This window comes from Rhinopithecus roxellana, chromosome 10 (assembly GCF_007565055.1).
Source record: "Rhinopithecus roxellana isolate Shanxi Qingling chromosome 10, ASM756505v1, whole genome shotgun sequence".
Lineage (NCBI taxonomy): Eukaryota > Metazoa > Chordata > Mammalia > Primates > Cercopithecidae > Rhinopithecus > Rhinopithecus roxellana.
The window spans coordinates 43,229,488-43,301,576 of NC_044558.1; the positions used below are offsets into that span (position 1 = coordinate 43,229,488).

Consider the following 72,089-nt stretch of genomic DNA (forward strand, 5'->3'; position numbering starts at 1 on the left):
CTCTTATTGCCCAGGCTGGAGTGCAATGGTGTGATCCCAGCTCACTGTAATTTCTGCCTCCCGGGTTCAAGCAATTCTCCTGCCTCAGTCTCCTAAGTAGCTGGGATTAGAGTCATGCGCCACCATGTCTGGCTAATTTTTGTATTATTAGTAGAGACAGGGTTTCAGCATGTTAGCCAGGCTGATCTCGAACTTCTGACCTCAGGTGATCCACCTGCCTCAGCTTCCCAAAGTGCTGGGATTACAGACATGAGCCACCGCACTTGGCCACTTTAGCAAGTTTTGATGCAACTATGTTTGTATATGCCACTTACAAACAAGGTTCCTGGTACCCCTAATCTGTTCTAGTCTCAATTTACTACTGAAGTTCATTACATCATGCTAATTATTAACATATTTATTTTGTTTTTCAACACATCTGAAGTTGGAGAAACTGTTGTCAAAAGAATCTTCGCAGATCTATCAGAACAACTGCCTGCCAATTCAGAATAAAGGTAGTTACTGAATGGATTCTGTCTAAGATTTTCATGACCAAAGTCTTAATTATTTCAAACTAAGCTTCAATGAGCAAAATGTTTAGTTTTAGAGATGTACTTTCTTCAGGCAAAGCACTGGACTCCAACCATATTAGTCAGATTGGGCTTCCAGAACAAAATTCCATAGACTGAGTGGCTTAAACAACAGAAGTTTACGTTTTCATGGTTCTGGAGACTGGAAGTCCAATTCTGGCAAGGGTTCTCTCTTAGGCTTGCAATAAGCTGCCTTCATACTGTGTCTTCACATGGCAGAAAGAGAGAGAGCAAGCAGGCATTCTGGTGTGTTTTCTTATAAGAGCACTAATCCCATCATAAGGGCCCCATCCTCATGACCTCATCTAACCTTAATTATCTCCCAAAGGTCCCATCTCCAAATATCATCACATTGGAACTTAGAGCTTCAACAGATAAATTTTGGGAGCACACAAGTCAGTGCTTAGCACCATCTAAAGAGCAGGTTGGGCAAATTCCCAAAATTACAACAGAGATTCCTACAGGCTTTCCATACCAAGCCAAAAACAGTATATGGCACATAATAGTTGTTCAATAAATACTTGTTGAGTGAGTTGAAAAAAATGAACAAATGTCTATAACTAGACCTGTTTGTCCAGCCCTATGGTGCCACATATTAAAGATTCAGTAGGCATTTATTAAACAAATGAATCATTATTGAACTGATACCCACAAACTCTGTCATTAGAGATCAACCCCTGAACTTCGTTTTATTAGCTGGATGGATGATCTCACTACTGGATGCCAAGCTTCCTTGTTGATCCTGCTCTGCCTGTCACAGATATTGATTTCCACTGTAGAGCCTTTGATAGTTACCTTTCCTGCAAGAAAAGACTGAGGGAAAGGGAAATTTGAATGAGGCAGGCCTGGGATCTAATCCCAAAGTGGACATCTCATATTTGGGTGAAACAGCAAATCTCCTTGATAATATTAATGTCCCTGGCAATTCAAATATCTTCAAAGGGAAATGATGTGGAACAAAATTAAATGATTTTAAACAAAATTGTATTTTACCAAATTATAGTTGCACCTCAGTAAATGACCATTCTTTTCTAATAGTGGGCTATTTCCATTTTCTAGAAATCCTGTCTCTTCTGTGGGAATTATCTCTAAAACTGTGCTCAGTTTGGATGCCGTGGGTAGTCCAGGTCCTCTGGCTTCTTGATGAGATCCCTGAGGTTTGTTTTGCCAGATCCTTCTTCTCATGGCCTCAGTACATGCAGGGAGCAGGCATGTGTCCCAAGATCAGCCATTAGGCATCCACTTAGGACTCTGTCTGCTCAAAACAGTGCTGGGAAGATAGAAGAAACTGCTGAAGTTCATTTTTTTCCAGCAGTAATACCTTTACAAACAGGTAATTTTTGTCCTGGTTTCTGTCTTATTTCCCAGTCTGATTCTCTGGTTTTTCATTCAACTATGTGAAATCCACAATACCCTTCTGATACATTCCCTTTCTGATTCAGTTAGCCAGAGTTAGATTCTCAGGCATACAACTGCAAAACACTAATGAAACATGTTCTTCATCCTGTTTCTTCAGGCGACGCCACCTACAATCAGAGTCCTATCCTCCTTGCTACTGACTGCTAATATGCATAGTTCAGCACCAGGAGAGTCATTTGCCTTTTCTAGTCATTTGGATTGGTATATTCCATTATAGTCACAACATCTTAAAATATATTTACCAATTATCTAGATATTTAGATGTTTACCAATATCTAATATCTGGATATTTACCAATATAGCAATTAGCAATTGTGAAATCATATCACATGAGGGGGATTGAAGGAGGTAGGAACCACTGGCCCAGGGGAGAGAAAACTGAAAATATAGATGTGTAAACTCTTTAATTATTCAATTGACTCTGTATAACTCCACATGACAGACTTAGGTGCAATACATAGAAGATAAAATAAGGCAGTATTCAGGTAAAATTCTAGAGAAACAAAATATTACTAATTAGAAATACTTCCCTTTCCCCAGCAAAATGGTCTGACTGTAACTGAAATTATAAATGATCATAATAGAGAATATTCAAGCAGAAATTGGATGTCTACCTTACAGATATATGAAGTGGAAAACTGGGCACCATGGTTATTTAAAACTTACCTTCTCAAGATAGCTTCTATCATTACTCTTTGCCTCTCTCAAATAAGACAAAAAGCATGGCATTTAGCAAAAACAAACAAACAAAAAATACCGCCAGAAATAATCAAAGAAAGAAGGGAGGCAATATTTTAGGAAACAGCAAAGGTCCTAAACTTCGCTTCCTACCCCTGCCACTAATTTGAAGAAAACTAAACAGAAGGCCTAGTATAATTATCCTGACGGAAACGACGTGGAAGTAGTAGCACACCTCGGAGCAGGAAAACTTCCAGGAGCTTAACACTGCAAATTTTTTTTTTTTTTTGGCAAGAAAGAAACTCAAAAGCAAAGTAGGAACATGGTAAGTGCATGTAGTTATAAACAGAAGAATAGAATAGAAGCAGAATAGAAGACCACAGGTAAGTAAGGGGAAACTTCTAAGGAATAAGAGACCCAGGAGAAAGAGTTTCACTTACCAACTGACAGTCATCCTGTCTGAAGCCACTTAACTTGAAAATATGTGTGTTTGCCAAACTCATGGTTCCGCATTTCTTTTTTTCTCTACTTGCTGAGATAAGTATGGCAATGGCAGCTGGAGGGAGGACAGCGATGCCAGATAATGAACACCTAAGACAGATCATTTCTGTTAGAAGTAGAGCTTCCAAGGCCCCATCTTGAATTGGGGAAATGATCTGAAGTCTAAAGACAGTACCCACTAACATAGGATAAAGCCCCACAGTGGTAGAAAGGGCCCTAGCAGGTGAATCTAAACAAAATTACTGCTGAATTATCCATTCTCTGGGCCATAGGATACAGAAAACAAAATGTACTCTACCAGCAAGCTAAACTTATGAGACAGAAACACAAGGTCTTAATGAAGCTGACTGCAAGAAAAATGGAAAGGAGGAAGGGAAAGCATGTTAACTGTGCAAAAGATGTTATCATTTTTAAAAAAGGCAAAAAAAAAGGATATATATGGTAGATAAACCATTCGTTCTGGGAGAAAACATAACTGAACAGATCAGAAGAAAATTTCCCATTATGGAAGATGGCCGAATAGGAACAGCTCCAGTCTCCAACTCCCAGCGCGAGCAACACAGAAGACGGGTGATTTCTGCATTTTCAACTGAGGTACTGGGGTCATCTCACTAGGGAGTGCCGGACAATCGGTGCTGGTCAGCTGCTGCAGCCTGACCAGCGAGAGCTGAAGCAGGGCGAGGCATTGCCTCACCTGGAAGCGCAAGGGGGAAGGGGATCCGTTTTCCTAGCCAGGGGAACTGAGACACACAACACCTGGAAAATCGGGTAACTCCCACCCCAATACTGCGCTGTAAGCATACAGGCACACCAGGAGAATATATCCCACACCTGGCCGGGAGGGTCCCACGCCCACGAAGCCTCCCTCACTGCTAACACAGCAGTCTGCGGCGATCTATCCGCAAGGTAGCAGCGAGGCTGGGGGAGGGGCGCCCGCCATTGCTGAGGCTTAAGTAGGTAAACAAAGCCGCTGGGAAGCTCGAACTGGGTGGAGCTCATAGCAGCTCAAGGAAGCCTGCCTGTCTCTGTAGTCTCCACCTCTGGGGACAGCGCACAGCTGAAGACCAACAGGGGAAGTAGCGGGAGCCGGTGCAGACGCGAACGACTCTGTCTGACAGCTTTGGGGAGAGCCGTGGATCTCCCAACGCGGAGGTTGAGATCTGAGAACGGACAGACTGCCTGCTCAGGTGTGTCCCTGACCCCTGAGTAGCCTAGCTGGGAGAAATCCCCTACTAGGGGCAGTCTGACACCCCACACCTCACAGGGTGGAGTACACCCCTGAGAGGAAACTTCCAAAGGAAGAATCAGACAGGTACACTCGCTGTTCAGCAATATTCTATCTTCGGCAACCTCTGCTGCTGATACCCAGGCAAACAGGGTCTGGAGTGGACCTCAAGCAATCTCCAACAGACCAACAGACAGTCCTTCTGACTGTCAGAAGGAAAACTATCAAACAGGAAGGACACCTATACCAAAACCCCATCAGTATGTCACCACCATCAAAGACCAGAGACAGATAAAACCACAAAGATGGGGAAGAAGCAGGGCAGAAAAGCTGGAAATTCAAAAAACAAGAGCACATCTCCCCCTGCAAAGGAGCGCAGCCCATCGCCAGCAACGGATCAAAGCTGGTCAGAGAATGACTTGGACGAGAGGAGAGAAGAAGGCTTCAGTCCATCAAACTTCTCAGAGCTAAAGGAGGAATTACGTACCCAGCGCAAAGAAACTAAAAATCTTGAAAAAAGAGTGGAAGAATTGACAGCTAGACTAATTAATGCAGAGAAGATCATAAACGAAATGACAGAGATGAAAACCATGACACGAGAAATACGTGACAAATGCACAAGCTTCAGTAACCGACTCGATCAACTGGAAGAAAGAGTATCAGCGATTGAAGATCAAATGAATGAAATGAAGCGAGAAGAGAAACCAAAAGAAAAAAGAAGAAAAAGAAATGAGCAAAGCCTGCAAGAAGTATGGGATTACGTAAAAAGACCAAATCTACGTCTGATTGGGGTGCCTGAAAGTGAGGGGGAAATGGAACCAAGTTGGAAAACACTCTTCAGGATATCATCCAGGAGAACTTCCCCAACCTAGTAGGGCAGGCCAACATTCAAATTCAGGAAATACAGAGAACGCCACAAAGATACTCCTCCAGAAGAGCAACTCCAAGACACATAATTGCCAGATTCACCAAAGTTGAAATGAAGGAAAAAATCTTAAGGGCAGCCAGAGAGAAAGGTCGGGTTACCCACAAAGGGAAGCCCATCAGACTAACAGCAGATCTCTCGGCAGAAACTCTCCAAGCCAGAAGAGAGTGGGGGCCAATATTCAACGTTCTTAAAGAAAAGAATTTTCAACCCAGAATTTCATATCCAGCCAAACTAAGTTTCATAAGTGAAGGAGAAATAAAATCCTTTACAGATAAGCAAATGCTTAGAGATTTTGTCACCACCAGGCCTGCCTTACAAGAGACCCTGAAGGAAGCCCTAAACATGGAAAGGAACAACCGGTACCAGCCATCGCAAAAACATGCCAAAATGTAAAGACCATCGAGGCTAGGAAGAAACTGCATCAACTAACGAGCAAAATAACCAGTTAATATCATAATGGCAGGATCAAGTTCACACATAACAATATTAACCTTAAATGTTAATGGACTAAATGCTCCAATTAAAAGACACAGACTGGCAAACTGGATAAAGAGTCAAGACCCATCAGTCTGCTGTATTCAGGAGACCCATCTCACATGCAGAGACATACATAGGCTCAAAATAAAGGGATGGAGGAAGATCTACCAAGCAAATGGAGAACAAAAAAAAGCAGGGGTTGCAATCCTTGTCTCTGATAAAACAGACTTTAAACCATCAAAGATCAAAAGAGACAAAGAAGGCCATTACATAATGGTAAAGGGATCAATTCAACAGGAAGAGCTAACTCTCCTAAATATATATGCACCCAATACAGGAGCACCCAGATTCATAAAGCAAGTCCTTAGAGACTTACAAAGAGACTTAGACTCCCATACAATAATAATGGGAGACTTCAACACTCCGCTGTCAACATTAGACAGATCAACGAGACAGAAAGTTAACAAGGATATCCAGGAATTGAACTCATCTCTGCACCAAGCAGACCTAATAGACATCTATAGAACTCTCCACCCCAAATCAACAGAATATACATTCTTCTCAGCACCACATCGCACTTATTCCAAAATTGACCACATAATTGGAAGTAAAGCACTCCTCAGCAAATGTAAAAGAACAGAAATTATAACAAACTGTCTCTCAGACCACAGTGCAATCAAACTAGAACTCAGGACTAAGAAACTCAATCAAAACCGCTCAACTACATGGAAACTGAACAACCTGCTCCTGAATGACTACTGGGTACATAACGAAATGAAAGCGGAAATAAAGATGTTCTTTGAAACCAATGAGAACAAAGATACAACATACCAGAATCTCTGGGACACATTTAAAGCAGTGTGTAGAGGGAAATTTATAGCACTAAATGCCCACAAGAGAAAGCAGGAAAGATCTAAAATTGACACTCTAACATCACAATTAAAAGAACTAGAGAGGCAAGAGCAAACACATTCAAAAGCTAGCAGAAGGCAAGAAATAACTAAGATCAGAGCAGAACTGAAGGAGATAGAGACACAAAAAACCCTCCAAAAAAATCAATGAATCCAGGAGTTGGTTTTTTGAAAAGATCAACAAAATTGACAGACCGCTAGCAAGGCTAATAAAGAAGAAAAGAGAGAGGAATCAAATAGATGCAATAAAAAATGATAAAGGGGATATCACCACCGACCCCACAGAAATACAAACTACCATCAGAGAATACTATAAACGTCTCTACGCAAATCAACTAGAAAATCTAGAAGAAATGGATAATTTCCTGGACACTTACACTCTCCCAAGGCTAAACCAGGAAGAAGTTGAATCCCTGAATAGACCAATAGCAGGCTCTGAAATTGAGGCAACAATTAATAGCCTACCCACCAAAAAAAGTCCAGGACCAGATGGATTCACAGCTGAATTCTACCAGAGGTACAAGGAGGAGCTGGTACCATTCCTTCGGAAACTATTCCAATCAATAGAAAAAGAGGGAATCCTCCCTAACTCATTTTATGAGGCCAACATCATCCTGATACCAAAGCCTGGCAGAGACACAACAAAAAAAGAGAATTTTAGACCAATATCCCTGATGAACATTGATGCAAAAATTCTCAGTAAAATACTGGCAAACCGGATTCAGCAGCACATCAAAAAGCTTATCCACCATGATCAAGTGGGCTTCATCCCTGGGATGCAAGTCTGGTTCAACATTCGCAAATCAATAAACGTAATCCAGCATATAAACAGAACCAAAGACAAGAACCACATGATTGTCTCAATAGATGCAGAAAAGGCTTTTGACAAAATTCAACAGCCCTTCATGCTAAAAACGCTCAATAAATTCGGTATTGATGGAACGTACCTCAAAATAATAAGAGCTATTTATGACAAACCCACAGCTAATATCATACTGAATGGGCAAAAACTGGAAAAATTCCCTTTGAAAACTGGCACAAGACAGGGATGCCCTCTCTCACCACTCCTATTCAACATAGTGTTGGAAGTTCTGGCTAGGGCAATCAGGCAAGAGAAAGAAATCAAGGGTATCCAGTTAGGAAAAGAAGAAGTCAAATTGTCCCTGTTTGCAGATGACATGATTGTATATTTAGAAAACCCCATCGTCTCAGCCCAAAATCTCCTTAAGCTGATAAGCAACTTCAGCAAAGTCTCAGGATACAAAATTAATGTGCAAAAATCACAAGCATTCTTATACACCAGTAACAGACAAGCAGAGAGCCAAATCAGGAATGAACTTCCATTCACAATTGCTTCAAAGAGAATAAAATACCTAGGAATCCAGCTTACAAGGGATGTAAAGGACCTCTTCAAGGAGAACTACAAACCACTGCTCAGTGAAATAAAAGAGGACACAAACAAATGGAAGAACATACCATGCTCATGGATAGGAAGAATCAATATCGTGAAAATGGCCATACTCCCCAAGGTTATTTATAGATTCAATGCCATCCCCATCAAGCTACCAATGAGTTTCTTCACAGAATTGGAAAAAACTGCTTTAAAGTTCATATGGAACCAAAAAAGAGCCCGCATTGCCAAGACAATCCTAAGTCAAAAGGACAAAGCTGGAGGCGTCACGCTACCTGACTTCAAACTATACTATAAGGCTACAGTAACCAAAACAGCATGGTACTGGTACCAAAACATAGATATAGACCAATGGAACAGAACAGAGTCCTCAGAAATAATACCGCACATCTACAGCCATCTGATCTTTGACAAACCTGAGAGAAACAAGAAATGGGGAAAGGATTCCGTATTTAATAAATGGTGCTGGGAAAATTGGCTAGCCATAAGTAGAAAGCTGAAACTGGATCCTTTCCTTACCCCTTATACGAAGATTAATTCAAGATGGATTAGAGACTTAAATGTTAGACCTAATACCATAAAAACCCTAGAAGAAAATCTAGGTAGTACCATTCAGGACATAGGCATGGGCAAGGACTTCATGTCTAAAACACCAAAAGCAACGGCAGCAAAAGCCAAAATTGACAAATGGGATCTAATTAAACTAAAGAGCTTTTGCACAGCAAAAGAAACTACCATCAGAGTGAACAGGCAACCTACAGAATGGGAGAAAATTTTTGCAACCTACTCGTCTGACAAAGGGCTAATATCCAGAATCTACAAAGAACTGAAACAAATATACGAGAAAAAAACAAACAACCCCATCAAAAAGTGGGGAAAGGATATGAACAGACATTTCTCAAAAGAAGATATTCATACAGCCAACAGACACATGAAAAAATGCTCATCATCACTCGCCATCAGAGAAATGCAAATCAAAACCACAATGAGATACCATCTCACACCAGTTAGAATGGCAATCATTAAGAAGTCAGGAAACAACAGGTGTTGGAGAGGATGTGGAGAAATAGGAACACTTTTACACTGTTGGTGGGATTGTAAACTAGTTCAACCATTATGGAAAACAGTATGGCAATTCCTCAAGGATCTAGAACTAGATGTACCATATGACCCAGGCATCCCACTACTGGGTATATACCCAAAGGATTATAAATTATTCTACTACAAAGACACATGTACACGTATGTTTATTGCGGCACTATTCACAATAGCAAAGACTTGGAATCAACCCAAATGTCCATCAGTGACAGACTGGATTAAGAAAATGTGGCACATATACACCATGGAATACTATGCAGCCATAAAAAAGGATGAGTTTGCGTCCTTTGTAGGGACATGGATGCAGCTGGAAACCATCATTCTTAGCAAACTATCACAAGAACAGAAAACCAAACACCGCATGTTCTCACTCATAGGTGGGAACTGAACAATGAGATCACTTGGACTCGGGAAGGGGAACATCACGCACTGGGGCCTATCATGGGGAGGGCGGAGGGGGGAGGAGGGAGGGATTGCATTGGGGAGTTATACATGATATAAATGATGAATTGATGGGTGCTGACGAGTTGATGGGTGCAGCACACCAACATGGCATAAGTATACATATGTAACAAACCTGCACGTTATGCACATGTACCCTAGAACTTAAAGTATAATAAAAAAAAAAATGAATTATGTATTCACCAAAAAAACTATCCTTCAAAAATAAAGGAGAAAACCACAAAAAAAAAAAAAAAAAAAAAAAAAAAAAAAAAAAAAAAGAAAATTTCCCGTTATGAGTGCTCTAATCTTAAGAGGAATAGGAAAACAATGAAAAAGCCAAAAAAAAGATGATAAAACAATATAAGATGAAAAATATAATTGGAGACTACATAAACAAATTAAAGCTCAAAAACACTATTATAAAAAAAGATGAGTATGTAATAGTAGTTATAAGACTGAATAATTATAAAGAGCCCACTGAGCCAGACACTGTTGAAATATTTTGAGTACATTACACATATAATCCTCACAAGAACACTGTAAGTAAGGGTTATTGTTTTCTCATTTTACAGATGAGGAATTTGAAGTACAAATGGTTAAGTAGCTTTGCAAAGAACACAGAGCTCTGAAGGGGTAAAGCCAGGATTTGAACCTGGCAGATTGATTTCAGAGCCCATACTCTTCAGCCATTTTAATATACCGCCTCTCAGCAGGACTTGAATGAAGAGCTAAAATAACAAACTTAGAGTGAGGGTTGCCTCTTTCAAAGAATTGGGAATCACCAGAAACCATTTTGTCAGCAATTCAAGAGGCCAAGTGGACTTTGTACGACTGCCTATTATGAAATACAAACCTTGAAAGGTTCTCTTACTCAGAGATGTAGATAATTATGTAAGAGAATAAGACTTAAAAATAGAAACTTCCTCACAGAGAAGCTATAAAATTTGCTTCACAAGTGGAAAGTCACAGAAGTGGAAAGCTTTGGAGCTAAGATTCAAATCTGGCTGTCTGGTTCCAATTACTCCATGCTTAACATGGCACTGGAAACATAAGGGCATTGGAAAAATAAATAAATATATATATATATATAGCTAAGAACATTGGTAACATAGATTAAAGAAAAAACTTACTTAAAGTAAGCAAAAATGCAAAGGAAAAGGAAATCTATAAAGTAAATAAAAAGACAATAGAATGGAAAGACAATGACATTTCAACACAAGTATAATTGGAGTCTTTGAAGGTGACAACCCAATTCATGGAACAGAGAAAAAACTAACCTGAAAATAAAATAGAATAAACATTTTCTAAAATGGAAGGGAACATGTGCAAACTAAAAGTACATAGGTTTAGGGAAATGTTGAGACAGAACATTGACACAAAGTATATCCTGGTAAAGTTGCTGAATATCAAATATAAACTCAATAAAGTTTTCATCAAGTAAGGCAGAAATAGTAAGTCACTGATAAGGAAAAAAAGTATCTGAGACTGACCTCAAATCTTACTGCAGCAATTATCAATGTCAAAATAATGCAACAAAGTCTGAAAGTTTTGAGTGAAGGTGTGACCCAAAATGTCACACTTTAAAAAAACTATTTAATATGTAATTCATGTACACATTTTTAAAAATTCAAAGGTACAGAAAGATATATACTAAAAATAAAGACTTTCTTCTCATAGCTCTGTCTCCATCAAAGAGGTAAACAATGGTTATTGGTTACATATTTTATTTTTTAGAACTATTTTATACATATGCAAGCATATATATTTTCTTAGCTTGGGTTCTCCTGAAATCAGAGCTGATACAAAGCTTTTTTGTAGGTAGTCTGACAACATGATCCCAAGGAGAAGGAGTAGCAATCAGTGGGAGTTAAAAGAGTTAAGAGAAAAAGGCAATAAGGAAACGGAGCATTGAATTGGCCACTACCGTGAGTAACAAGAGCTGGATTCTGATGGGGCTTCTGGAAAGCTTCATAAGCTGTGACTCTCAACTGTCCACCTGAGTGTGAAATGAGAAGCATTTATCTAGTGGTTCCTGTCCTTTACTGATGGAGGGTATCCAACCAGTTAACTCCTCGCACTTCTACACTGCAAGTGCATGAATGTTGAATGGGTTTGTGTGAGAGTCTCTCTCTCTCTCTGCAGCTTCAGAGAAGCCTTGGGACAGTGTCATAGACTGAAGTTTGTGTCCCTCCATAATTCCTATGTTGAAGCCCTAACCTCTCAACGTGATATTATTTTGGAAGTGGAGCCTTTGTTGGTAATTAGGTTTTAATGAGGTCATGAGGCTGGAGGCCCCATGATGGAGTTAGTGTCCTTATAAGAAAAGGAAGAGACTGAAGTTTACTGTCTCTGCCATGTGAGGACACAAACAGAAGACAGCCTTTTGAAAACTGAGAAGAAAGCCCTTACCAGGAGCTGAATGGACTGGCACTATGATCTTGGATTTTCTAAGCCACCTAGTCTGTGGTACTTGTTATGGTAGCCTGGGCTGACTAAGACAGGTAGCGGCAAATAGTACACAGTGCAGGCCTGAGAAGAGACACTGTCACGGTGCACCAGTGTGAAGCTTGCTGAACCCTACAAAGAACTGGTCATTACAGCAGTGGCTGGAGTTAGGGGTAAGTGCTGATTGCATTGAAAAAGAAAATAAAACATATCCAATGCATTTATGCATATAAATTTACTACCTCACATTTTCCCTACAAACCATGGCATCCTATTCACAATATTCTGTACATTGTTCTAACTGATTAGTAATCTGTCTTGCAGACTATAGCCACATCAGCATAAATCTTACTCATTTAATGACTACATAGCATTTCATTATATAAATGCACCATAATATATTGAACCATTTCCCAGTTGATGAATATTGAAATTGCTGTCAGGCTACAAACAATGCTTTGGGATATATACTCTCATAATCGCACAGTCATCGTATCTTTGTGCCTACATGTAACTTTTTTCTGTAGAAATATTTTCTACAAGTTGGATTGCTAGGTCAAAGACTATGGGCTTAAAACATTTTTATTAATATTGGTAAGTTACTCTCCAAAGAAGGTTTTTCTTTTTTCTTTTTTTTTTTGGAGATGGAGTCTCTCTGTGTCACCCAGGCTGGAGTGCAGTGGTGCGATCTCAGCTCACCGCAACATCTGCCTCTCGGGTTCAAGCAATTCTTCTGCCTCAGCCTCCCGAGTAGCTAGGACTACAGGCACACTCCACCATACCAGTTAATTTTTGTAGTTTTAGTACAGATGGGGTTTCACTGTGTTAGCCAGGCTTGTCTTAAACGCCTGACCTTGTGATTCGCCCTCCTTGGCCTCCCAAAGTGCTGGGATTACAGGCGTGAGCCACTGCGCCCAGCCTCAAAGAAGGTTTTTCAGTTTACACTCTGCCAGAAATGCCGAGATGCCTGTGTTCTCACATCTTCAGCATAGTGCATTTTTGCATTTAAAACTTTGTTGCCAATCTAGTAGGTAAAAAAGGACTTTGTTTTAATTTGCATTTTTAAAATTACAGATGAGGTTGAGTATTTTAATTTGCTTAAAAAGCTTTCAATTATCTCTTCTATAAAGTGCTTGTTCATATTTGTTGCCCATTTTTTTATACTGCATTTTAGGTTTTTTGCATTAAGAAAATTAGCCTTTGTCACATTTGTTAGAAAACATTTTCCCTGTGTGCCGGTTTTCTTTTATGGGATTTTGTTTTCCCTTTGATTAAAAGTGGAAAGTTCAAAGGACTAAAAAATCTCAAATATGACCCACCAGCCTCACACCTGCCAAAGTTTAAAATAATTCAAGTAAATCCACAGCCCCTAGAGCAGTTAATGTAACAAAATAACATAGTCAGAACTAGTTCTTAGTAGAATCTGATACATGCCACTGGGGTCTGTCACATCCCAGAGACTCAGCAGCACCTGTCAGCAACACTGTGGCAGCTACTGCTGTCTCCTGCAATGTGACTGCTGAAGCCCATGACACCTGGCTCCAAGGGACAGTTTTCTTCTTGTCTTCATATGTGTTTCTGCTAGGGGATCTCTCAGCCAATTTCCGAGCAGGAGTGCCTATGAGGCTTTCTAAAGCCTGTGCCCTGAGGGCTTTCATAAGGGCTAATAACTATCCTGATCTCCTGAAGGCCCTTTCTTTCCTCGGCTTCTGAATGTTCTGGGCTTACAGTGATGATCATTCTGCCGCAGCTTTTCCTGCAGTGGACTGTGTTCTTCCCTGCTGGGGTTCTCTCCTTTCAGGGTGGCCTGGCTAAGGTTTTTAACTGCTTAACCTTCTTAAGGGGCTTCCTTTCTCAATCTTGTATAATGCTAGCACTCTTGGGCCTTCTTTGCTCTTACTGTCTGAACATTGCTTCTTCTAATTCTTGTCTAGATTTCTCTATTCTCTAGCAGCCCCTCTCTATTCAGATAAATACCAAAATATCTTTCCTTTTGCAAGCCTATATTTAAAAGCAGTTGGATATGAGTATATATTTTTTCCATATATGTAGCTAGTCTATCCTGTAAGGTCTCACTTTTTCTCAGAGGGAAACTCTCTCTCTTCTTGCAGTCTTTATCAGTCTGTCTTCCTTAATTTTTCTTTCATTTGCTCATAATCCCTGTTTTAATGGTAGTGGGCATGCATATTTTTAAATACCAACGGTAGTGGAAAGCATATTTTTACATACCAATCTAGTTCCTCCTTGATTTCCCCAGGAAACATGATTCTCCGAGTATTCCAGGCACAAGTCTTCTAAAATCGCCTGCTTTAGCCTGAAAATTTGAAATAAGTTCACTGAATTGTTTCTCCATTTCACACCAAGAAGATGACATATTTGCTATACAACAAGAGTTCAGTTTACTTTTAATTTTTTTTTTTATTATTAATGAAATCTACCACTTCTGCATAGTAAAGAGATAGTCTGGGTCACTGACATTTGGAGCCAGATCAGAATTTACATGATTAGCACATGCAGCGCCAACTGGAGGCCACATGGTGAAGCTTAATCTGAAACCAAAGCCTATGACAAGCTGCATGAGTCCAAAATGGCCCCTTTCACCTTGAATGCTGTTCAAAACAAGGTAACAAGAAATCAAACTGGGGTCTGCTAATCTAATGTCTGCTAAGCAAAGTCTAACACCTCACTAATGTGCATCTCTCAGATTAGCAGCAGCAGCATCACCTGAAACTTGCTAGAAATGCAAAATCTTGGGTTCTCCCCCAGAATTACAGAATCCAAATCTGCATTTTAACAGGACCCCTGAGAGATTTGTTTGCACATTTAAGTTTGAGAGCTCTTATATAACTTAGCTCTCGGCAGTCCTTGCTGAGAATAAAAAGTTTCAGAGAGAAATTCATTGCACCCACAATGCTTACAAAATCTGCACACTGAATCTCAATCTGCTTTAACTGAAACTAAAAGATTCTTTTCTGATCATTTAATCCTTGTCCTGGCTGTTTGCTTTGGTGAAAGCAAAGGTGCAGCATTTAGTGTCAATGAGCTACAGAGCTGCCCTCTCTTTCTCTCCACACTAAGGCCCATGCTAGGTGAAGACCAGGTACAGGACATTATGGTTATAAACTACTCAAATACCTAGGTGTCTTGACATAGTCCCAAACTACCCAAGCTGGCCTTTAAGAAGTCTCCATTTCTATGTTTTATTTTATCCCCTAAATTCTAGTCCTTAGTCATCTATTAAAGTCAGTATTAAGGGTTTGAAGGTCCTAACAAATAAAACCACTCTTTCCTCCTCCCAAGTGAGAAAATATGGAGAACTAAGAGAGAGGCATTAAATCAATAAAGATCAAAAGTCAGACCTGTTGTTGTTAAGCTGATTAGAATACAAGGCTTAGAATCACAACCCAACACTCCAGAGATAAAAAACCGTCCAACCCACTGTCAGGTCCCGCAGGGCCAGGCCACTCTCCTGGAACCAAAGTGAGCATGTGAATTCTGAGGAGCAGCTCCTTTGGAAGAGATAAAGCCAAGTCACTCATGTTCAGCTAAGCTCCCAGTTTCACAGCCAAAGAAGTCACTCCCCCTCCCTTGGGGAGAGACAGCTAGGGTGACAAAGCAGTCAGAAATATCATACTCATACATTCTCTTCCATCAATAGAAATCTGAGGAATGGGAAATAGGAAGGCTCCTAACAAAGTCTTTGCAACATTGAAAGCAAATAAATCTGAAAACAAATAATTTTTTTGGAAAAAAAATCATCAAAGCTGAACCCTGAAGAGACAGAAAACACAGACTGGTAACTATGGAATAAATTGAGAAACTTACCAAAATCCTAAATTGCCTAAAAGTACCATGTTTCATAAGGGAAATCCTCAAAACTTTTGAGGAAAAATTAATTTCAATACTATTTAAACTTTCCAAGAGTGCATGGGGAAAAAAGGGCTGTGAAAAGAAAGGCTTGTTCTGCAAAGTCAGCATAACACTCATACAAAAATCTGACCTAAATAGAGTCTAAAAAGAAAAGACCAAGCTCACTTATGAATGTTGACATTAAAATCTTAAGTGTGATTTTAGCAACTATAATTGGATAGTGTATTAAAGAGTATTACACCATAACCAAGTCAAGAGATTCTAGAATGCAAAAATGGTTCAAAGTTAACAAATATGTTTATATAATTTATCATATTTTTGAGTCAAGTAAGAAAATAATAAAAAGTTCAAGGCCCTACATGCTATAAAATCAGTATATATATATAATATATATTATTAAATAAATATAAATGATAAATTATGTAAATATGTATCCCTTATTTTTTGACAAGATAAAAAAACCTACTTCTGGCTGAGTGTGGTGGCTCACACCTATAATCCCAGCACTTTGGGAGGCCAAGGCACGAGGATCACTTGAGGTCAGGAGTTTGAGACCAGCCTGAGCAACATAGTGTGAGACCCTGTCTTCACAAAAAAATGGAAAAAATCAGCCAGGCCTGATGACCCATGCCTGTAGTTCTAGCTACTCAGGAAGCTGAGGTGGGAGAATCCCTTGAGCCTGGGAGCTCCAGATTGTAATGAGCTGTGATTACACCACTGCACTCCAGCCTGGATGACAGAGCAAGGCCTTGTCTCTTAAAAATAAATAAATTAATTGTATACAAAATATATATATATATACTTGACTTTTTTGTTTTTTGAGATGGAGTCTCACTCTGTGGCCCAGGCTGGAGTACAGTGGCGCAATCTCAGCTCACTGCAACCTCTACCTCCCGGGTTCAGGCAATTCTCTGCCTCCGCCTCCTGAGTAGAAACTATTCACTGGGATTACAGGCACCCACCACCATGTCTGGCTAATTTTTGTATTTTTAGTAGAAACAGGGTTTCACCATCATGGCCACGCTGGTCTTGAACTCCTGACCTCACAATCCACCCGCCTCGGCCTCCCAAAGTGCTAGGATTACAGGCATGAGCCACTGCACCCGGCCATACCTGACTTTTATGATACAAAATCTTAGTAAAGTAGACATAAAGAACCTCATGGCTAATGATGAGATGGTAGAAAAATTCTCATTACCATTGGGAACGTGATAAGGATATCCAGTAACTCCAGTATTATTCAGCTTTTCAGACAATACTATCCAGTATAGAAATGGGAAAGAAGTAGAAAAATTATTTTTCCCATACCTAGAGAACTCAAAAGAATAAATGATTGGCTCACACCTGCAATTCCAGCACTTTAGGAGGCCAAGGTGGGAGGATCATTTAAGGCCAGGAATTTGAGACCAGCCTGAGTAACACAGGGGGTCCCAATCTCTAAAAACAAACAAATTTTTAAAAAAAGAATAAATGAAAAGAAGTATATTATTGGCAAAAAGAGAACTTAGTAAGTTTATCAAAACTTTTTCTGTATTTGCTGGCAACATGGCTGAATAGGAACAGCTCGGGTCTCCAGCTCCCAGCGAGATTGATACAGAAGGCAGGTGATTTCTGCATTTCCAACTGAGGTACCTGGTTCATCTCACTGGGACTGGTTGGACAGTGGGTGCAGCCCATGGAGAGCGAGCCAAAGCAGGATGGGGCGTCGCCTCACCTGGGAAGCACAAGGGGTCGGGGGATTCCTCCCACCCCCAGCCAAGGGAAGCCCTGAGAGACTATGCCATGAGGAACAGTGCACTCTGGCCCAGATACTGCGCTTTTCCCATGGTCTTCGCAACCCGCAGAACAGGAGATTCCTTCCGGTGCCTACGCCACCAGGGCCCTGGGTTTCAAGCACAAAACTGGGCAGCCATATGGGCAGACACTGAGCTAGCTGCAGGAGGATATTTTCATACCCCAGTGCCACCTGGAATGCCAGCAAGACAGAACTGTTCACTCCCCTGCAAAGGGGGTTGAAGTCGTGCAGCCACGTGGTCTGGCTCACTGGGTCCCACCCCCATGGAGACCAGAAGCTAAGATCCACTGGCTTGAAATTCTGGCTGCCAGCACAGCAGTCTGAGGTCAACCTAGGATGCTAGAGCTTGCTGAGGGGAGGGGCGTCTGCCATTGCTGAGGCTTGAGTAGGTGGTTTTACCCTCCCAGTGTAAACAAAGCCACCGGGAAGTTCAAACTGGGTGGAGCCCACCACAGCTCAACAAGGCTGCTGTGGCCAGACTGCCTCTCTAGATTCCTCCTCTCTGAGCAGGGAATCTCTGAAAAAAAGGCAGCAGCCCCAGTCAGGGACTTATAGATAAAACCCCCATCTCCCTGGGACAGAGTACCTGGGGGAAGGGGTGGCTGTGGGTGCAGCTTCAGCAGACTTAAATGTCCCTGCCTGATGCCTAAGAAGAGAGCAGATCTCCCAGCACAGCATTCAAGCTCTGCTAAGGGTGAGACTGCCTCAAGTGGGTCCCTGGCCCCCATGTATCCTGACTGGGGGACACCTCACAGTAGGGGCCAACAGACACCTCATACAGGAGAGCTCTCACTAGCATCTGGCGGGTACCCCTCTGGAACGAAGCTTCCAGAGGAAAGAACTGACAGCAATCTTTGCTGTTCTGCAGTCTCTGCTGGTGATACCCAGGCAAACAGGGTCTGGAGTGGACCTCCAGCAAACTCCAGCAGACCTGCAGCAGAGGGACCTGACTGTTAGAAGGAAAAGTAACAAACAGGAAGGAATAGCATCAAGATCAACAAAAGGGACATCCACTCAGAGACCCCATCCAAAGGTCACCAAAATCAAAGACCAAAGATAGATAAATCCATGAAGATGGGGAGAAACCAGTGCAAAATGGCTGAAAATTCCAAAAACCAGAATACCTCTTCTCCTCCAAAGGATCACAACTCCTCTCAAGCAAGGGAACAAAACAAGATAGAAAATGAATTTGATGAATTGACAGAAGTAGGCTTCAGAAGGTGGGTAATAACAAACTCCTCTGAGCTAAAGGAGCATGTTCGAACCCAATGCAAGGAAGCTAAGAACCTTGAAAAAAGGTTAGAGGAATTGCTGACTAGAATGACCATTTTAGAGAAGAACATAAATGATCTGATGGAGCTGAAAAACACAGCACAAGAACTTCGTGAAACATCCACAAGTATCAGTAGCCAAATTAATTAAGCAGAAGAAAGGATATCAGAGATTGAAGATCAACTTAATGAAATAAAATGAGAAGACGAGATTAGAGAAAAAAAATTAAACAAACAAAGCCTCCAAGAAATATAGGACTATGTGAAAAGACCAAATCTACATTTGATTGGTGTACCTGAAAGTGATGGGAAGAATGGAACCGAGTTGGAAAACACTCTTCAGGATATTATCCAGGAGAACTTCCCCAACCTAGCAAGGCAGGCCAACATTCAAATTCAGGAAATACAGAGAACACCACAAAGATATTCCTCGAGAAGAACAACCCCAAGACACATAATCATCAGATTCAGTAATGAAGGAAAAAAGGTTAAGGGCAACCAGAGAGAAAGGACAGGTTACCCACAAAAGGAAGCCCATCAGACCAACAGCAGATCTCTTGGCAGAAACCCTACAAGCCAGAAGAGAGTGGGGGGCCAATATTCAACATTCATAAAGAAAAGAATTTTCAACCCAGAATTTCATATTCAGCCAAACTAAGCTTCATAAGCAAAGGAAAAATAAAATCCTTTACAGACAAGCAAATGCTGAGAGATTTTGTCACCACCTGCCCTGCCTTACAAGAGCTCCTGAAGGAAGCACTAAACATAGAAAGGAACAACCGTACCAGCCACTGCAAAAACATACCAAATTGTAAAGACCATCGACACTATGAAGAAACTACATCAACTAATGGGCAAAACAACCAGCTAGCATCATAACGACAGGATCAAATTCACACATAACTATATTAACCTTAAATGTAAACAGGCTAAATGCCCCAGTTAAAAGACACAGACTGGCAAATTGGATAAAGAATCAAGACCCATCAGTGTACTGTATTCAGGAAACCCATCTCACTTGCAAAGACACACATAGGCTCAAAATAAAGGGATGGAGGAATATTTACCAAGCAAATGGAAAACAAACAAACAAACAAAAAGCAGGGATTGCAATCCTAGCCTCTGATAAAACAGACTTTATACCAACAAAGATCAAAAGAGACAAAGAAAGGCATTACTTAATGGTAAAGGGATCAATTCAACAGGAAGAACTAACTATCCTAAATATATATGCACCCAATACAGGAGCACCCAGATTCATAAAGCAAGTTCTTAGAGACCTACAAAGAAACTTAGATTCCCACACAATAATAGTGGGAGACTTTAACACTCCAGTGTCAATATTAGACAGATCAATGAGACAGAACATTAAAAAGGATATCCAGGACTTGAACTCAGCTCTGGATCAAGTGGACCTAACAGACATCTACAGAACTCCCCACCCCAAATCAATAGAATATACATTCTTCTCAGCACCACATTGCACTTATTCTAAAATTGACTACATAATTGGAAGTAAAACACTCCTGAGCAAATGCAAAAGAATGAAAATCATAACAAACAGTCTCTCAGATCATAGTGCAATCAAGTTAGACCTCAGGATTAAGAAACTCACTCAAAATCACACAACTACATGGAAACTGCACAACCTGCTCCTGAATGACTTACTGGGTAAATAACAAAATGAAGACAGAAATAAAGATGTTCTTTGAAACCAATGAGAACAAAGACACAATGTACCAGAATCTCTGAGACACATTTAAAAAGGTGTTTAGAGAGAAATTTATAACACTAAATGCCCACAAGAGAAATCACGAAAGATCTAAAATCGACACCCTAACGTCACAATGAAAACAACTAGAGAAGCAAAAGCAAACAAATTCAAAAGCTAGCAGAAGACAAGAAATAATTAAGATCAGAGCAGAACTGAAGGAGACAGAGATATGAAAAACCCTTCAAAAAATCAGTGAATCCAGGAGCTTGTTTTTGGAAAAGATCAACAAAATAGATAGACCACTAGCCAGACTAATAAAGAGCAAAAGAGAGAAGAATCAAATAGAGTAAAAACTGATAAAGGGGACATCAGTATTGATCCCACAGAAATACAAACTACCATCAGAGAAACACCTCTATGCAAATAAACTAGAAAATCTAGAAGAAATGGATAAATTAATGGACATATACACCCTCCCAAGTCTAAACCAGGGAGAAGTCAAATCTCTGAATGGACCAATAACAAGTTCTGAAACTGAGGCAGTAATTAATAGCTTACCAACAGAAAAAAGTCCAAGACCAGACAGATTCACAGCCAAATTCTACCCGAGGTACAAAGAGGAACTGGTACCATTCCTTCTGAAACTATTTCAAACAACAGAAAACAGGGGAATCCTTCCTAACTCATTTTATGAGGCCAGCATCATCCTGATACCAAAACCTGGCAGAGACACAACAACAACAAAAAAGAAAATTTCAGGCCACTATCCCTGGTGGACATCGATGTGAAAATCCTCAATAAAATACTGGCAAACTGAATCCAGCAGCACATCAAAAAGCTTATTCACCACGATCAAGTCAGCTTCATCCCTGGGATGCAAGGCTGGTTCAACATACGCACATCAACAAACGTAATCCATCACATAAACAGAACTAATGTCAAAAACCACATGATTTTCTCAATAGATGCAGAAAAGACCTTTGACAAAATTCAACAGCACTTCATGCTAAAAACTTTCAATGAAATAGATATTGATGGAATGTATTTCAAAATAATAAGAACTATGACAAACCCACAGCCAATATCATACTGTATGGGCAAAAACGGGAAGCATTCCCTTTGAAAACCAGCACAAGACAAGGATACCCTCTCTCACCACTCCTATTCAACATAGTATTGGAAGTTCTGGCCAGGGCAATCAGGCAAGAGAAAGAAATAAAGGTATTCAAATAGGAAAAGAGGAAGTCAAATTTTCTTTGTTTGCAGATGACATGATTGTATATTTAGAAAACCCCATCGTCTCAGCCCCAAATCTCCTCAAGCTGATTAGCAACTTCAGCAAAGTCTTAGGATACAAAATCAATGTGAAAAATCACAAGCATTCCTATACACCAATAACAGACAAACAGAGAGCCAAATCATGAGAGAACTCCCATTCACAATTGCTACAAAAAGAATAAAATACCTAGGAATACAACTTACAAGGGATGTGAAGGACCTCTTCAAGGAGAACTACAAAACCACTGCTCAAGGAAATAAGAGAGGACACAAATAAATGGAAAAACATTCCATGTTCATGGATAGGAATAATCAATATCATGAAAATGGCCATAGTGCCCAAAGTAATTTACAGATTCAATGCTCTCCCCATCGAGCTACCATTGACTTTCTTCACTGAATTGGAAAAAACTACTTTAAATTTCATATGGAACCAAAAAAGAGCCCGCATAGCCAAGACAATCCTAAACAAAAAGAACAAAGCTGGAGGCATCATGCTACCTGACTTCAAACTATACTACAAGGCTACAGTAACCAAAACAGCATGGTACTGTTACCAAAACAAATATATAGACCAATGGGACAGAACAGAGGCCTCAGAAATAACACCACACATCTACAACCATCTGACCTTTGACAAACCTGACAAAAACAAGCAACGGGGATATGCAGAAAACTGAAACTGGACCCCTTCCTTACACCTTATACAAAAATTAACTCAAGATGGATTAAAGACTTAAATGTAAGACCTAAAACTATAAAAACCCTAGAAGAAAACCTAGGTAATACCATTCAGGACATAGGCATGGTCAAAGACTTCATGACTAAAACACCAAAAGCAATGGCAACAAAAGCCAAAATTGGCAAATGGGATCTAATTAAACTAAAGAGCTTCTGCACAGCAAAAGAAACTATCATCAGAGTGAACAGGCAACCTACAGAATGGGAGAAAACTTTTGCAATCTATCCCTCTGACAAAAGGCTAATATCCAGAATCTACAAAGAACTTAAATTTACAAGAAAAAAACAACCTCATCAAAAAGTGGGCAAAGGATATGAACAGATGCTTCTCAAAAGAAGACATTTATGTAGCCAACAACTATATGAAAAAAGCTCATCATCACTGGTCATTAGAGAAATGCAAATCAAAACTGCAATGAGATACCATCTCACGCCAGTTAGAATGGCAATCATTAAAAAGTCAGGAAACAACAGGTGCTGGAGAGGATATGGAGAAATAGGAACACTTTTACACTGTTGGTGGGAGTGTAAATTAGTTCAACCATTGTGGAAGACAGTGTGGTGATTCCTCAAGTATCTAGAACCAGAAATACCATTTGACCCAGCAATCCCATTACTGGGTATATACCCAAAGGATTATAAATCATTCTACTGTAAAGACACATGCACACATATGTTTATTGTGGCACTGTTCATGATAGCAAAGACTTGGAACCAACCCAAATGTCCATCAATGATAGACTAGATAAAGAAAATGTGGATGTGGCACGTATATACCATGGAATACTATGCAACCATAAAAAGGATGAGTTCATGTCCTTTGCAGGGACATGGATGAAACTGGAAACCATCATTCTCAGCAAACTAAAACAAGAACAGAAAACCAAACACTGTATGTTCTCACTCATAGGTGGAAGGTGAACAATGAGAACACATGGACAGAGGGAGGGGAACACCACACACCGGGGTCTACTGGGGGTTGGGGGGCTAGGCAAGAGATAGCATTAGGAGAAATACCTAATGTAGATGACAGGTTGATGGTGCAGCAAACCACCATGGCACATGTATACCTATGTAACAAACCTGCACGTTCTGCACATGTACCCCAGAACTCAAGGTATAATAATAGAAAAGAAAAACAGTAAAAAAAATTTTTTTAAAGATTTTCTATGTCAAATAATAGTGTTATAAAAATGTAATGGAAGACAATGGCTCATTTATAACAATATCTGAAAACATTATAAAATATCTAAGAACAAACTTAACATATATATTTTTAGAACTTTAAAATTTGACCAAAGAGCATAAAAGTAGCCAAATAAAAAGAAGTAGTTATCTTGTTCACAGAAAGATTCAATATTGTAATGATAAGAAAATTTTTAATAAACTTTGTATGATAGTGAACAAACTATCAAAAGGCTTGTTTACAACTGAAATTAACATCTGAGAAAAATCATGAAATTTCTGAAAAACCCTAAAAGAAAAAGATTAATTCTACTAGCTATTTAAGAGTATTAATGGTAGTATAAATTATCAACACTGCAGTACTGGGACAGTGAATTATTTCATTATGGACACATGGAGAGCTATTTCAAAAAAATATATATGAAAATAAATTCTAGACATATCTAAAATTTAAATGTAAAAAAAATAGCCATAACAATTTTAGAAGAAAATATTGTATTAATGTACTTACGATCTTTGAGTAGGGAAAGCCTTTTTTCTATGGTACAAAACCTAAAAGTCATAAAAGAAAAGACAGATCAATTTGACTAAGTACATTTTGAAAGGTTTATATAGAGCAAAAATACCAAACACATGACCCCTCAACTGAACTCATTTTCAGTTTTCTTCTATCCTTTAATAACTTCACTTTCAATCTGTCATATAATCATGTTAAGCATTTTTCCTGAAATCACAGTAAAGGTTCTGTTTTAGCAGGTCGTTATCCAATATCAGTGCAGATTCAGGAATCAGGTGACAGTCAACTTAAACTGAAATGTGTGCATTATTGAATTTTGTGAAATAACAAAGATAATGGGTTTTGTTTTGTTTCTGTTTTTGTTTTTTGAGGGAGGTTCTCCCTCTGTCACCCAGACTGGAATGCAGTGGCATGATCTCAGCTCACTGCAACCTCCGTCTCCCAGGCTCAGGTAATTCTCCCACCTCAGTCCCCCAAGTACCTGGAACCACAGGCAAGCACCACCACACCTGGATAATTTTTGTATTTTTTGTAGAGACAGGGTTTCGCCATGCTGCCCTGCTACAGAGCTCCAGAGTTCAAGCAATCCACCTTCCTCAGACTACCAAAGTGCTGGGATTACAGGCATTAGTCACAATGTGTTTTTGTTTCTGTTTTTGTTTGTTCTTTGAGACAGGGTCTTGCTCTGTTGCCCACGATGGAGTGCAGTGGTGCAAACACAGCTCACTGCATCCTCTATCTGCCAAGCTCAAGTGATCCTCCCACCTCAGCCACCTGAGTAGCTGACACTACAGGCACAGACCACCATGCCTGGCTAATTTTTTTTTTTTCTGTTTTTTTGTGTGTGTTTTTTTGTTTTGTTTTATTTTGTTTTCTTTGAGACAGAGTCTGGCTCTGTCACCCAGGCTGGAGTGCAGTGGCACCATCTCGGCTCACTGCAAGCTCCACCTCCCGGGTACATGCCATCCTCCTGCCTCAGCCTCCCGAGTAGCTGGGACTACAGGCACCTGCCACCACGCCTGGCTAATTTTTTGTATTTTTAGTAGAGATGGGTTTCACCATATTGGGCTGGCTCGAACTCCTGACCTTGTGTTCCTCCCACCTCGGCCTCCTAAAGTGCTGGGATTACAGACGTGAGCCACCACGCCCTGCCCATGCCTGGCTAATTTTTTAAATTTTTTGTAGAGATGGGGTCTCACCATGTTGCCCAGGCTGGTCTCAAACTCCTGAAGTCAAGCAATCCTCCCACCTTGGCCTCCCAAAGTGCTGGCATTGCAGGAGTGAGCCACCACGCCCAGCAGATGTTTTAAAATACAAATTATATGTCACAGTAAATACTTTATATTTATCATCTCATGTAATACCAAAAAATCTGTGAAATAAGTACTAGTATACTTATTTTACAGGTTAATAAATTGAGAGTTGGCGAGGTTAAGTTACAGACGTAGTTGTTAAATGGCAGAGTGAAGACTTGAACTCGGGTTTGTTTCTGAATAACATATGTTTTCTCAATGAGCTCATTGCACTGCCATTAATAAAATGGAAGGCTTAATAAGCATAAGACAAGATACCTCTTTTTTCCCCCTTCTAAATGAAAAGCAAACTGTACTACATACAGAAACGCACATTTATCCATTCAAAAACTTTTACTAAATACCTACTATTTGCCAGGTAGATGATCTGGAAGCCGGTTATTCATCAGTCAATAAATCTAAGTGTCAAAGTGTCTGCCCTCAATGGAGGAAACAAGCAGCACAAAACAAATGAATAAGCATATAACATGCCAGATGGCAATACATGCTATGAAAAATGTAAAAAGGCATTTAAAAAGAATAGAGCGTGTTGGAGAGGTTATGTTCCTAAACAGCAGGGGTTGGAAAAGCGTTTTGCCTGTAAAGGGCCAGGGTTCTCTGTTAGAAACTGCAATCAAGGAAGGCTTCTGTGTTAAGGGGACATTTAAGTAGATACCTGAGGCAGGTTGGGAACCAAGCTGATATTTAGGAAGAAAGTAGCAAGCAGGGGGCCAGAGTTAGAGAGGTGGAAAATAGGGGTTAGAGAAACAGGAGAGCCCAGTACATGTGGGGAAATCATCCATCTACCATGCGTGAACAAAATACATTTTGGTGCCATTGTCTACGAGACAGCACTGAGCTGAGCTTTGAGCAGAAGGGCATTATATGCTCTTGTGTTCTCAGTAGAGAGCTGCACAATAGGACTGCAGACTGGAATCACACAGGCCTGCTGTACTCAAAGACAAAGATACACTTGGTCCTTGGGAAATGGGAAGCTGGAAGAAGTTTATGATTAACTTACACATCTGCTTGATAAGTTCTCCCATTATTGCTTTTATCAAGCAGAGAAGACTAAACATTTGAAATGATCAATTAGCTTGATTATAACTTGGAGCTTTGTTCCCTGTTGTGAAATGCATTCTCACTGCCCTGACTAGGTGATGTGCATGAGATTCACATGTGATGTTGCTACCATGATTTTGGTTTAGAACTGCTCTGATTCCCCTCCTTGTGAATTTCTGCTAAATTTCAACATGCTTAATTCTCAATACCTTGCATGCATTGGAGGAAGCAGCATTGTGGAGTCTATGCATAAAATTTATTTTTAATTCTGTTTGGCTGTTGTTAGATGTCTGTGAAAGTTTGGGATTAGAACCCAAGTCTGGTCAAAATCAATGTCAAAAGATGCTTTTTGCCAAGAAAGAGTGAGGGATTAGGAAGGTAACCTTTAAAAGGGAAATTTATTTTGAACTGGAGTTGAGTTATTACACTAAGAAAGTATACTCTTAAACAACAGTGTCTGGAGAGCTTTTTTTTTTCTTGAAACAGTTACATAGTGAATATATTTAAGCTTCGTAGGCCATACAAGTCTCTCTCCTAACTGCACAACTCAGCATGCAAGTAGTTATCGACAATATGCAAATGAACAAGCATGGCTTATGAATAAGCATGGCTTGTAAATAAGACTTTATTTACAAATGAAGTCTTATTTGTAAATAAAACTTTATTTACAGAGCAGGTAGCAAACCAGATTTGACCCAAAGGATGTAGCTTGCCGAACTCCTATAGGAGTAATTTGGTTATTTATTTCTACAAGTGCCTAAGAAAACAGGTATGGAGGCAGAAAAGTAGCAGCGTTTGTTTCTTTGAACTCCTATTCATAAACATCCAAATTAAATGTAATTGTCAAAAAACCCCCAGCTGACTAAAATAAATACCAAATAGAAATAATAAGAGTGGCTTAGTACAGATTACCTCTATGGTCTTAAAATGATGTGAAATATATTGATGCCTGAACATGGCAGGGACCAGCTGCTTTTCGAATAGGACATTTACAGCTGTCTTATTAAGAGGTGTTTCTTACATAAGATTCCCTTTGAAAATGGAAAGGAATTGTATAAATCAATTAACGTATTAGCTAAGTTGTCTAACACATGGTATAAAGGAATTACAACAGTAAACTATTATACATGTCCAAAAAAAACAAGGTGTTTCTGATCAGTCATATTCCCCCTCCCTCCTTCTTTGTTGTGTGTGCAATCTGATTAACATTTTCAGGGGTTGCTGTGACACTTCTAAATAGTGCAGAGTTTCCTGCCTGGGGCAGGAGAAACTTGCCAGCTCTCACTGGGCTCTGGCTGGTCTCTCCATCCCTGGTGTGCCAGCCTCCCTCAGGCATTGCAAAACCTCTCCACACAGCATCCGCAGCACAAACAGGGTTCTGTGGCTGGCCCAGATTTCCAGGAGCATCCTCCTCAAAAGAGAGACAGGAGATGGAGACAGGGCTGCTTCATATATCTGCCCAAGTCAATTATGAATTCCCAGAAAGTCAAGGTCATGTGGTCACGTCTTTCCTCTATCCTTTAAGAGACTAACATGAACCTGTCTACATAGAGGTTGCTTTATGAATGCTGATTGAAGGGAAACACTGAGACACTGCTGGCGTTTGCCTGTTGGTCACTCAGGGGCCATGTGAGGTCCCAATATCAGCACCCTTCTCTGTCCCCTCTCCCACCTCCTCACGCAACCCCTCACATGCCAGCTGGGGACTAAGCCCAAAGATCAGAGACTTTAATACATCTTGGAGAATCTCAGAATTTTGCTTTTTGGACATATGCAGATGAATTTTATAATTCATTAGCATTAATTCAGACCCAGTGGGTCCCTATTAACTATCATTGATGGTAGAAGAGCCAAAAATTGAAATGGGAGAAATGTGGTTGGTGGAGTCTTTAAATGTCACATGCCCACTGTTCCTCTTCACCAGTGGTCTTTAAAAAAAAAAAAATATATATATATATATATATAGTAATAAACTGCTCTTGGAAAAAGGCATTGGTTCCCCTGTGTGTTGGTTGATCCATTGTCAACTCAGCACTGCTGCCACTCTAAGTCTGGCAACCAGGTTTTGTGAATTTTCTTCCCAGCATGGATCCAGGTTAGAATTTGCCACTGAAAGAAACTCACTGGAGATTTGGAATGCAGAAATGGCGCAGAAACCGTTATTCTTTTCCAGAGCTGGTTGCAGACAGATGTGGAAGCAGAAGGGAGATTCCCGGTGGTTCCCAAAGAACTCTAAGAACCACCTGCTTCGCCTCAGCAGATTGAGGTAGTTGATGAAGTGTCTATAAGATTCTTGAGAATTGCAGCCATTTCCACAAGCATTTGAGAGCATCCTGCTCCAGTGTCCTGGCTAAGATCACCATCATCATCAACCCTGGTCTCCAGCAAGCAGCTGCCCTTACGTCTGCATCCTCAGCTCTTCCATGAAAACTCTCAATTCTGTGCTAAATGCTTTATGTCTGGAATACATAGAGTGACTTCTGTATTTAGGACAACATCTTGTATCGCATGGGTAAAGGATAGATTCGCACACACTAAATAAACATCACCTCAGCATTGACTTTCCTTTTGGAAATCAATAGGTATTAAGGAGACCATCCATTCATGAAATTAAGTACTGTTTTCCACTGAACCTGAGGTGCTATTGATTATGACACAAAAGTAACTAATAAGAAAGAAAAAATATGCTCCAAATGGGTAGTCTAACAGGAAGCCCTATATAAAGCTGGGATACGAAGCAGCTATTCTTCAGTGCAAGTTTAAATGAGAAATGAACACAACTTACAAAAAAGAGACAGCAAGAAAACTTGTTTGTATGTCTGAACGTTGCTGATGTGGGAAGGAGCAAATCTGCCTGGAGAGTCTGAACTACAAGCTGTTCATGCGGCTTTGTTTTTGGAATTGACACTGCCAGTGTAACTCCAAAACCCCTAACCAGAGAGCTTAAGATAGTGTCCTTGATGACTGGCCAAAGCAAAGGCAAACCTCCCTGGAAGACCTCACCTTCAGTCCAGGTGGGCAGGAATTGTACCAGCATCATCTGGAAGATGTGCCCCCATCTCAGAGACTTAGAAATAGGGGGAAAAAACAGTGGTGTAACTCAAAATGGATGGCATGCGTTGGCAAACAACAGCATATTAGTAATATTCTGGGGAATTCCCACTAAGAAAGAAGTTGAGAGCACCCCCTTCAGATGCGTGATACAGAGCCAGGCAGTTTCCAGCATAGAGTTCCAACTCTTTTGCTTACTCTGCAATATCCACCCCCATTCTCCAGACCTGCTGACAACGTGTCCGTCACCCTCTATTTTCCAACATCTTTCAGCTGCTTCCACTTCTCAGGACTCACTGAGCCACACCACATTTCTGAGTTTTAACAGTGTCATTCTGACCAGGCTACTGTCCTTGCTCCTCAGGACTGGTTAGCCTACCCGTTAACTTTCCACACCCAGGTAAGCTTTGGCTCACCTTGTGGCACTTTCCATACCCAGGCAAGCTTTGGCTCCTGGGGGAAGCTTTCCCTGACAGTCTAGTTCATGTAACCCTTCTCAGTGCTTCCACAGCACCTTGCAACAGCTCAGAAGCTGACAGTATTTACTGTTTGCCAAGTGCTGATCTAAGCATATGACCCGTTTTATCTCAATACTTACAACAACCCTGAGAAGGTACAGAGGAGAAACCGGAGGCCAGAATGGTTAAACAGCTCAAGTCAGACAGTCAGCAAGTCGGGATGATTCAGGATTCAGGATTCTGGGCAAATGCATTCTGCAGCCATGTTCTCATCTCTGCTTTATTCTAAACAGTTCTATGATACTTTTCATCAAATTATTGGCTCATCTAAGATAAATAATAACAGCTGCTACAATATACTGAGAACATATTGTGTGTCAGGCACTATTTTATGCTCTTGAATTAACTCATTTAATCCCCACAAAATTCCTATGGGGTAGAGAGTATCATTGTCCCCATGTTACCAATGAGGATCTAAGTCCATCCCTTTACTCTACCCCTCTGACTCACTGGCTGACTCCTGTAGGTCCCTAGAGACACTCTCCTGGCACTAATTATTGATGGCATTTCTTGTGGCCCAGAAGCTGAGGTTGGTGGTTCTTCTATCAGATCCTTCACAGTGCCATATCTGACATTCTGATATAATGATTGTTTTCACTTATCTCCCTTCCTAGGCTGAGCCATGTCTTATTTATTTTTGTGCTTTAGAACTTAGCACAGTATGTAATGCATAATTAACACTCAGTACTTATCTACGTGAAGAAAGCATGAAGGAATGGATGCCTGCTGTCTGATGCTTTCTTACAACCAGACTTGGAGGCTGTGTCATGATGTGGAGAGAGTAGGCTTTGGAGTCACCAGGTTTGAATTTATTGTTGCCATTTCGTGGTTGTGTGACCTCTAGCACACTCCTCAACCTCTGAGGGAGGGAGTCTAGCTTCTTCATCAGTAAAATAGTGGTTATCATCTTCCCTTGCAGCTGACTCTAGCTCTAAGGATTGAGTTTAATAAAACATAAAGTGGACTACTATAGTGATTGGCACACAGTAGGTGCTTTGTAAATGTAATTTCTCTTCTCCCTTTCTTGAGGGTCTTGAACATTCTGTTCAACTAAGCAAAATGCATTGTCCGTGGATGCCAGGCACAGTGTTGAGGCTGCAAGGATGAGTAAGACACAGTCCTTGCCCACAAGAAGATGACAATTTAGTGAGAGAGAATTTTTTAAAATAAGCTATTTAATTCACATGAGACAGTGTTATTAGGACACATGGGATGGCCTAAGTCAAGCTGCTTGCGTGACTCCCCAAAGGTTACCAAGGGTAGACTCCCAGAGGGTATCTTAGAGTCCCACTTGTCATTAGCCCCCTCCCGATGACCTGGAAAGCTGAGAAGCAGCTGTGCTCTTTTTGCTTTGGCAGCCGAGTTACACCTGGAGCTGCACACAGAGGGGACCCCTTGAGCATGTGCTGAAGGAATTAAGGTGCTCTGCTGTGATTGGCAGGTGGCCAAGTCTCTAGCAGGGGAGGAGGAAGCAGAAAGAGGAGGTGATCAGTTACACTTATCTGAAATACTCATAAGCATCCAGGGGAAAGGGGAACATTAATATGATATGGAGGGTATAAATGGGAGTGAGTAAAGGGTTCAGTGGTTAGAGGGAGCTTTAGGTCAAATACTAGCGAAGGGTAAATTACGTAGGTTCTTAAATTTTGCCCTGTCTTTTTCCTCTTAGCATCTGGGAGAAAATGGTGGGTACAGAGTAGGAGCGAAACAAAGAATGTCTTTCTGGTAAAACAAACAAGAGATTGTGCTTGCTATGCTGAACTGAAACTCCTTCCCTTCACAAGGTAAATGTGAGGTTATTGGACCACATCCAACACCCTTCTGCTTGTTTTGCCCCTGACATGGTCAGGGGTTTCAGGCAGATCCTAAACATACTGGGGGATATGTTCACACAAAAACTCGTACACCACGTTAATAGCAGCATTACCATACAGAGCCAAAAGGTGGACAACGCAAATGTCCATCATGTGATGAGTGGATCAATAAAATGTGGTATATCCATATATTGGAATATTCAGCTATAAGAAATGGTTGAAATAATAATACCTGCTCTGACATGAAAGAATGTGAAAACACGCAGGTGAAAGAAACAGTCACAAAGGACCACATGTCGCATAATTCCCTTTCTATAAAATGTCCAGAACAGGAAACTCCATAAGGCAGAGAGTAGACTAATGGGTGCCTATGGCTGAGGGCAGGGTAGGGGCTAGGGAGTGATAGCTAAAGGCCATTAGGTTTCTTTTGAAGATGATGGAAGTGTTCTAAAATTGACTATGGGAATGTTTGTACAGTCTATGAATATACAAAAAATGTAATTCACTTTGAGTGAATTACATGGTATGTGAACTAGATGTTAATAGCGCTGTTTTTAAAATGCTGAGGAACGCTAGCCAAAGTACTACTGACCCTTGGCTCAACCTCTGCCCTATTTACCCCAACCAGAGAATGGTCCTGGGAATGGTGTTCAGAGCTAACACATTCATAACATAACATACACTAAATGATGGGTGTAGGGCCACTTGGAATACTAAAACAAAATTCTTCGAACATTAAAACCAAACACAACAGAACACACTCTGAAAAACGAGATGAAAGGTAAACAGAGGTGTGCAGCCACTATCCCTCCAGTTGCCCAGTCTAGACACCCAGGATTTCTTAAAGTAATCTCTCTCCCTCTAGATAGATTAGATAGATAGATAGATAGATAGATAGACAGACAGACAGACAGACAGACAGACAGACAGACAGACAGACAGATAGATAGATAGATAGATAGATAGATAGATAGATAGATAGATAGATAGATAATGTTTAAACACCATCTATATGCCATGCTGTGGTTCTGAAATATATACCTTAAGGCTGGCTTTTTCTCTCAAACTGCATATGAATGATATATACTTTTTCATATATGTGACTGCCTTCTCAACACTTCTACTCAGATTTCTATTAAGTGGGCATCTCAAACTCAAACTGAACACCTACAAAACCCAACTCTTTAAGCTCCCTTGTCCCCACTATCCTGCTCCACCTTCCTATCTCAGGAAATGGCAATCCCATCCTTTCAGTTGCATAGGCCAAAATTGTTTGAGTCATCCTTGGCACCTGTTTTCATCACAACTCATGTCCGATCTGTGAACAATGCTGTTGGATTTCAGATCTTACCACTGCTCATCAGTGCCACTGCTGCTGCCACCCTGCTCTCCTGTCTCTGTCCTGTATTATCACAGCAGCCTCCCCGCTGGTCTCCTGCCTTCTGCAGGAATTGTCTTTGTAAGTCTTGGAGTTTTTTCTCCTACTCTATCTCCTTTACTTTTCAAAAACTGCCATGCAAAATTTCTGTTTCTCTGCTATCCCTTTATTTTCTTTCCCGTTTGCAATGCTCCTGTCCCTTTTCAAAAAATAGTTATTAAGAATAGTAAGCACATGTTCATATGTTCTTATTAAGAATAACTATTTTTTGAAAAGGGCAGGAGTACTTCTAATTCCATTAAAGTTCAATGAAAAAAGGCTCAAAGATACCTAAAATGTATATAGAGTTTCACTTATATCAGGATAAAACTCTTGATGCTGTGCTTGTCACCAAGCATTGCATTGATTGAGGTGACAAATTTCATCTATTGCCTGAAGAATCAAACAGAAGGTTTTGGCAACACCCTCCTAGACCAGGAAATAGGGACTTCTCCCCTGACAAAGGGTGTGCTCAGGCAATGGCTGGAAGGGAGGCAGAGATCATGATTCAGACATCCCCCGTGACTACTGTCTGGCATCAGAGATGAGGTTACTCAGAGCCATTCTCTGAGGAGGACCATCCACACCACGCCCTAGGACATTAGGATCTGCAGAGGCACTGAATGAAAAAAACAGAGGATAAATGCAAAAGAATGGGCTCTGCTCACACGTCTCAGTGGCAGAGTTGGGACTCCCTTAGAAACATTCTGATCATTCTGATCCCAGCCACGGTGGGACTTTGAGACTCACCACCTCATCTGCCCAATACTATCAAAAGTACCCACAGTGAGAAGGCACAAGGCGATAGGCAGCTGATCCAGCAGAAGATCAGAGATAGCTGGCCATGGTAGCCAAGGCATCAATCATGGGAAGAGGAAGGACAGGGACCATTAATACCTGTTGAAACTCCAAGCATCAAAAATGATACAGAGCTCTCTCCTCTACACAGAGTTAATGCTTAACTGTAAAACAAGTCTAAAAATGTCCAAGAAGTTCTGATTTTTTCCCCCTATAATATCGAATAATTTGAAAAGAAAAAAATACAGCGCCTCCGACTTGATAGTACCTAAACATCCATACATTTGGTCTGCCTTTAGAATGACATAGTACCTCAAGGCAGAGAAGTCTTTCCTCATATAGCAACTTGCCTGGACATTTATTCAGATCCAGCTATCCCTTATTGACTGCCAGCTATATGCCCAATGCCACATTCAGCAATTTTGCAGACCTCGTTTTGTAATCCTAACAACAATACAGTTTTATGATGATTGGGAAAACAAATTTTTCCTTTTGAGATGGAGTCTCGCTCCATTGCCCAGGCTGGAGTGCAATGGCACAATCTCGGCTCACTGCAACCTCTGCCCCCTGGGTTCAAGTGATTCTCCTGCCTCAGCCTCCCGAGTAGCTGGGACAATGGGTACATGCCACCACACCTGGTTAATGTTTTGCATTTTTAGTAGAGATGGGGTTTCACCACATTAGCCAGGATGGTCTTGATCTCCTGACCTCATGATCCACCCGCCTCAGCCTCCTAAAGTGCTGGGATTATAGGCATGAGCCACTATGCCTGGCCTGAAATGATTTTTTCTATTCACTCAGCTTTTCTTGGTGGTAAAACTATGATTCAAATCTAGGTTATTTGGATACATATTCCATATTTTTCTCATTATGCTAAACAGATACCTTATTTGGGATGGTGTGAGATTGTGGAATTTTAGCTTATTGGAGTTTATCTATTAGATGTTTAGTTTTTCTGAAAGTCTTCCTTCTAATGTGTTGTGGTCAGTTTGCTTACAAGTTAGGGAGTTTTGACAACTCCCAGGTTCTCCAGTACAGAATTTTATCCAGGTTTCTGGGTATGAGCTTGAACCAAAAGAAAACATGACACCTTGGAAAAGTGACCAGGGCTCTTTGTGTCTCAGGCATCTGTCAAATAGAGCTTGCATTCTTGTTGGAGATACAGTATCATGGCCTATAAAACATCTTTTTTAGAGGCTGATACCATAAGACAATAAACAGAAGCATCAGTTCCTGGCTCCAGCAAAGATGTACTTTTCTGCCTCATTCTCCCCATAACCCCTCTCTCCCTGCCAGGGAGGAGGTTGTGTAGCACAATAATCCATCAAAGTTGTGCTGTCAATAAGAATAGCAAAAGAAAATTTGTTAAACAGATGCTATCCTCTAATGACTGAATCCGTTCCATGAATATTTATTGAGCACCTTCTATGTCCCAGGAACTGGAAATGCAGTGGTGAATATGGGGATGGACAAGGTCCTGTTCTCACAAAGTTTTCCATCTAATAGGAGGAGAATGACAACAAACCACAAACAAATAATACTGAATAAGCAGTAACTGCTATAAATAATGCAAAATAGTACAAGGAGCTCAAGAGTGATGGGGGTAGGGGCTGGTGCTCAAATTGCATGGTCAGAGAAGGATTCTAAGTGTGGAAATGTGAGAATAGAGCCAGCCATGTGAGGATGCAGGGAGGAGCCTCATGGGCAGAGGGGACCCAGGAGAGAAAGGCCAGTGGCCGAGAGGCAGAAACAAGCATGTGGCATTTGATGCAAGGGGGAGAAGGTCCACAGGGCTGCAGCCTGAAGAGTGCGTGGAGCGTGCTACGAGTCAGAGTTAGGAGGGGCCTGCTCACACAGGACCTTGTAAACCAAGATAAAGGTCCAATTTTATTCCAGGCGCACCTGAAAGTCACTGGAGAGTTTTAAGCCAGAATTTTAAGATAGGAGTTGATTTACTGCTATAAAGAGGTTGCATTCTGGGAAGCAGGAACAGGAATAGAAAAGCTGTTTGGAAGGGACCACAATGGCTCAAGGGGGATGATGATGGCAATGGAGAAGGTGGTGAGATGTGAGTAGATGAGATTAGATTTTGGAAGTCCTTGGCCTGCTCCTACAGAAGCCTGTAGAAATCCAACCTCACCTATGCAGGATAGGGGCTGAGACAATGGTCTCTTGATTCTGACCACATAGGATGTCACGTGGGAAGCCTGCAAAATGCAGCCTGAACCCAGGGTGAAGCAGAGGATCTTCACCAAAATGAGAGAATAAAGCCAAATGCATCAAATGAATCAAAATGAGAAAAGGTCCCACCTGGACTCTGCATGGTTAAAAGGAAATCTGATCCAAAAAAGCAAAAACCTATTCAACTCAACCTCTTTATCTTCCTGATGAGTAAGAAATCCTCTATCAGTAAAAGCATTGACTGTTTGCTATTTAAATTAGAAATATTTTTATCCCTTTTGTTGTTGGCTTTTAGTTCTGTTTATGTTTGTTTTTTTTTTTTTTACTTACTAAAGGATTTTATTTTTCTATAATAAGCTCTAATTAGTCTTGGCCTTTATAGTTTCCACCTTTGGTTTTATACATAAAGAAGCATTTGACACCCAATATTGTAAGTTACTGATCTATATTTCTTCTTATTTTTTAGCTTGAATCCATTCTATTTTTAAGCATGACATGCAATAACAACCTCATTTTATTTCATTTTTCCAAACTCCCAATTTCCCCAGGGCCACTTGTGTTATCCTTTCTTTCAATAATTTGAAATGTATCTTTATCACATGCTGAATATTTTGTAACCTTGGGGGTAGTAGATTGGATTACCATGATCTTGCCAAATATTCCAGAGGCCTTCTCTGTGGTAGTTCTCCTGCAAGAGGATAAAACATATCCCGTTGAACTCAGGTGTGGCCATATAGCTTATGTTGGTCAATGGAATTCAAGCAGGAAGGACACATGTCACTTATGACCAGAAGCGTTAAGAGCCAGTGAGTGGTTTTCCATGCTTTTTTTTCTCTGTAACACCACCACGAATGTTTCCAATAGATGCTGCTCCATTAGCCTAGGTCCCAGCAGGAAGGCAACGTGGAAGTGAGTTCAACTGACCCATGACGAACCTATAGCTTGGATAACATATAGACTTTTGTTCTAGCAAACTGTTGAGATTTGAGAGACTTTGTTACCACAGCATAACCTAGTCTATCCTGACTAGGATGTTGTTTCTCGCCTCTCTCTTATGTCTACTCTTGTTCTAGAAACGCAGAGATGATTCTTAAATGCTACACCTTACCCACCTAAGACTAAAATATGCATAACTCCTAATCTGAAAGTCTTTGGAAAACAAATCAAAAAATAAATATACTCAAATCATTCCTTGAAAGGGTTTCCATGTTTGCTATTTTTTCTTCCTATATTCAGCCTTCCAGAATGCAGAGTGGCAACTTGTAGGGATTGAAAAGGAAGGATGTACTTGGGAGGAAGTGGCATCAAAAATGTCTTGAAAACATTGCATTCAAGCATTTCAGTGTGATCATTTTTCTACTAAGACAAGAGTCCTGGTAACAGAATGGCTTTTCAGGCTGTTACCTGCATCACCATTGCACCTATGCCATTCTGTCTCTGTCACTTCCTTGGTTTGGGCCTGACTCGGAGCTCCATGTCAAGTGACAACATTTGGTCACTGGAAATGGTGTGGGAAAGTGAAGAATGGAATTTACTTAGGGAAATGCTGAAAAGTAGTGAAGCAGGAAGCCAGTAAAAAATGTGCCATAATCCCATTTTTTTCGCCTGTCAATGCTGTTTATTCCTCATGCATGCGAACATGCCTGGGCAGTCTGCAGCACCACAGTCCTTCTGTGAAGGAAAGCTCTCAAAGGTGGCATTGGGATTTAAATGCCACTGGGTCAGAAATGATTAAAGGCAAAAGCCAGGAGGGATTTTCAGAGGAGGCATCTTTTAAATACTGTGCCTCCATCTGGAGGTGACTTGTCCACCCCCAAAAGGGCAGAGTGTGAGTCCCTGCACCAGCAACTCCGGAGATGCCACTGAAGCCCTGGAGAAGGTTCAGGGTTGCATCTTCCCAACTTTGAAACCATCTTCGTGGCCTTCCACTTAGCTAGTAATAAGAATGGATGGATTCTAGTTAGAATCACATTTGTATAGGACAAGACCTAATTCTGCTCCTCTGCCCAAATTTTGACCTTGAGCAGCAGCCAACATTTGACTCGCTCTTGAGCTGGAAGCCATAGCAAACTGTACTGTTTCCAACAACATTTCTACTCCAACTCCCCTCCACAACCACCTCCATGGCTCAGCAGAGATTCGCAGACATATAAATCAGAGTTGGCTTATTTTGCAGGGGGATGGAGAACTGGACGTCGCCCAGAGAAGTTACACCCAGAACAATTAGTCATCAGCAACACACATTCCATACAGCATATCACAGAAGCAAGGACCTCCAAAGTCCAGTGCAGTTAAGAACAGAAGCAGCTGGAAAAATAGACAAAGTTGGTAAAGAGTCTACCACAAGGCCACACTTTGAAGAGTGAAATGAAGAAATTGAAAATTCTCTGTAGTTGCAATTGGAAGTCCTACTGTGAGAAAAGGTCACTCAAAAATGGCATTGGATACAAGAAGAGAACACCAGTGAACTAGATAAAGGAAAGCAGAAAAAGATACAAACTGGACCAAATCAAAGATATCTGCATCACCTCCTTAATGGGAAGAAATGCACTGCACATGGTAGTGGTTACAGATTACTGTCACACTGAAGATACTGGTTAGTAAACTCGATATGGTTCTCGCTCCATAGCTTAGGTTCAATCATTGTAAACTGACACAAATATTTTATCTTCATAAATTCTCAAAGTGAGGCACCCTTTCAGGCTTTTTGCAGACAAGTATCTCAATTAGGTGGACCCCACTGCCAAGTGAAGGCAGAATTCACGTGCCCAGACTGGACAGCCCAGAAAAGCAGTAGTCCTTACAGAATTGCATCATAACAAGGCTTAGGCCTGTCTGAGCATGCTACAAGTTACACTTCACACCTATTACCTCCTTTCATCCTCACAATGCCTTTGTAAGGCAAGTAGGGTAGATATTTTACAGATAAGGTAACTGAGGCACAGTAAAGCCAGAGTTACAAAGCTGGCACATGACAATGCTTTATCATGGAAACGGACTCTTGGGCCTTTTCTTCCAGCCCCTGCTGCCCTAATAGAAGACTTTTCCAGAAAGATGCTGTGAATACTTATTGCTCAAGCCCACAAACAAAGACCTGTCTTAAACACTTTGGAGGATAGTTTCCCCGATTCTCTGGCATCTACCCTGAGTCCAGAGGTGGTCCCTCAGCAGTCAAATCTAAATCGTGAGATCTTACTGGACCCTTGCCATGGTTGATGGATCACCTGACCATCAGGTGGTCATCTGCCCCAATTTAACCCATTCAGAACATATCACAAATAAAAGAAAATACTGAGAAATAGAGCATCATTGGAGCCAGGGGCAACTCTCTCAAGCAATTCTTCTTGAATGCGAATGAGACACTCCAGTATCAAATTAATATTTTTAAATTAAAATTATTTTATTTATTTTTGCTTAAGTAACAAATCACTTTCTGCTACTTGCAACCAAATAACTGTAACTGACACAATCCAATTTTCTCAGTCAATCCCACTCTGGGTCTTGAACTTGCCTTTTCATATAATACTTCTTGCCTTGCTTTTATCCAAATGCAGTTCTCTTTTCATTGATCCTTTTCTCTGCTGCTTTATTCCCTCAATTAACAATGGCAAAGTTGGAGCACTTTAATCCTGACCATTATTTTCCTTGGACTCACCAGCTACTGACCTTTTCAGATGACCATGCAACAATTAGATGCTGGAGAGAAAAACCACTTAGGTACTTAAGAGGGATGAATGGACTGGCCTAAAGCCAAAGGGATGGTGAAATTGCTATTAAATTAATAAACTTCTCAAATTGCCTCAGTTCCTCTGAGCACTAAGAAGGTACTAAAAGTCTGTCTCAGGCCCACCAGAACCAACTAATTGACTCATATTGCAGGTCAGGTCAGTTCAGTCTCCTTAAATCACCTCCCTTTTGACTAGAGCTTGCAATTCATATAATAACAGATCAGCAGGCCGGCAGGTAAAATAACACCCACAAGAAGAGTATTATGAGATCTAAGCTTCAAGTAGAGTTATAACATAAAATAAAAATTCTCACTGTGAACCTTAGTGCTGCCTTTGCTTGAACTGAGAGAGAAAAGGAAAACCCTTTTGGCTGTTCTTCCACTTGATAAGACTGAGAGCAGTGGCTATAAATTAGGAAATAACAAATAGTACTGGGAGGTAGCATTTGCATTGCCCTGGATCCTCCTGGTAGCTTTATTGGCTGCTCAGCAGGATTATGGGAAAAGCAGATCTGTTATGGACACTGGTGAAAGCAAATGATTTGCACAAGTGCCTAAAGCTCATGTGCGGCCTTCTCATCTCCAGGTAATACCAAGCGTGGATAACCAACAGTGTATTTTAAGAGCCTCTAGTGTCTACATCAGAATGGCTAAAGGTGCCCTTAATTGCTTTTCTATTAAGATGCATTAAATTAACTTTACCAAAAAATATTGCTTACTTAGTTCAATGAGGGAAAATTAAATTTAGATTTAGAGTCGAGGTACAGATGCAAAATAAGTACTAAAACCCTCACATTTTTACCATAACATATGGGCAAAGCAAAATGCAAATGTCTTTGTAATTCCAGATTTGAATATAAGTACTATTGTGTCTGACACCGACACACTTTTTTACTTTTTCAGTATGATATTTGGGGGAGAAAGATGCAAGAATGAAGGACATAGAGTGATAGAATGAATTTGGACTCTCAATCTTTAGTTGCCTCAGACAGGTCAACCATACCATTTAGAATGAGCCAATATCAAAACCAAGCAGATAAGGCTGGATCTTATCCTTACCCCTTATATATTATTAGTCAGATATATTAGATGTCCAGAAAGAGCACTAAGCTGGGAGTCCTAAGACTCAGGTCCCTCAGGCTTAGTCAAACACTATTTCCTATGTGAGCCTAGAAGATAAAGGATTCTGGGTCTAGGCGATCTCTAGATTTCTGTCCAAGTCTATATAATGGTTATGAAATATAATTTTCTGATTTTCTTTTTATTCTTATTATTTTAAAATTTAGATTTTACTTCCACAAGTTCCATGCAAAATCTGAACACGATATACTCTTATTTATCTAGAATCTAAACACCCAAAAAGTTCAAATAATCAGACTAGTTTTTGTTAAACTATATAGCTTTCATAATATGGGCACATGTTGTTATACAGATCCTAAATTACCTTCAGAATCATAAAGAAAAGATTAATTTCTGTTCAGTTTGGTTTTATGAAGTATATACTATATTTTAATTCTATTCCAGAGACATCTCAGGAAATGAGAAACAAGTCTGAGTCGTTCAGAAAAGACTAAACATCCTCCGTTGTTCCACCAGAGTCTCTAAACCTCAGTAATGAGGCTGTGGTTTGCACTGATTCCTTTTTCCATGTAAGTAAATCTTCTTTCATTTACACTTGCCTCATTTCCATCAGTTATTCTTGGCATCCAGAAAAGGCGAACTGATTTTTTTTTTTTTTTTTTTTTTTTTTTTTTTTTACTAAAATCAGAATCCTGCCAGACCAGCTAACATAAAGAAAAGAGTCACAGACAGCTTTGGATCTTGAAAGGACTGACCCAACTTGAGTGAAAATTCCAAAATCATATTAGAGGAAACATCTTTTGTTTTCTAATAGAGAGCTGAGTGTGACCAAGAGATGTTTGTCTCTTCCTAGAAAGAAAAGATTTGTTCTAAAGATGCTTGGTGTGCATGTGCTGGAGGGTAAGACACTGTCCCACCTTCAAGGCCATGCAGTCCACTGGGGGATAGGCAAGTCCACATCTGGCAAGACCCTGGCTCAGCTCACCAGAGACAAGAGACCTCACAGCCTGGGCAGGGCTGAGATGGGGCAGTGCCCAGAGGAGGAGACTTCTGAGCACCATTTGCTTCAGGGGAAAATTTCAGATAGTGTTTACTTTTTCTTTTCATTCTTTTTCCTTTTAAAAGCATTTTATAATAGTGACTAAGACCATCAGACTCTAGAGCCAGACAGGCTGAGCTTAAATTCCGGCTTAGCCACATACTAGTTGAGTGACCCCGGGCAAGTTATTTAACCTCTCTATGCCTCACTTTCCCCCATTGTAATTGGAGATAATAATAGTCCCTGTGTAATAGTGCATTCTCATGCTGCTAATAAAGACATTCCTGAGACTCGGAAATTTATAAAGGAAAGAGGTTTAGTGGACCCAGAGTTCCACAAGGCTGGGGAGGCCTCACAATCGTGGCAGAAGGCAAAGGAAGAGCAAAGTTACGTCTTACATGGTGGCAGGCAAGAAAGCTTTTGTAGGAGAACTCTCCTTTATCAAACCATCAGATCTTGTGAGACTATTCAGTCAGCATGGAAAAAACTCACCCCCATGATTCAATTACTTCCCACCAGGTCCCTCCCATGACACATGGGGATTATGGGAGCTACAATTCAAGATTTGGGTGAGGCACAGCCAAACTATATCAACCTGTTTTCTGGGGTTGTTAAAGTGCTTAGTCCAGTGTCTGGCACATAGTAAAGGCTGGTTACAGATTCTTATTCATCTTCAGTATTTTAGGTTTTAATGTCTTGCCCATTTAAAGGTCAGAGTTTTGATGACTTCAGTGCTCTTGGACGTGGCAAAGAATGTGACATGAATAGGAAGCGTCTCTGAAGAATCAGTTTGCTTCCAAGCAACCTGGCTCCAACTTACCTTACCTACCTCTCTGCTCCCAGCTCTCCCAAGTGTACCCGACCCCAGCCTGCCCCTCTACTCCTGCCCTTCTTTCCACCCCCAGCCCCGCATTCTTTCAGGATTGTGGCTAACTTCTACCTGCCCATTATAGACTTCCCTGATCTCACCAGGCTGCATTGCCCGCTCTTTGGGGTGCTTCTGAGAGGCAGTTTACCCCCTCAACATACTTTTTACATACCATTTAGTATTATAGTCAGTACTTTAGTAGTTTTTAAAATATAGCCTTCCTGGATTATAAATTCCTTGAAGGCAAGGCTGTGTCTCAGTCCTTTTGGTAATTTCCACTGTTCTGAGTGCAACGACCTTCACATGGTCAGTCCTGAACTTGTTTCCTAAATGAATGTATACATTAAGAGCAAAAAGAAAAAAAATGCAAAAACAGTGAATTGGAGAGTGGGTTTTGAAATTGGACTGACTTTAATTCTGGCTCTGTCAATTTTTGCTGTAGAACCTTGGGAAGTAATTCATTTTCTCTTCTCCTCATCGGTAAAGTGGAGATAACCATATGTATTAGTCAATTTTCACATATATATAAAGGACTGCCTGAGACTGCGTAATTTATAAAGAAAGAAGATCTAATGGACTCATAGTTCTACATGGCTGGGGAGGCCTCAGGAAGCTTACAATCACGGAGGAAGGTAAAGGGGAAGCAAGGACCTTCTTCACATGGCAGCAGGAGAGAGGGAGTGGGGAACTGCCAAACACTTTTAAACCATCAGATCTCATGAGAACTCACTCACTACCACAGAAAGAGCATGGGAGAAAACTGTCCACATGATCCAATCACCCCTTACCAGGCCCCTCCCTTGACATGTGGGGATTACAATTCTACCTGAGATTTGACTGGAGACACACAGCCAAACCATATCATAGGAGTACCTCAATTTCAGAGTTGCTGTAGGAATAAATGAGATGATGTGTATAAAGGACCTGAAAAAGCACCTGGCATTTAATAAGAGTTCAATAACTGTAAACCTTAGTTGATGCTGTTGTCTCATTACCTTCCACATTATTATGATTAGTCTGGGGCAGTTTTGTTTATAGGGAAACATCCCTCCACCTGCCAATGACCCCTAAGGAGAAAGATGTACTTAATGCTGAACAGACTTTAAGGGTAAAAATTACAATCCTGAATTAGTAAAAATTATAAACATACTTAGCATATTCTGCTTAAGAATTCAAGGAGGTAAGTTTGGTATTTTAGAAACCAAACTTGCCTATCAAACAAACATTTTAAAATGTCAGACTTCAGAAAAGTTCCCTTCTATGAGTCATTTTGTCCCTAGCCAGATGATAACATGACCTACAGTTCACCTGTCTGAAGGTGTGGTCAAGGTCACCTGATGGTAAACACTATTTTCCCCCAGTACAGTGAGGAGAAAATGAGGCACAGAGAAACATTTGCCTCCAAGAGAATAGAATTAGTAGCAGAGACTATCCAAAAAAATCAATTCATTCTCAAAGTTGCATCCAAATACCAAATGCAGAAACAAATCTCATTCAGCTGTTTAAGTATAACTTTTAGTAAAAGGACATATCATTAAACTGAACTTTAAAAAATTCAAATCTAAAACCAAGTATGATGATGTGATTCAAATATACAGCATTTTGGTCCACTTGCTTGTTGAAAGAAAGAACTTCACTTATTCTATTAATCAGAACTCAGTCAGACGCCAGAAACCACCAGTTATTTATTATTATTATTATTATTATTATTATTATTATTATTTTGAGACAGAGTCTTGCTCTGTCGCCCAGGCTGGAGTGCAGTGGCGCAATCTAAGCTCACTGCACGCTCTGCCTCCCAGGTTCACACCATTCTCCTGCCTCAGCCTCCCAAGTAGCTGGGACTACAGGTGCCCACCACCACGTCTGGCTAATTTTTTGTATTTTTAGTAGAGATGGGGTTTCGCCATGTTAGCCAGGATGGTCTCAATCTCCTGACCTCGTGATCTGCCCACCTTGGCCTCCCAAAGTGCTGAGATTACAGGCGTGAGCCACTGCGCCCAGTCAAAACCAGTTATTTTAACAGAGAGAAGATAATAAAAATTGTTAACTAAGGTATTGAAAAAACAAAAGACAGAAAGAGAAGGTAGCAGGAAGCTAGCAGGTGCAGGAAGCAGCTACCAATCCTAGGAGGAACAGAGAGAAGAAATCAGACTTATGAAAACTTAGAAGCTTGGCATTGAGGCACCATGGACTGAAACTCAAACCCCTCGGAAGGGGCAGCTATTTGGCTGGCCCTGGTTCCTCTGAAATTGGAGGATGAACTCCATGGGCTCAAGAGGTCCCCCAAGACCCTGAAAAAAAGATATCAAATGACTGCTGCTGACATCTCTAAAGGATGTGAGGAGGCTGATTCCATGAGTGCTAGAAAACTGCAACCTGGATTCAACCGCCGCTACTGAATGGAACTGTTTCCAATGTGGGAGGAAGAAGCTTTGTGAGGGCTGTATGATAAGAATGCGAAACAAAAGGAAAGAAGGAAGACCCTTCGCCGTCGGCCCGCTCTACAATCTGCAGCCATGCAGTGGCAGAGGTAGACTAAGGAAGCAGGTAGCAAAGTACAACAGTGCTTTGCAGAGTCAAGCTTGTTGACATCAAAAAGTAGTGAAGAAAAAGGTGGGCCAGAGGCTCAGCGACAGTAACTTAACTGGCACAAGTGTCTAGAGGAGGGGAACTTTAAAATATTTTGTTTTGCTTTATTTTTATTTATACCCAATTTAGTGATCTGTCTCTTATACTTTACTTGGCTCCTATTTGCATATTTTCTATCATAATTGAGGTAAGAAAATTGTCTTACCAATCCAAATATATGTTCATACTACACTTTTAGGTTAAAATTGCAGGTTTTTAAAAAGTGTAACACCAGATTTTCTTTTTCACCCTGAAATCCTACAAAAGTATGATTTGTCAACTCTACTTCTTTTCAGAAATGCTATTTATCTTTAAGAAAAGACTATATGAATCTGTAATTGTAAAAGATGATTGAAAGATAATACTAAGAGCATAACGTACCCTGTAGTATATCAGTAAATAATTATATTTAATAACTTTAGTGATGGGAATTGCTCATGGAATCCACATATCACTGGGAAACTCTCCGTGTTTTTGTTATTATCTTTGAATTATTACAAAGAATAAATTGTCCAACACTGGAAATCCCTCATACAACCTGTTAAAGCTTGTCCATTTTACTCAAAAGTAACATTGAGATTCAAGGGAGACCAAATCTGAGATATTTGCCCAAAGTATAGAATTTCTGTTCATTTAGCTCAATTCCCAAAGTATTCTTAGGATGCTATTGCATGTCTGTTACCAATCATAACTTTGAAGGTTAAGGCTAGAACAAGGTCTCTGATTCAAGGAGCAGACCGTCTAAGGGAAAAGATGTCCCTAACACATATAAAAAGGATTTGAGGCCGGGCGCGGTGGCTCACGCCTGTAATCCCAGCACTTTGGGAGGCCGAGGTGGGCAGATCACAAGGTCAGGAGATTGAGACCATCCTGGCTAACACGGTGAAACCCAGTCTTTACTAAAAATTACAAAAAAAATTAGCCAGGCGTGGTGGCGGGCACCTGCAGTCCCACCTACTCAGGAGGCTGAGGCAGGAGAATGGCGTGAATCCGAGAGGCAGAGGTTGCAGTGAGCCGAGATGGCGCCACTGCACTCCAGCCTGGGTGACAGAGCGAGACTCCATCTCAAAAAAAGAAAGAAAAAAAAAAGGATTTGAGTCTAAGTAGCCGATGACCAGAATCCCCTCTCCTCTTCCTCACTGCAGCGGGGAATCAGAAGCCCCATGGCACCACATTCTCAGCCTCCCTGGAAGCAGCCTGTGGCCCTGTGATAAGCTTCTCCCAGTGGATTGTGACAGGCACAATGTACCTGGGACATACAACATCCCACATATGTACCTCCATGTTCCTGCCTGTCCCTCAGGATAAAATGGCAGACAATGAATAGAATGACATTGGAAGCCACTGGTCAAGGACAGAAGAGCAGATATCACCTTGAATTTATAAAGGACTGTGCCTTACCACCTTCCCCTGCCCACAACCTAGAACTTATTCCCTGGACTGTAATTTGAGAAACAAACTTCTACTCCACTTAACCTTTGGGTCTATTAGTTACAGGAATTTTGTTAAAATTGAAAACCAGTATATTGTTTAGGAGGATATAAAGTAGTTGGGTTAAAGTTCACAGAAAAGATAAAACCTAATCTGGGTCTTAATAACAACCACAACTAGTTTAGTCTGAATGTGCCAGGAACTACACCAGGAAGTGACACAAATTTTCTCACTGCATTGTCATGACAGCTCTTTGCATTAAGTGCCATTAAACCCTACTTTGCAGATGAAGATCAACCTTTAGAGCGGTTGGGTAATTTCCCCTAAGTTACACAGTTACTAAGTGGTGGGCTCATAATCTGAACACAGGAATTTCTGCCTCCAAAGCTTGTGCACAGAGAACATTGCAGGCTGCTTGGGGGATTGTGTGAGGAAAGGAGTGGAAGTATCATGGCGGGTGGGGGTTGGGGGTGGCAGCAGCTGTGGGACCTTTCTAGTGACAGTGTTATAAAAAGACTTCCTTTCACTGTCCCCTTATTCAACCCAGTCTTGACTTCTGAAATCTGAACTGCACTGCTTTTTTCTCCAGCCATGTGACAGCAATGAGAAAGACTAGAATAAATGATCAATGCATTTAGAGATTACAGGGAAAACAAAAGCCCAGGCTTTACCCACCATCACCCCCACCCTGGAGCAGAAGCCCAGCTTAACTGAGAAAGGACTGGACTAGAGGTCAAAGGGCAATTAAATGGGTGACCCTGCTGTGTAAGAGGAGCCTAGAGGAGAATTGGAAAGGTGAGGGGCAGAGTTCCTGGCCAAGGAACTGATAGAGAAGCCCAAATAAAGGCAAATACACAGTATTCAAGATTCCCAACCATTTGCATAGGTAATCAAGAGTGAACTCTAAGCCATTTGTTTTTGTTTGGATGGCCCTAGAGGAATTCAAGGCAAACAAACAAATGTAAGTCTGGGGATCTCTAAATAAAACCACCTGCAAGAGCTCCCAGGCCTTGGGAAATGATGTAGAGTTTTGAATAGAGGAGGTAGACATCGCTGGGGGTGGCGGGGAGAGGCATGTACATCATTTCCAATGTTATCTTGGAGCTGACATGTTTAAAGTGTTAGAACTAGTCCTTTTTTCAATGGAGAACATTTTTAAGTCATTTATATCACAGACGGTTCAGCGGCTCTGATTGGCATGCGACAGCTAAATAGAACCTTCTGTTCAGCCTGCTGTACTCCAAGACACCCCCACACTCTGTCCTCCTGAAGCCCATCCCAGAGGCCTGCAGTTCTCCATCACCAACAGCAACAGCCAGCACCCGGAAAGGCTAAGGCTACTCGAACCAAGAGTGCCAGATGCTTTTACTGCAGAGGCATAAGAACAACAGAAACTGTGGATATTATGAGTGCTGCTTGCCAAAGATGCTTGCTGTCTGCCTTCCAGGCACAAGGTAGATTGCACCTCCTGGCCACCAGGTGATTGAGTGTGGCCATGTAACTAATTCTGGCCAATGAATTAGGAGCAGAGTTGCAGTGCCACTTCCAGCCAGGAGCACTTAATTGCTAGGGCAAGACCATCCAGAGTTATCTTTACTTCTGCAGCAACAACTGGCAGCGTTTGAAACAATGGCTACTCTTTGAAGGACATGTAGCTTGAGCAAGAAATAAACCATTATTGTTTCAAGTCACTGGGATTTTGCAGTTGTTTGTAATGACTTTGCTTTTTGTGACAGATTACAACAATTAACTTTCATCCAGTGCTCTTTTCCAAGCACTTTATATGCACCAATTTAATTCTGTCAATAACCCTTTGAGATAGCTACTAGATGAAGACATTGAGGCAGAAAGGAGTTACGTAAATTGCCTAAGATGGCATAGCTAATACAGAAGGTAAAACTAGATTCAGGTGCAGGAAGCCTGTCTCCAGGGCAAGATTTAACACTGAGCTGTGCTGCCTCTTGAACAGTATCGTGCATTTTAATATGATCACTGTGACAGGCTTTAATAAAATTGCTCATCATCAGAAACATACACATCGGAAACTGCAGTAAAAACATATCATCATATCAAAGTCACCATACACTACCATCAAGTTTAACTCTTGTTTACAGTTAATTGCAACTTTTTTACAAGGAAGAAAAAAAGGGCATTTGAAATAATTGCACCCCAGATGTCATTACTTGAGTCACTGAGTTGCATGACAATTTTTAAAAGGTAATAGCTCACACATGAAATAAATAATGTTTAATCCTATAAGCTGTATTTTCTGCAAGACTGAGTCTACACTCTTGAAACTGCTCTCCCTGGTTTCGAATTATACCTAAACAAATAAGCAAACAAAAACAGGAACTGAAAACATTATCTATTTAGCATGTTTCATTGTAGATTAAACAGATTTTATTCCCTGTTTCCTGGTAATTATATATAATTAAAAAGCACAGAGGAATGTGCGTAAAAGCACAATGAAGTAATAATCATGTGAACAGTGTCTTATTTTAACTCACCACTGAGGGGAAGTTGCTTTTATTCAGATTAATTTGTGAAAGGGCTGATGAGAACAAGACAGAGTGAGACAGAAGGGAACGTGTTCTTTCAAATTGCTCCACTCAGAAAACACGGTTAATGAAATACATCTAATTGCACAAATGCTTCAGAAGGCATTATTACTGAGTACGCTTTAAAGGTTATGCTCTCATGTAACAGCTTTTTCTTTAGGGGAAAAACTCTCCTATTTTTCAGAACCTGTGCTGGAATCAGATGGACTCAGCTCAGTATTCTATAGCAAGGCCTAGCTTAGCAGCGGTAATGCTCTGGGGCTGAGTTCAGACTCTTCGTGTGGGCATCAGCTTTAGTACCACGCTGCATCTCACATGTATGGATTCCCCAGAACAAAGACAAGTATGGCAATGTTGACTTTGCCAATTAGATCATTTATTCGTTTAAAAGCGATGTAGGGCACATCTACTGCACACACGGTGTTGAACTGGGTGCTAGGGGCATGCACGTTGTAAGCACATTAACACTCACTGAAAGCTTACTCCACATGAGGCACAGTGCTAAGCACCTGGACTAGATCAGTGAATCCTGACAACAACTCTAAGAGGTCGGTGTCATTATCATCAGTATTTTTGGATCAGGCAGGAAACTAAGGCTTATGCTAACACATCTAGAATGTATATAGTGATTTAAGTGTTCAGAAAGAAAATAAAGCATGGGAGGAGAGTAGGAAGTGCTGGCATGATTATGGCCACTTCAAACAGGGTAGCTAGAGAAGGCCTCACTGAAAAGCAATGTGAATAAAGACCTAAAAGAATCGAGGAGAAAGCCTCAGAGATCTCTGAAGGAAGGGCATTGCAGGCAGAGACAAGAACGCATACATTCAAAGGCCTTGAGGTGGGAAAATGTGAAAGGCACAGTAAGGAGGTCTTGAAGCTGGAGCGGAGAAGTCAAGTCATAGGGAATCTGTGAAAGCAGAAGGAGTGGGGCCATGTAGATTGTTGAAGAACTATTGTTTTTACTCTAAGTGATAGGGGAGGTCCTCAGAGTATTTTCAGCAGAGGAGGATCATGATCTCAGGACAGCAGAATCACCCTGGCTGCTGTGTTGAGAATACAGTCATCCCTCAGTATCTGTGGGGGACTGGTTCTAGGATCCCCCTCAGAAAACAAAATCCACGGATGCTCAAGTCTTTATATAAAATACATAGCATTTGCAAGTAACCTATACACATCCTCCTTTATACTTTACATAATCTCTAGATTACTTATAACACCTAATACAATGTAAATGTTGTGTAAATAATAGTTACATTGTGTTGTTTAGAGTATGAGGACCATGAAATCAAATCTGCACATATCCATTTTCCCCCCAGTATTTTCTATCTGGCGGTTGGTTGAATCTGCCCATGCAGGGAGGATGAGCCGATTATAGACCGAAGAGCAGCAAAGGAAAAGCAAGGAGACTAGTTAGGAAGCCATTGCCATCAACCAGGCAAAAGTGATACAGGTCTGTCCCAGGCTGGCCACAGTGGCCATATAAAGAAAAGGCCAGGTCCTGGGTATATCTAATTTTAAAGGTGGAAACAACAGAATTTGTCACAGATCATATGTGGAGGGTCAGAGCAAGACTGGGGTCAACGATGGCCCCAGGCCTTTGGTCTGGCAACTAGAAGCATGGAGTAGTCTTACTGACATGGAGAGGACAAAGCAGAGCAACCTTGGAAGCCCCCGTTGAGGCATTTAAGTTTAAATACCCATTAGACAACCAAAGGGAAATGTCAGAGATGAATAGTCCTGAGATAAAGAGACAGAGCAGAGCTAGAAAAAACATTTGAGTGTCATTTGCATAGAGATGGCATTTAAATCCAAGGTAATGAAAGAGACCACCAGGGAGCTGAGTGTAGAGAAGAGAAGATGCCCAAAGGCTGAGTCCTAGGTCACGTCAACATTTCAAGATTGGAAGATGAAGAGGAACCAGCAAAGAGGATGAGGGAGCAGCTACGGAGACAGAAAGAAAGCCGCAAGGGTCCAGACCACTGACCTGGGAGCCAACTAGCCTGGAGAAAAATAACATTATTCCAACTCTGCTACTTCAGTGGTGCTTTGAAATAAAATGAGAAGACAAATGTGAAATCCTTTGATAAAGTTAAAAATCCTTTTATGTCTCCAAGATTCTCAAGAACTTCCCAAGTGCATATGCATACTAAGTATATTGATTTTTTAAAAATAAATGTATACACATTTATTATATTGATGTAAAATATATGAGTTTAAACAAATCAATCAACCAAAACATATGAAGTAGAAGTCTACAAATAATAATACATTTCAAAATACTGAACTTATAAAGCCCACCAAGTTTCTTAAACACTGTTGAGTTTCCCTGCATTCCCCAGCCATTTGATTAATCTTTTGGTGCCTGTGGCAACTTAAAAAGAAAAATATTTGCCTTTCATGGTCAATATCATCCCAGGATTTAACCTACTCTCTGTCTACAAGCTTTGGAGAATTAGAAACCAAGCATGAGACTGCATACCCATTACCCCTTACGACCGTGCTGTCCTGAATCTGGTGGCTCTTAACCTTGCATGATATCTTTTGTATATTTAAGACTTTTATTTTTAGAATCATGATATTTATGTCTATTGAACTTAGAACTTATATTATTCTAAGAGTTCTTAGGTAACGATGATGACAGACGTTCATTCACTTATTCCACAAAAATACTAGAGAGGAAGCCTAAGGCAGGTGTTCAGAGAATGGACTCTAGGGTCACTTAACAGTTTCTGCATCTATGAAATAGAGACAAACGTAGGACTTGCCTCCTAGGCTTGTTGCAAGGATTAAATGAGTTAATATTCATAAAGCTTTCAGGATGGTGTCTGGCAATATGGTTACTGCTCTAGGAGGGCTCACAACATAAGAGGAGATATTTAGTGGATGCCCACTGTGTACTTGATACTGTCCTAAGCACTGAAGATACAGTGGAGAACAAGACCCATACATGTGAAGGTGGGGACAGAAAATAGACAAGGAAATAAATGATATAATCCTAGAATGTGTTAAGTGTTAAACAAAGACATGTAACAGAGAGTGATTAGGAGTGGAGAGAGGTGGGGAAAAGCCTTTCTCTGAGAAGGGGCAATTTGAACTCGGACCAGAGCACCCGAAAGGCACCAGGCATGTGAGGACTCAGAGTCAGAGGATTCCCAGCAGAGAAAACCACAAAAGCAAAGAGATACAGCCATGAAGCCAAAATAGCCCACTTGATCTCAGAAAATAAACCATCCAGTTTAATGTGGGGAAGCCATATGAGTCAGACAGGCAGAGCCAAATTAAGCCATTCAGGAATCAGGCAAGGAACATATATCCAGGCTGGACCTCTTCACATTTGATGGTACATTGCAATGATACATTTAAATTCCAATGGAATTAATCTGTAAATTGTAATGGCAGGATTCAGGAGTAGGCCCCTTCTTTCACTGACTTACCCCTCTCCTCATTAATATTTCATATAATCTTCTTTATATTGTCTTGGAAGCAAGCAAGATAATGGACAGGGAATACTTCCCCCTATATGAAATGTTTTTGCTACACTATTTTGTCATACCTGGTGTCAACCCCCCAGTCTACTGCCAGATCTACTGAAAAAAGGATCCATCCTCATCAGGTGATTTTCATAAGCAAATAAATACATCATAAATGACAAATGCTAGGTTTTCTCTAACGGAAAAAAAAATCATTTATCTCTAGCCCTGATCCCAGTCGGTATTGTGCCCACTTATTTTGTCTTACTTTGCCCACTTAGACCTGCTGCTTCAAGCCCTTTCTGCCATGGCTGAAGAAATGACATGAATTCAGACAAAGGGATTACCTGGTCCAATCTTGTCTATCTGAGACAGTCCTCAAATGCTAAGTTAACAGCCACCTAGGATCACACAGCTAAAGAAGGCTTTCCGCCGCTGCTTTTCCTGCTGAGCCTGATGGATGAGCTTGTGTCTTTTTGGCATCCCAAGCCCTTTGCTTTGTTTCACTTTTGACAGCTGTGGACCTTGTGGAGAAGCCAGCCAGGTTTGGAAACCAGTTTGGTCCTGACAGACCTGCACAGCAGGAACTCACCTATGTACACGGTGATCTGGGGCAGTGCCTGCATGGGCACTAGAAAGTCAGCCCAGGTTCCCAGAGAGCCCTAAGGGCAACCAGTCTAAACAGATACATCAATCTGCTCGCTAAAGAATAAAGCTGGCTCTCCTAATATAATTACAGGCTGGCTGATTTATTATTCCAATCTTTAGTGCATGGCAAGGTTAGTGTTATTTGTGCCAGTTTATGGTATTGGGCCAAAACATGAAATATCAAGTTAATATGATTGGTTCCAAGAATGGATTTGCACAAAGATAGCTCCTGCTTATGCCAATGTGTGTGCAGGGATTACACCACGTGGCAAAGCTCTTTTGAGAAGGAAATTACAATTCTTCATATATTCAGAATGATTTAATAGCTGGCAAGCTACTGCCAATCACCTGGGCTACTGCCAAATCTACTGAAATATCTTCAAGGGTCCATCCTCATTAGGTTATTTTCATAAGCAAATAAATACACCATACATGACAAATGCTAGGCTTTCTCTAAAGGAAAAAAAACAATAATTTATCTCTAACCCTGGTGTCAGTCAGTATAAACATGCTAAACCCCACATGGAAGAAGAACACTTTGTAAGAAGTTGTGGAAGACCTTGTGAGATCATGGTCCAAGGATGCTGGCTTTGGAATGGCAGAGACCGGGATTAGAATCACGGCTCCTTCACCTGACAGTTCCATGTTCTTCATCAAGTTTCATAACCTCTACAAACCTTGGTTACCTCATCTGAGAAATGGGAATGATATGTTGTTACAGGGAGTAAGGGGCTGCAGCTCAGTTACCTGGTACAAGTGAGGCATTCAATAAATCAATATTTCTCAAAATGGCAGGGGTGTGATGATAAATCTTCTAGATTTGGAAGTTCTCTATGGAACATTTTTACATTTATGTTTACCTTTCAATCAATTTAAAAATTAGTGTAGCCATATTCTGGATCAGCTGAAAGATCCATTTGGATTCAGTTTGGGAACTCAATTCGTAATCTGTGTTTATGATTACATTGGTACCAGAAAGTACTACTTGAAGTGTCATGAGCTAGAGAAAAATAGAAGGAAATCAGAGTTGACATAAAGGAAGTGTTTATGCCAAGGGAAAGCCCAGGATGCCTTCAGGTTGTGCACATAAATGTTCTAAGAGTTTAGAACAGAGAAAAGTGGTATAGGAACTGAGTGAGCTCACAGCACTGGTCCTATTGGCACCAAGAAGGCAACATACCTGCACCATAGCAATGAGCAACAGTTACATTCACTGAACAATGTTTGTCATATTTCATCAATATATAATTGTGAATTTTATTGGTTTTGTTGTCTTTTGAGACGGAGTCTCACTGTTGCCAGGCTGGAATGTAGTGGCACGATCTTGGCTCACTACAACCTCCGCCACCTGGGTTCAAGCGATTCTCCTGCCTCAGCCTCCCAAGTAAGTGGGACTACAGGCGCACACCACCACACCCAGCTAATTTTTGTATTTTTAGTAGAGACGGGGTTTCACCATGTTTGCCAGGATCATCTTGATCTCTTGACTTTTTGATCTGCCCGCCTTGGCCTCCCTGTTGTCTTATTTTTAACATATAAAATTGTTTCGATGTTGTGGTTTGCAAGTAATAAAGCATTTGTTTTTAGGCCTTATGAAAAAGGAGAGACAGATATAGACATATAACATATAGATGTACATCTTTATGCTATAAAGTACTTGTTTTAGGTCCTGCATATTTAAGTAAAGATAAAAACAACTTTTAACAGATGTTCATGCAAACTTTTTTCTATAGAATGAGTTCATAGATTATTCAATTTTCAGAAACCCAGTAATACCTGGTCACTGCTAGTGTAATTATGATGAAGGAAAGGATATTCCTTAAGGAATAAATGGTCACATTATTTTGAGTGAAAAAGCAGGCTATAATATTTGCATATACATTATAATTAACATTGTGTTGAAAAATTATGTCTGGGAAAAATTACAACAATATAAAGGAATATACTGAATAATAGTTGTTACACTTGGGCGATAAAACTGAGTGTTTTTTTTTTTCTATTTTAACTTGACTTTAACAGACACAAATTTTATAATTCTAAAACATATGTCTAGGGTGTAAGCAGAGTGAGACTGTAACTTGCAACTGAACCAAGCCAACTCCAGACCCGCAACTGCTGGGCTGGGGAAGCCCTGACATCCTAGCACTCACATCTCTGCGGCCTCAGTCCCTGGTTTCAAGAGGCTGTTGCCCTGAACACTTCAGATCCCAAAATACTCCCCTGGTACCTCCAACAGATGTGATTTATAAGGCAAGTTTCTCTCTTAAAACACCTTTCTGGGAACCCTGATTCTTGTTTGCACTCGGGAGTTCCAGGAATGCTCTGTGCGGCAGTGAAGGTGGTCACCCCTGTGGTCTTCCCCCTTGGCAGTTCTCCACGGCCACCCTTGGCAAACAGTGCAATGGGGCTCTGTTGGTTTTCTTGTCTCTCTAGCACAGCACCTTTTTTGGCTGCCTCTGCCTTCTTTCTGGCATTCTTCCCCAAGCCTTAGTCATGGCACCACGCCTGTGCCAGACCTTCTGTGGTTGGGCTTCCGATGTTGTCTGCCACCCCTCAATACTTTCCTTGGATGACGTGATGGGAAACACCTACCTGTGCCAGCTGCACTCTTTAAGTGACTAAGGCTAATCTGGTTCCCCAAGACATATTACACACACACACATACACACACATTGTATACACACACAGGCACACACATTTTAGTACTCAGCCTACCCTAAACCATATAAATCTGTATCTTTGGAGGTGAGCCCTGGCACTGGCATTTTTAAAAGTTCCCCAGGTGATTCTAATGTACAGCCAAGGCTGCCGACTGTCAGGTCAATCGCAGCATCCTGGAGGCCTGAGAACGCACACTCTGAAACCAACGACCTGAATTAAATCCTGGCTCTACCACAAACCTGCTAGCCGCATAACCTTGAGCAATTTAATTTACCCTGTTCCGTTTCCTTATTTGTAAAGTAGAGAGAATGCTGATAACAATATCTACCTCATAGTGTTGATGTAAGGATTAGATAAGACAATACATACTTAGAAGAGCCTAGCGTGGCAGGGCGTGGTGGCTCACGCCCGTAATCCCAGCACTTTGGGAGGTTGAGGCATGAAGATAGCTTGAGGTCAGGAGTTCGAGACTAGCCTGGCCAACTGGTGAAAACCCATCTCTACTAAAAATACAAAAATTGGCCAGGTATGGCGGCATGTGCCTGTAATCCCAGTTACTCGGGAGGCTGAGGCAGGGAAATTGCTTGAACCCTGGAGACAGAGGTTGCAGTGAGCTGAGATAGCAACACTGCACTCCAGTCTGGGTGACAGAGTGAGACTCTGTCTCAAAAAAATAAAAAATAAAAAATAAAATAATAAAAAAAAGAAAAGTAAGAAAGAAAAAGAAAAAAGAAAAGAAAAAGAATAGCCTAGCACAGAGCTCCATACAGACTGGTTCCTCTCTCCTATTGGTAATTATTTTTACTCAGCATTGTATAGTCACCTGGTTCAGGAGGAACACCAGGGTGGCAGCTTAAGAAATACAGAACAGGAGATTTCCTCTCGGGGCAGACTTTGTAAAGGTCTTGTTTCCCCTGAAACAAGATCCTATGAAAGATGTCCTGTCCTAAACATGACGGTTGCTGCTCCCTAGTCCCTAGCAGGTGCTGCAGCTGAGTACACCAGGGGAGTGTCTGCTGCATCATCATCAGTGTGTGCATTTCAGCAACACTTGCCTGGATCTCGTCTAAGAGATCCCAGGAGCTTTAACATGTGACTCTGACAGAAGCTTTGAATGTAATTACCAAAATCCATTTCTGCAGCTTGCTCACAGGTGGGCCTAGTTGTTGCAGGCCCATGGCAGCTGTTTGAAGCCTTTGGCACCCTCTCCCAGTCCCCAAGGGGGCTGTGGGACCCAGGGGGTTTGTTCATACCTGGACCGGCTTTTTCCTTCCCTCCAGTTTACTAACCCTTGCTGTAGAACAAACGTCCTCCCTTGCTCAATGTGCTGCGCACCTGTTAGTGTTTGTTTTTCACTGACAGTGTTGATTTAGCATTGGACCCAGCAGAGGATGTGGTTACAGCCTATGATAAGGGCTCAGAGCTGCTCTGTGGACAAGAGGAAAATGCCAAGTTGGGTAATGAAAACTGATCCGCCCTGTGCTCTGACTTAAAAATACCTTTACCAAAATTATGAAAGCACCACAAAAAAGAAACAGAAAATAAACTCCCTCTCTCTCTCTTACCCACACTCAACCATCCCAGAAAGTAGTGTGGCATGTTGGAATTGGTACTAAACTCAGGAGCAAGAGTCCTATTAATCCTTTCAGCTCTTTCAATGCCTCCGTTTCCTCCTTTGTTCTGTGAATACTTCCAGCTCTCTCTGGGTCATGAAGGGAAGGGTTTGAATGCGCTGAACTTTATGGTCCCTTCTGGTACTCCACCCCCTTGCCCATCACACAGCCCAACGTGCCATCTCCCTGATGCACAACACATTCAATTACTGAGCACAAACCATGCAGCAGGCATCGTGGGAATTTCTGGAAGAGAAGGGAGGTCAAGCAGACACAGTCCCTGGAAGCAAGTGTGTAAACAAATAAGCACAACCAAGGGTTTCATAAACACATACTGGCAGAATGTATGTATAGGGATGGCTGGTTTTCACAAATTACGATCAGGAATTTTTTATAAAGAAGGTGACTCTTAAGTTGAGTGTTGAGAAATGAATAAGTACTTGCCAAGACAGGATGGGGTGGAAAGGGCGGTGTTAAAGGCAAAAGAAAGGTTCAACAAAGGCTGAGTTGCAACACAGCTTGGTGGGCTGGAGAACTGCAGAACTCTCTGAAGAGTCAGGTGCTTACATTGTGAGGGGTGTGTGTGTGTGTGTGTGTGTGTGTGTGTGTAAGAGAGAGGGAGAGAGAGAAGAGGAGAGGACGAGGAGGAAATAAAGAAAAAGAGAGAAATGTTGCTGGATACCAGAAGAAATGAGAAATAGCAGGAGCCTGATAAAAAACGTATGATAAAAAATGAGTTTAGAGTTTAGCCTACAAACATAGTGAATCCAAAGACAGTTTTAGGCAGTTTTAAGAATGACACTATCATATTTAGGGCCCATGGAAACTTCATGCAAAATAGTTACATATGGGAAAGATTAAGAGATTAGACTAGGTTCTTGTCTCATTTGTCACTTTTTTTTACACTGTTAGATAACAGATGTGCAAGCAGTGGTATAATCCTATTTCCTTGCTTATTTCTTAAGTGACAGTACTTGAAGCAGGACATAAGTTTACAAGTTGTTGGCTTTAATCTTCAGCCTTCTTTTTTTGCCTTTTCCATTCCAACAATGCAAATTAAGAAATTTCCAAAAAGCTTTCCAAGATTAAATCTATTGTATTCTTACCGCTCCATTATCCTCCTTTCTCCAACTATTAGGGATTTTTCTTCTGCCTTTTTTTTTTTTTCTTGCCTTGATTTTTATCTCACACATAGACATAAAATCATCATGGATATTTTATAACTCTATAATTTCAGTATAGTAAAGGCCACTAATATCTAAATGACTTAAAATAATATTCCCACATGCTTAGCACATGCCTGGCATAGAGCAGATGCACAATTAGAAGAAAGCACATAGGCTGTAGGGTCAGAACATACAGGGGTTTCACTCTGGCTAGGTCATTTCATCATTAATGGTTCCCAGCAAGTCATCTTACTCTAAGCCTCAATATCTTCATCTGTAAAATGGAGCTAATAATATTGTTAATGTGTGTGTGTGTGTATGTGTGTATATATATGCGCACATATATATATATGTAAATGCAAAATCCTGATCCTCCTACAGATATAAAATGAGCACATGCTAAAGATATTGTTTAACAGGCAAATGTTAAATCTGGTTCAAAGAAGAAGTAAAAAGAAACGCAAATTTATATAAAAGAATGTTGAAATGAATTTACAAATAGGAAGAAACTGGCTTTTTCTATTGGGAGGGTTAAAGGGTAGAGATTTAAATTTAATTCAATTCGCATACTATATATTTATGTATCTTACAGACAAGAATCATTTTCATGTAGGTTACCTATAACCATCAAAGGTAATGGAAGGCATCAAGTCCCACGTAGAATCAGAATGAGATAAACGGGAAAGGTGAGTGCTAAACAATGCATGGTTTTTCATGGAAGCCAAGCTGTTCTCTACCATGCCTAGCTGGCATCCCAGGTTGCTGGGAGGATTTAAGCTCACTTATGTGCAGCACCTTCATAGTCTTTAGAATGTATCAGTTGCCCGGCAAGTAATAACTGGCTTTGTTACTATTAATGGAATCTATGGATGAAAATTACTTCTGTGTAAGGTTTTACTCATCCAACCAGAATGTGTATTCTTTTATTGCTATCATTTAATAGTGTGCAGTAGACTGTCCAGCACTGCTTGATACTCGGCAGGCTTTTAAATGACAAATTTATATTAAGGAAAATATTCTGATGAAATGTGAGATGACTTTTTAAAACAATTAATGGTTAACCTTCTGAGTTAGAAGAGATGGTGAGGGCAACTAAACAGCTGCTGCCATCACACTCTTTTTCAGAAAGTCAGTGGGCCTTGGTCTTATTACTGGAAAATGATGGTGGTTGAACACAACTCTGCTACTTCCCCTTCCCATGAGAGACAGTGAGTTCAGCTTCAAATGAGCATTTGCTTTACTCTGCTTCTAAGTCCTTATTCAAACTCAACTCTCACTGTTACCAGTCAGATTTGCCCACTCTGCCTTCTATGACATCCCAGCAGCATTTTCTTCCAGGAACCAAGATCAATTTATGATGTCACCATTGTTGCCAGCAGTTTGATTCTGGATGCAAAGAAACTTAAGTTTTTTGAACTCATCTCATTTCAAGTGATAAGGAAGCAAATACAGAAGGAGAACTTAGGAGAATGAGCGAGTGTCTCTCCCTTGTGTGTGTGTGTGCCCATGATTAAATAGCAATATGCAAAACAGCTACCCAAAATTTAAAATGATGTTCCTTGCATAAAGCTGAAATAATTTTTCTGGTGGGAAAAAGGCACATTGGGATGAGACAGGAACAAAAAGTTGGGTATACATTAGAACTGCTTCCCGTTTTAGTGGTTTGGACACAAAAGTGGTTCTACTTGTCTGTTCTTTCCTTTTTTCTTTTTGAAAGCCTTTAATTTTAGAATTGTAACAAAAAAAACATCCAATTTTACTTAATAGTAGACTTGGCTTCTAATAACTTCAAAAACTAGGGAAATATAGAAAAAGTGCTTTTGATTTTCTAAGCTGGACTGAGTTTCTGGAGCCCCAAACTTCCCATACCCCTTGGGCATCCTACTTGGTACTCGGGAAAATACTGACCTAGAGACAGACTTAACTTATTCCACCCTAACTCCCATAGTTGCTGTTAATTTTTTTGTGCATTGAAAAAGCTCTTTTGACTGGAGAGAAAAATGCTGTGAGAACAAGTATTGGTTGAGGTGGTGGCAAAGGAGTATCTTTGATCAGAAAGCAAACCTCAACTGCGGGTAAAGGCGAGACTAGCCTTTTCATTTATGCGATTTCTACAATTATGTTATAAGTTCCTGAGAAAGACGGATTCTGCCAAAAATAACTCTGCTTTGCCAGAGGATGTCAGAAATTCAACAATTTTTAGTTCAGTGACTCCAGCACCTGTTAATTTGCAAGGGTGCATGTATTCAATCCTTCCTCAAAGGCAGATATGATAATCTAACCGGTGATTCTTAACCCTTCTGGATTATGGATGCCTTTGAGAACTTGGAAGAATTCCATATCCCAGAAAAATGCACACATGCACATTATGAGTTGGACTTTTCTCCCATTGCAAACAACAGAAGCTAACTCTGACTAATTTAAGCAAACGGGGGATTTAATGGAAGAAAATTGAGTGGGAGAGGAAATGGAGCTGCTTTGGGCACTAGATAGCAGGAACGAGTTCCTAGTGGGCAGAATTTCTTTGTGTGCTGTGAGTGAAATGAATCTGACCAAGCTATGCTTTCCTGTGGCTGTTAGACCATCAAGATTTCCCCAGAGGAACTCTGGCTCAGCCTAGACACCCAGCCCCTCCATGGCTAAGGGGGTAAGACTTGCTGACTGACATGCCACCAAGATAGAATAAGATATGGAGAGTAGCCAGCCCCTAAAGGAGAAATCAGGGTCCTGGTATTACCAGGAGAGAACGAAATGATGCTGGACAGGCAAAAACAATAAATGCCCAATAAACACACTTGCTCACTCAGAATTCTGCATATTAGGCAGGCGGGGGAATCAGTAACCCCAGTTCTAAAAACTGGGGTCAAAAAGCCACTGATTAGCTACAGCCTGTTACCAATGTTTAAATGCTCTATACAACAGCCCATATTTCCTGAGACTATGCTTGTTATTAGAAAATCTGGAGTTAAAGAGAAATTGGGGAACCTGATAGAAAAAAAATGAGGATGAAGATACCAAAAAGTGACAGGAAGCTAATAAAGAAGCTAGGGACAGTAAAATCATGGTTTTCCCATGCCTGACCCTAGATGAATGAATCTCTATGGACAGATGTATCTACTCTTATCCACGTCAGAGGCTCTGATACCAGTTATCTGCTGGACATGCATGGGGCCCACTGGCGTTCCAATCCTAAAGAAGATGATTAAGAGAGACCTACTGTATGCAGAATAATCCCCCAGAGTGAGTGATGCCACAGAACCATGCTCCTGGGCTTGACTTCTGATTTCCCTTGTGTGAGTGCAGCACCCAGAGAACCCCATGATGGTGTGGGAGAGTGAGTCTCTTCCCCATCTCAGCAAGATGTCACATGGATCTAGATCTGAAGTGGCCTGGGAAGTATGCTCCAAGGACCAAGGAACACACTGTGTTCAATAACTGTGCTGTCAGTGAAATGAATCTGACCAAGCCATATTTTCCTCTGGCTGTTAGACCACCAAGATTTCCCCAGAGGAACTCTGTTTGGCTCAACTTAGACCCCCAGCCCCTCCTTGGCTAAGGAGGTAAGGCTTGTTGGCTGACATGCTACCAAGATAGACTTCTGATTTCCCTGGTGTGAGTGCAGCATCCAGAGACAACCATGATGGTGGGTTTCCTCTACTACTAATTGGAGCACATGGCTAGGGAGAGAAATGAGCTTTTATTGGATGACTTACCCATTTCAGACTTTTACAAGTCGGTTCCTCAACAGGTGATGCAGATACCTTGAGAGGCCCACTGTGATTTCCCCCTTGCCTGCTTCTCCAGATGTATCTCAAGTGCCTCTCGCTCTCACACACTCATATTCAGCCACATTGCCTCCTTTAAAACTCCTTGTCCTACTAGAAACCTCAGGGTTTTATCACCTATTGTTTTCTTTGTCTGATGTGCCCTTCCCCAACTCTAGCTAACACCAACTTATTTTTCTTATTTCTGGAAGGATGGAGGCTCCATCTGTCTTATTTACTTTTATAACCTGAGTCCCAGGCCCATGTTAGATAATCATTGTATGTATGTTGAATGAATGTTGTTCAGCATTGTACAGAAGGAGAGGCGCTCTCAAGGATAAATAGTAGAAAAGAAGTGAGTTAAGTTAGTAAATTTAGAGACTGATGAGCATGCTGATGCGTGTAGAGGTGGGAACAGACATAAAACATAAGACACTGACAGAATTGTAGAATAGTCCATTCTTTCAACCCAGGAATGAAGGCCAAAGAGCCAAGAAAGTACATGGAATACAGCCAAAGATAGTTAAGGTTTTAGATAAAGCTGAAACCTCATGTATCACTTTTGGTTGCCTTGGCAACAGAACCTTCATCTCATGATAATGATATTATAATATGACGAAGCAAATACAAATAAATTAACACCGTATCAAAAATGGAGCCACAAATGGCCTAGTTAACTTCACCTTTGAGGATAATGTAAGGTGAAATCTTAGAAGGGGCTCTATGCTGCAAAGAATGCACCCTAGGACTTGAGTTATGTATAAAAGGGTTAAACCAGGCCGTGGAATTTGACAAACCAAATCTAAAACGCATATGTGGAAACACATAAGACCATGATCAACTAAGATGGTTTTGAATAGCAGAATAAGTTATGGGACTTGCCCTATATTTCAGTCATCTTTTAACATCATTATACTGTGGAACAAACAACCACAAAGCCCCAGTAGCATAGCACAATAAGCATTTATTTTAGCTTATTTTTTCTTTTTCTTTTCTTTTAGATGGAGTCTCGCTCTGTTGCCAGGCTGGAGTACAGTGACGCGATCTCGGTTCATTGCAACCTCCACCTCCCGGGTTCAAGCGACTCTCCTGCCTCAGCCTCCCAAGTAGCTGGGACTACAGGCACACACCATTATGCCCAGCTAATTTTTCTATTGTTAGTAGAGATGGGGTTTCACCACGTTTGCCAGGATCATCTTAATCTCTTGACCTCGTGATCTGCCCATGTCAGCCTCCCAAAGTGCTGGGATTACGAGCATGAGCCACTGTGCCTGGCCATGAGTATAAGGTTGGCATTGTAGTTATGGTGCTCTCAATCAAGTGTGGCTATTTTGACTCTGGTCACTCACATGCAGCTGGTAGGATGGGTGGGCACTGGCCGGTCTAGGATGGTCTTAGCATGGATTGGCTCCACCCTGCTTCATGTGTTCTTTCAGCACACTTCAGCATACTAACCTGGGCTTCTTCTCATAGTGGAAGCAGAGTTCCAAAAGAGGTGGGAACATGTAGGGCCTTGAGGCCTATGTCTGGAACAGGGATACTGTCATTTCCATCACATCCTTTGCAGCAAATTCAGTCCTGATTCAAAGGATGGAGAAAGAGACTCAACTTCTTCATAGTGTGAGCTGTAAAGTTATACTGCTAAGAGCATAGATCCAAGTAGGCCATTAATTTTATCTGTCAATGCAATTAACCAACCATACCAGAAATCAACTTATTATAAAGCTATAGTAACTAATTCAGTATGATATTGGTGTAGAAATAGATAAGCAGAATAAGGATATGGTATTATGACCCAAAAGAGACTTGTATGATAATAAAATATCATAATGACAAAGATAGTGTTGCAAAGTCTCTGTGGGGAAAATGGTAGACTATTTAACAAATGGTTCTATAACAAGAGGCTCTCCATATTGGAGGGGTCATGGGGGAAATGGTTCCTTCCCTCATATCATGCACAAAAATTAATCTCAAGTTTATAAGATATAAATGTAAAAGGCAAAACTTTAAAACTTTTAGAAAACAATATACTAGAGTATCTCTACAGCCTGAGTGTGGGGAAAGATTTCTTAAACAAGATACAAAAGGTATAAACTATAATTAAAACATAGATAAATTGAATTAAATTATAATTTAAATTTTTTTTTTTTTTTTTTTTTTTTTTAAGACAGAGTCTTGCTCAGTCGCCCAGGCTGGAGTACAGTGGCGCGATCTGGGCTCACTGCAAGCTCCGCCTCCCAGGTTCATGCCATTCTCCTGCCTCAGCCTCCTGAGTAGCTGGGACTATAGGCAACCGCCACCACGCCCGACTAATTTTTTGTATTTTTAGTAGAGACGGGGTTTCACCATGTTAGCCAGGATGGTCTCGATCTCCTGACCTCGTGATCCGCCCTCCTCGGCCTCCCAAAGTCCTGGGAGTACAGGCATGAGACACTGTGCCCAGCCAATTTAAACATTTTATGCAAAAAAATACCAAAAAGTGAAAAGAAAGCTCCAGTCTTCAGGAAGATATTTATAAAGCAAGTAATTGAGAAAAGGTAGTATTGAGAACTAACAAAGAACTTTCAAAACTTAATGAGAAAAAGATAAGTTAATAGAAAAAATAAAAATAAATGTGCAAAGGAAGAGGAAATACACAGAAGAGGAAATCTAAATGGCCAATAAGCACATAATATAATGATCAATCTCCTTAGTTATTGGGCAAATGAAAATTAAAATCATAATAGGCCCGGCATGGTGGCTCAGGCCTGTAATCCCAGCATGTTGGGAGGCCGAGGCAGATGGATCACCTGAGGTCAGGAGTTCCAGATGAGCCTAGCCAACATGATGAAACCCCCGTCACTACTAAAAATACAAAATTAGCCAGGCATGGTGGTGGGCACCTGTAATCTCAGCTACTCTGGAGGCTGAGGCAGGAGAATCGCTTGAATCCAGGAGGCAGAGGCTGCAGTCAGCCAAGATCGCACCACTGCACTCCAGCCTGGGCAACAGAGTGAGATCCCACCTCAAATAATAATAATAATAATAATAAAGTATAATTTTACATCTTTTAATTTGCCAAGGATTATGCAGGTTGGCAATATCAAGAGTTAAGGTAGAGCCACTGGAACTCTCATACACAGTGGGTAGGAATTGAAATTAGCATAACTACTTTGGAGAACAATTTGGTAATATCTAGGAAAGTTGAATATGGACATATCCTATAACCCAGCAATTCCATGTCTATATCTTAGAGAAAGTGTCACATATTTTTCTGAATTCATGCATGAGAATATATATTGCAGTGCTATTTACAACAGAAAAATGGTAAACATCCTAAATATCTATACAAAAGTATAGATAAATAATACTGGCACAGTCATACAGGGGACTATTACACTACAGTAAAAATGAATTAACTAGAGCTAATATAGTCACACATGAAAAATGTTCACAAGTGTAATGTTGGATAAAAAGCAAGTTACAAAAGATATATGCAATATTGTAACAGTTTAAGACCCTATTAAACCACACTATATTGCTTAAGAATATACACATGTATAATAAAAGCATAAGGATATACATAGAATGATAAAGTAAAAATTCAGGATAATACTGCAAATCACCTCTAGGGAGGAGGTCGGGTTATAAAGAAGAGAAGGTAATAGGGAAAGGTCCGCAGGAGGCCTCAACTGTATCCATAATGTTATATTTCTTAAGCTGGGTGATGTAATGTAAGTGCTTTTCTGATATTAGTCTCCATATGCTATTTGTATATCTGATGGTTAATTTTTTAAAATAAGTGAATATTTAAGAGTCTTGCTTTGAAAAAGAAAGAAACAATGGGGCTGAAAGAACCTAAATAATGTTAGAATGTTAACACCTATCTATAGGCATCTCTGGGTCTCCTTACCCTCTCTAATCCACAAAACTTGTTTGGAAACATTAAAGATAAATACGAGTGAAAGAATGGTTAAGTAAGTTTGAGGAATGCTGGGTAAAACAAAGCTAAATATTCGCTCTTTTCTGCAATACTTGTCAGAGTCTTTGAAATGCAAATGGCACTGTGAATCGCTGAGTGGGAGAGAGAGTCAGCAGTGTTTTCCCCCTTTAAGTCCGGAACCATTTTTTTCATGTGGCATCTCAGGGCAAGGGTTTTCCATGAAATACATTTTGGAAATTGTGTCCCCAGAAGTTTCATTTTCCTGTCACCAGCCTCTATCCCCACGTCTCATCCCACCCACAAATTTCACTTCCTTATCAAGCTCCATGTCTTTGTCGTTTTTGTTTCCATCTTTCCACAAACATACCTTTCCCAGGCTTTTGTGCTTCATGAAGGCAACATGGTGTCGTGAAAAGAGCACTTAGCTAGAAATCTGTGAGCAATTCTGGCCTCAGTGCTTCTTAACTGGGGCACCCAGGGCAGGTTATTTAATTTCTCTGTGCCTTGGTTTCTGTCTACAAAAGGGAGAGAAAAATCAAATCATTTACCCCATAGGAGAGTTGTGAGTATTGAGTTCCTACCTAGATAGTGCTTGATACTTTTTATGAACTTATGAAGTGTTGACTAGATTTATATAATAGGGAGAAAGTAATAGTTTACCTACCCCAAGAGTCTGCTTTTGGAGACTCCATTAATTTCCCAGGGCTGCCACAACAAACTGAGTGGCTTAAGCAACAGGAGTGTATTTTTCTCACAGTTCTGGAGGCTGGAAGTCCAAGATCAGGGTTGGTTCCCTCTGAGGGCCGTGAGGGAGAATCTGTTCCCGGCCTGTTCCCCAGCTCCGGGAGGCTTGTTGGCAGGCTTTGGTGTTCCTTGACTTCGGCTGCACCACCAGATCTCTGCCTTCATCTGCACACGGCGTTCTCCCTGCATGTCTGTCTCCAAATTTCCCTTTTCAAATAAGAACACCAGCTCTGTTGGATTTGGGGCCCACCCTACTCCAGTGTGACCTCATCTTCACTAAATATGTCTGCAATAACTCTATTTCTAAATAAGGCCACACACATTCTGAGGTGCTAGGGGTTAGGACTTCAACATTTGAACTTTCAGGGGACACAATTCAGCCCATAACAAAGGCCAATTGAAATCACATCTATGAAAATGCTGTTAGATTCTTGTAAAGAGTTACAGAATGTAAGATTCTGCTTTTGTCACAAATGACCACATCTTAAAGCATCTAGTAACACTTCATTGTAGCATACAGCCAGAGCTTGCCTTTGTGCACCTGAGACAGTTTTTGGAACAATATTGAGCAGAGTTTGTCCTGGGACTCTTTAAAGTGTGTGCTGTCTGTTTGGTTCTAAATCCATTGCCAGTAATTGATTGCTTTACCTCAACTAACAGAGAAAAGTCCATCTTGTTAAGAATTACTTGATACATGAGGTTTGCATATAAAAGGAGCTACTGCAGCATGCAGAGAGATTAAATTTCTTGGAGGCAAGAGCTCCATGAAATTTCTCAAATTAGCTGGGCCATTCCATAGTGAAAGTAAACGGTGAATCTAGCTTTCCTCAGGTGCAGGCTTGTGTCATGCCCACTGGCCCCATGCTTTCTTCAGGGGGCAGTTTTACAACATTGTTTCCCTAGAGAAGAATTCAGAATGACATTAGGCCACCTTGAACCTAGCAAGATTGTTCATATCAAAATGACTTTTTGATACAGTTAAGCTGAAGCAGTATATAACACAGAGGTAAAAAGCATGAATTCTGATGTCCAGCTTCCTGGGTTTACATCCTAATTCTACCCATGGAATCTTGGGTAAGAGACTTCAGCAACCGTCACCCAATAACCATACTCACCTGATGTGGCTGCTATGAAGACTGAATGAGATAATCCATGAAACAGAACAGTGTCTGACGCACAGGCTGCATTCAACAAATGGTGGTTATTATTACTCTCAGTGTAATGACGGGCCCTCAGAAAAATCACTTTGAGATAACCTCTTCCTTTTAAATTGTGAAAAATAACAACAGTTATCCCAACCAATACAATCACTTCCAATTTTAAATATTCTAGTTCCTGTGGATACCTGGAGTATGAATATAAAGTTGTACTGTGCCATTTGAATGCTGGCAGTGTTTATGTTCCCAAGCAGTTGTTCTTAACAGCTGTATCAAATTCAATTGAGTGAATATACTATATTAGGTCATTCTTGCATTGCTATAAAGAAATACCTGAGACTGGGTAACTTATAAGAAAAGAGATTTAGTTGGCTCATGGTTCTGCAGGCTGTACAGAAAGCACGTTGGCATCTGCTTCTGGGGAGGCCTGAGGAAGCTTCCAATCAGGGCAGAAGGCAGAGGGGGAACAGACACATCACATGGCAAGAACAGAGCAAGAGAGAGAGAGCGGCAGGGAGGTGCTACACACTATTAAATGACCAAATCTTGTGAGAACTCAAAGTGAGAGCTCACTTATCACCAAGGGGATGGCCCAAGCCATTCATGAGGGATCCACCCCATGATCTAAACACTTCCCACCAGGCCCAACCTCCAACACTGGGGATTACAATTCAACATGAGATTTGGGCAAGGACATACATTCAAACCATATCATACACCACATTTTACCTAACAGTCCTCCTATGGTTTGATATCTGGACTTTCGGGGTTTGTTGCTCATTAATATCACTTTGGGAAAGCTAGTGAGCTTTTTCCCCATTAAGACGGATAGACCAGGGCAGTCTCCCTCAAACTTCTGCCTAAGTGTGTTTGCTTCAGTTTAGCCCTCCTCCACTGTTGTTTTGACCTAAATTACCTTCCTCATAATCTATTTCCCCATATCTCTTTTCCCCAAAGTCTAGATACAAAGCCACATCTCCATTGCTTCTTATTCTCCCTTTGCAGATTCCAGGCTCCCCATTCTGTTCCTTGCTGTGTGTGTTACTGTGGATCTATTTGTTACTCCCCACAACCCACCCCACCATAGAGCTCACAAGCCCTTTCTAGGGACATCAAACTGGGTATACCACAAGAATAGCGCCATTTGGCATCCCATATGCTCCCCTTCCTACACTGGGTATGTTTGTAGAGTCTAAAAGAGAAACAAAGCATCTCTTTCCTTTTTTTTGCCCACCAAACTCCTGCTCATCCTTTATCACTAGGCTCAAATGTACCAACCTCTGTGAAATACTTTCATTTCCCCAGTCAGGGCTCACTGCTCAGTCATACTAGTCCCAGGGCACTTGCTACATATTTTAGTATCCTCAACAATGGACAAAGATTACACATTGAACATGCTCAAAAATGTGTTTGCAGATAAGTCAGTTATGGAGAGAGCTGTATATAAGAAGTTGGAAACTGCTTCAGTTGCCTGTTTTGACAGGATTTAATGAGATTATAGCAAAGGCTTGGGAGTCAGACACTTTGATTTGAATGTTAACTCTACAGTGTGCTAGTTAGGAAACCTTGGGAAACATAAGCCAACCTTGCTGAATCTCAGCCTTCTCATCTGCAAAATGGGGTCATCTCTGTCACTGATTTCCTCAGAGGGCTGATGTGGACCAGATGGGATGATAAATACAAAGCATACAAGTGCATGGTTTAAAGTGGTAGTGATTAAGGCTAGCATAGAATTCAAGACCAGCCTGGGCAACATAGTAAGAACTTGTCTCTACAAAAAAATGTAAAAAAAAAAAAAAAATTAATCAAGTGTGGTGGTGCATGCCTATAGTCCTAGCTACTCGGGAGGCTGAGGCAGGAGGATTGGTTGAGCCTGGGAGATTGAGGCTCCAGTGAACTACGATCACACCACTGTACTCCAGGCTGGGTGACAGAGAGAGGCACCATGTATCGGAAAAAAAAAAAAAAAGGATCAGCAATAAAGATCCTGAAAAGTCAAAATTGGCCAAAAGTATTATCTCCTGTTGAATTTTGTCAACAAACACCAGCTTCCTACCTCTTAAAATATAAATGGGGGCAGTACCATTTGCTTACCAGGAGCTAGAAGCCCATGATTTCAAGAAGTTTCCTGTGTAAGTATTGATGGGTATATTCTGCTTCTGCTTCAGTCTCTTGATATTTTTTGCCTGCTCTTTTCAAGGGTGTTCTATTTGCCAAAAGGCACTGCTAAAAGTATGCCTCACCCTGTCCTCCTCCAACTCTCAGTCGTCTCCAGGCCTTTCCCACAGCTGCTCTGTGACCTGAGACTCATTCTGCAGTTGCCTTTTCTTTGAGCTGAGAATTGTTTCTAGCCATCCCACTAAGAAGTGTGAATTAAATGTGTGAGAAGGGTTGATGCATCAAGTCATGAATAACTATAGCTCATTGATTATACCTAATAACCAATCTAATAAAAGATGATTGAGCCCAAAGGGTTGTCAAGTGGCATCATTATGAACAGAAGAGGAAGAAACAGAGAGAGGGGAGAAAATATAGATCCAGATGGGATTCCCAGAATGAAGCCCCAAGCAGCCAGAGGGTGGTATATTGTGTGCATCTCTTGGGAAAGGAAGGGGGTATACAAAATGGGGGAAAATGGAAGATAGGGGAAGAGTGGTAGCCTACATCAAGCTTTGCCAGAGGCCAACCTTTCTGTCTGCAGTGACACTCATTTGCAAAGTTGGTGAATGGGCTACAGTCTCTGAATATATAAATGAGGGAAGGCAAAGCCACCAGGGTCCAGCCGAGCTCACAGGCCTGGTTAGTACTGGGGGACCAGTGCTGGCTAGTACCAGCTATGCTTACTAGAGGCTGTCAAACCATCCAGGGGCAAGTAAATATGTACTCACTGGCCTTAGAAAGACTCTTTAAAAACTTGAAGCTCTGCCTTTGATTTAGGTCAATAAGATATAAGAGATAATTAAAATATAAAAGGTTGCTAAGGAATAAAACTAAAGCAAT

The 72,089-nt window shown here is 40.9% G+C and overlaps 1 long non-coding RNA gene across 1 annotated transcript; it reads right to left on the reverse strand.

Annotated features, from left to right (window-relative positions):
- Positions 1-14,387: 14,387 nt before the first annotated feature.
- On the reverse strand, positions 14,388-58,052 carry LOC115900064. The gene is made up of 3 exons (XR_004059736.1): positions 57,977-58,052; positions 24,472-24,512; positions 14,388-14,420 (listed from the first exon to the last, which is right to left on the reverse strand). It is a non-coding gene; the product is annotated as an uncharacterized LOC115900064 (long non-coding RNA).
- Positions 58,053-72,089: the final 14,037 nt, after the last annotated feature.